This window comes from Physcomitrium patens, chromosome 8, assembly GCF_059467195.1.
Source record: "Physcomitrium patens ecotype Gransden chromosome 8, ASM5946719v1, whole genome shotgun sequence".
Classification (NCBI taxonomy): domain Eukaryota; kingdom Viridiplantae; phylum Streptophyta; class Bryopsida; order Funariales; family Funariaceae; genus Physcomitrium; species Physcomitrium patens.
In genome coordinates, this window is record NC_143417.1 from 15,247,775 (window position 1) to 15,318,472 (window position 70,698).

General features: G+C 35.7%; 6 protein-coding genes and 1 long non-coding RNA gene across 19 annotated transcripts in view; 5 read left to right on the forward strand and 2 right to left on the reverse strand.

The window, feature by feature from the left end:
• Positions 1-12,770: 12,770 nt before the first annotated feature.
• On the forward strand, positions 12,771-22,038 carry LOC112285701 (DNA polymerase I B, chloroplastic/mitochondrial-like). Of its 11 annotated transcripts, none has more exons than XM_090252677.1 (18): positions 12,773-12,900; positions 13,021-13,114; positions 13,491-13,548; positions 13,955-14,387; positions 14,563-14,734; positions 14,885-14,933; positions 15,103-15,154; positions 15,351-16,636; positions 16,904-17,092; positions 17,575-18,272; positions 18,522-18,720; positions 18,934-19,200; positions 19,539-19,637; positions 19,804-19,896; positions 20,043-20,228; positions 20,581-20,886; positions 21,041-21,130; positions 21,360-22,038. In XM_090252677.1, exons 4-18 carry the CDS (start codon positions 14,030-14,032, stop codon positions 21,519-21,521), a joined length of 4,206 nt encoding a protein of 1,401 aa, XP_090108803.1. In that variant the 5' UTR covers positions 12,773-12,900; positions 13,021-13,114; positions 13,491-13,548; positions 13,955-14,029; the 3' UTR covers positions 21,522-22,038. The 11 variants fall into 11 exon arrangements, with proteins under 11 accessions (XP_090108811.1, XP_090108803.1, XP_090108805.1 ...); XM_090252679.1 differs by having other exon boundaries at positions 13,974-14,387; XM_090252678.1 differs by having other exon boundaries at positions 12,787-12,925.
• A 39-nt stretch (positions 22,039-22,077) lies between these two features.
• On the forward strand, positions 22,078-22,663 carry LOC149988491 (uncharacterized). Its single transcript, XR_016504589.1, has 2 exons — positions 22,078-22,203; positions 22,388-22,663. It is a non-coding gene; the product is annotated as an uncharacterized LOC149988491 (long non-coding RNA).
• Positions 22,664-41,710: 19,047 nt separating this feature from the next.
• Positions 41,711-45,197, forward strand: LOC112286027 (uncharacterized). Of its 2 annotated transcripts, none has more exons than XM_024527528.3 (3): positions 41,711-42,687; positions 42,794-43,035; positions 43,940-45,197. In XM_024527528.3, exons 1-3 carry the CDS (start codon positions 42,322-42,324, stop codon positions 44,115-44,117), a joined length of 786 nt encoding a protein of 261 aa, XP_024383296.1. In that variant the 5' UTR covers positions 41,711-42,321; the 3' UTR covers positions 44,118-45,197. The 2 variants fall into 2 exon arrangements, with proteins under 2 accessions (XP_024383296.1, XP_024383295.1); XM_024527527.3 differs by having other exon boundaries at positions 44,013-45,197.
• Positions 45,198-52,731: 7,534 nt separating this feature from the next.
• On the reverse strand, positions 52,732-56,030 carry LOC112285996 (glycerol-3-phosphate 2-O-acyltransferase 6). The gene is made up of 2 exons (XM_024527454.3): positions 54,726-56,030; positions 52,732-53,752 (listed from the first exon to the last, which is right to left on the reverse strand). The coding sequence occupies exons 1-2, from the start codon at positions 55,368-55,370 to the stop codon at positions 52,883-52,885; spliced, it is 1,515 nt and encodes a 504-aa protein (XP_024383222.1). The 5' UTR covers positions 55,371-56,030; the 3' UTR covers positions 52,732-52,882.
• A 4,432-nt stretch (positions 56,031-60,462) lies between these two features.
• On the forward strand, positions 60,463-64,918 carry LOC112285995 (protein PLASTID TRANSCRIPTIONALLY ACTIVE 14). Its single transcript, XM_024527453.3, has 12 exons — positions 60,463-61,054; positions 61,585-61,722; positions 62,029-62,154; positions 62,420-62,548; positions 62,781-62,870; positions 62,994-63,144; positions 63,394-63,503; positions 63,621-63,692; positions 63,894-63,999; positions 64,105-64,302; positions 64,521-64,566; positions 64,660-64,918. Exons 1-12 carry the CDS (start codon positions 60,776-60,778, stop codon positions 64,736-64,738), a joined length of 1,524 nt encoding a protein of 507 aa, XP_024383221.1. The 5' UTR covers positions 60,463-60,775; the 3' UTR covers positions 64,739-64,918.
• Positions 64,919-66,715: 1,797 nt separating this feature from the next.
• Positions 66,716-68,304, forward strand: LOC112285551 (uncharacterized). Its single transcript, XM_024526462.3, has 3 exons — positions 66,716-67,161; positions 67,303-67,388; positions 67,921-68,304. Exons 1-3 carry the CDS (start codon positions 66,934-66,936, stop codon positions 68,150-68,152), a joined length of 546 nt encoding a protein of 181 aa, XP_024382230.1. The 5' UTR covers positions 66,716-66,933; the 3' UTR covers positions 68,153-68,304.
• Positions 68,305-68,651: 347 nt separating this feature from the next.
• The window catches only part of LOC112285550 (uncharacterized), a 12,057-nt gene continuing 10,010 nt past the window's right edge, over positions 68,652-70,698 (reverse strand). The window contains exons 20-23 of one of the 2 annotated variants that reach the window (XM_024526461.3): positions 70,543-70,698; positions 70,016-70,237; positions 69,197-69,244; positions 68,652-68,953 (exon numbers count right to left, since the gene is read on the reverse strand). The exon at positions 70,543-70,698 is cut by the window's right edge and continues 152 nt beyond it. In XM_024526461.3, the coding sequence (XP_024382229.1) occupies positions 69,223-69,244; positions 70,016-70,237; positions 70,543-70,698 (400 nt within the window). In that variant the 3' untranslated portion in view covers positions 68,652-68,953; positions 69,197-69,222. Of the gene's footprint in view, positions 68,954-69,196; positions 69,245-69,708; positions 70,238-70,542 lie in introns of those variants that run through there. The other variant, XM_024526460.3, reaches the window with a different exon arrangement.

The following is a 70,698-nucleotide window of genomic DNA, read 5'->3' on the forward strand; positions in this document are numbered from 1 at the left end:
ATTAAAAATATGTTTTTATTAATTTAAATAAAAACATGTAACAAATTCAATTGTTAAAAAAATTATTGAAAAAATTGACATATAACACAATCCAAATTTATCTTCACATCAAAATCATCCAATAATATATTTAAGCTTTTATTCTTTTTAATAATAAAACTTTTTTTTCAAAAATAATATAGTGCCACCTTCATTAATAAACCTTTTTATATTTTTAACCTAAATATTTGATACAATATAAAAATTATATTTAAATATTTATTATATCACCACATTTTTAATTTAGATATAAAGAGCAATAATTCCAACTAAATTGTCTTTGTAGTAGGAAAGAATCATGTCAATATTTTGGCATGAAGATTTTTATATAATTAAGAATTTCCATTAAACTTTTCATGTTAATCACACTTAAAAGCCTTCCTTGCTTGAGATGCAATAGGCATCTGTATTCCATCCATAACTCATACTCTAAACATCATGGAAAACACAATTAGAAAAAGTAATATTAGGCATATTGAAAGCTTCAAAAAAAAGATAAAAATAAAAATAATAAAAAACAAAAAAATCCTCATAAATTATTAGTTTGATGATGTGTAAATAATCCATATGAATAATGCATTGACAACAAACAAAAAAAAATCTCAAATGTTTCAATTATTATGGAAATTTAATAAGAAGATTTTGGAAATATTTTTAGAATAATTTATGAAGTTTTAGAAGATTTCAAAATATTCTTAGATTATTCTAATATGAGATTCTAAAATATTTTTTAAATTTTCTAATAAAAGATTTTAGAAAGATTTTAAGAATATTTTAAAAGATTAAAAAATATTTTTGGAATATTTCAATAAATTCTAAAAAATTCTAGGAAGATTAAGCAAGATTTTCAAGAAGCTTTTTAAGATTGCTTCATCTTCAAGCAACATGAAAACTTCTCAAAAATCTTCTTAAGGTTGTTTTATCTTTAAGTAACTAAAAACTTCTTAAAAAGCTTTTTAATATCTAACATATATTAGAGTTGAGGCTGAGAGAATCTTTAGTCTTGATAATACATCTCTTGAAGCTTTAACTCACCTTTCTTGATGTTGATCTTGTACTCATCTATTTTAATCAAGTTCTTATTAGTTTTCTTTGTTAAAATTCTTCTATTCAACTTCTTATTTAGTCTCTTGTATAGTGTATTTGTGGCAATTTGTTGAGATTGCCTTCTTTTCAATACTAGAGTTTGATCTTTCTTGATAGAAAGTAAATTATTCCTCTTTTTGGAGATATCCAAATACTTCAGAAGTTATGAAATATCTTATTTGAAACAAGTATTGTTTAGAGACTCACTTTTTTCTTTCAAAATAATTAGAAGTAAAGATGTTAGTATGGTTGAATCTCCCAAGTCCAAGTTAGATGTTATTATGAATACACTGAATGCTTTATCTCATAGAATTCCTGAAATTGAATAATTTTTTGGTCTAAAAATATAAAATAACGTAAACTTCATATTTGTCATATCTCATAAAAACTTAAAGATGCACAATTGTATGCTAAGATGAAAAATTATGTATTCTATACAACTCAAGTTGACTTCTTAAGATACATCATTTCTAACAAAGAACTAATAATAGATCCAAAAAAGATAAAAATTATCATGGATTGAAAGATTTCAAAAATAGTCAACAATGTACAATGTTTTTTGAAATTTTCTAATTATTAAAAGATCTTCATTAAGAACTTTTTCAAGTAGTGGCTCTTCTTATATACATGACATGTAAAAACAAACTTAAGTTGAGTAAAGAAGCAAAAGTATCTTTTAAAGCCTTAAAGACATCATTTATTTTTGTACCAATTTTATATCATGTTGACCTTTTCAAGGTATTTTCTATGAAAATAGATGCATTAGACTTTCTTATAGATTTTTTTTTGTCACAAATAGGAGCATATGACAAGCTCCACTTGATAGCTTTTTATTTTAGGAAATTTTTAGTAGCTAAAATAAACTACGAGATTTTGTAATAAAGAATTTTTTACAATCAAGGATTCATTTTAAAAATGGTGTCATTAACTAGAAGGTGCTTTCAATCCAATCACAGTATATATAAATCACAAGAACCTTGAGTATTTCATATTGGCATATGTTTTGAATCATTGCTAGGTCAATCGAAATATATTCTTATCAAGACTACTTATCAACTCAAAAAATAATAATATTTATTAGACGTTCTCTTTAGACATTCTCATCTTAGATAAAAAAAAGATATAGCTTTTGATCAATAAATAATAATTTTCTTAAAATCAAAGCATTTTCATCTTTGAGTAATGAAATCAACATTGATTATTGACTCAACCTATTTCAAATAAGTTCAATTAAGTATATTCTTTGATCTTCTTATTTATGATGTTATAAACAATTATTCAAAGTCTTATGATACTTCTAAGGGGAAATTTTAAAAATAATCTATTCTATTTTGAGAGTCAATTATATATTTTAGAAGGTAAAGTATAATTATGTGATCTTTGAGCTTATCATGATTTTTTAACAATTGGACATTTTGGATATAATAAGACTTTACAGCTAGTATTAAGAGATTTTTAGTGGCTTCAAATATAAAAGGTAATTAAAGACTTTATACAATCATATGATATTTTTTTAAGATCAAAATCTCCTCGTCATCAACCTTATGGAGTTCTTCAAACTTTATCTATTTTGGAACAACCATAATCTTCTATTTCTATAGATTTTATTGCAAATTTTTTAGTTTTAGGTTTATATGATTTTATATTTTTAATAATAGATTAATTTACCAAGATAACATATTTTGTATCATGTACAATATCTATTACAAGTAAAGAAATGGCTAAGCTTTTTTTTTGACAATATCTATTTCTATCATAGAGTGTCCAAGGATATTATATCAAATAAAGGGAATTAATTTACATCAAGATTTTAAAAAATCCTTTTTAATATTTTAAAGGTGGATTTATAATTTTCTTTAGCTTTTCATCTTCAAATTGATTATTTAATAAAATGAATGAATCAAGTTTTGGAGCAAAATGCATATTACAAAAAATAACTACAATTAAATATGGGTGACAAGGTATAATTACTTTGTTGCAATATCAAGCCTACTTATCTTTGTGACAGGTTGGACTATCAAAGGCTTGAACCTTTCATCATTTTTAAACAAGTCAATCTTGTTGCTCATTAATTACATCTACTAGAGTCTATGAAGATCCATCATATATTCCATGTATCTCTTCTTGTGCCATATAAGGTAGTGAATATCTTGGAAAGAAGACAAATGCCACTGCTTCTTATAGAAATAGATAATAATCAAGATTTTAAGATAGAAGAAGTCTTAGATTCAAGGCGGCATGGAAATAGGCTAGAATATTTTGTTCATTGGTGTGAATATGATATTATTGAATGCTTATGAGAGCGAATAAAGAATCTTGCAAATGCAGCAAAGAAGATTGAGGCTTTTCATTATTCATTTATGTTGTCTTCATAAATGTCATTTTTCATTTATGTAACTTGAGCTTAAAAAGAAGTAAGCTTATCAGTAGCTATCATAGAGTAATATAAGGTGTTTTAAGATGTCTTTAAAAAGAAGAATGTTGACATATTATTAAATCATTAATTATATGATTGTACCATCAATGTTCTAAAAGGGACTCAATAACTATTTGGCCCAATCAAAAAGCTATCATAGAACAAGCTTTTAGCATTGAAGGGTTATATCAACAAAAATCTTGCAAAGTATTTCATTTAATATTCCAAATCTCTAACATGTGTATTAATAATTTTTGTGAAAAAAAATGAATCTTTGCAAATATTTGTTGATTATTGTGACATCAACAAAATAATGGTAAAAAATTGTTATCTATTATCATTGGTATCAAGTCTTTTGGAGCAACTCAATTAAGTCAATATCTACACCAAAATAGATCTCTACAGATCATATAATTTGGTATAAATTAAAAAAGAAAATAAATAAAAGACAACATTTTAAACATGTTGCAGACATTTTGAATATAATATTATGTCTTTTGGATTGAAAAATATTCTAGTTATATTCCAACATTTGATAAATGATATTTTTTGAAATTTTTTAGATAAATTTGTTTTGTACTATCTTGGTGATATCTTAATCTATTCCAAGATTCTTGAAAAATATAAAGAATATATAAGATTAGACTTAAAAAAATTATGAGATATAGGATTATATGCCAAATTGAAAAAAAATGTATATTCTATTAGCCAAAATTGGAGTTTCTTGGATATTTTATATCAAATGAAGGCTTATTAAAGGATCTAAAGAAAATTCAAGCTATAATAACAAAAATAACTCCAAAGATATTATAAAATGTATAATTTTTCTTTAGATTTTTTAATTTCTATTAGATATTTATAAAGAATCATTATTAAGTTATTGCTTCTTTATTTGATTGACATTCAAAGTCAAATTGGAATAGAAATCTGTTAGGGACATAGTCCTTAGACTTTTCTAGAGACAAGTTTCTAGAACCTTCTAGAAAGAAGTCTCTAGAAACTTCCAGAAGATTCCTTGAATATTCTCTTAGAATATTCTTCAAAGATTCCCTAAAGATTCTTTGAATATTCCCTAAAGATTCTCTTAGAAGGCTCTAGAAGATTCTTAGAATATTCTAGTAGATTCTAGGAAGTTACTTGAGAAGCTTCCTAGCTCTTGGGTAGTTGCTCGAGAAGCTTCATAGTTCTTGGGAAGCTTCTTGATGCGCTTCCTTAGAACCATAGGCTAGTAGTATATATAGGAGTCGAGGCTGAAGAGTTCTTCAGTCTCGACAACACATCTCTTGAAGCTCTAGCTCAATTCTCTTGGCGTTGCTCTTGTACTCATCTGATAATCTAGTTCTTGTCATTTCTTCTTGAACTTCTTGTTTAGATTTCTTGTTTGTATTTTTGGTCCGTGACAGTTTGTCGAGACTACCTTTATCTTAATATCAGAGCTGAATCCTTCTTGTTTGAGAGCGGATTACCCCTCTTCTTGAAGGTATTCTAGCGCTTTAGGGGTTGCGGATTACCTTCCTCTAAACTGATATTTTCTCAATCACAATATCAGAGTTTAGTTCTTTGAGGCAGAGAGTGGACTACCCCTTTCCTTGGAGATACTTGAGCGTTCTAAAGGTTGCGGATTTTCCTCTCTTGGACTGATATTAATTCCTTCTTTTTGTTTAGCATAGTTAGTAAAAAAGACTGTTAACATCGATTTCAGAGCTTTGCCTTCTTGATAGAGTGCGGATTACCCCTCTTCTCGAAAGCATTGAGGCATTTTTAGAGGTTGCGGATTACCCTCCTCTAAAACTGAAATCGTTTAGTATTTTTTTTCTTTTCTCCGAGTAGGTTTTAGTGACATGTAGTGCTACAATTTTCTCCAAGAGACTTAGCAATTTCTTCTTCTCTCAAAATTTTAATCCATCTATTCTCTAAATATGGAAGTAGACCAGGTCATAGACAGTGCATCTCCACAAGTAGACAATAGAGTGGCAATTCTTGCAGATCTTTAAGCTCTTATGAATAGTGTACGAAAGGAGATTGCATTTCTTCGCAATCCAAGTAAAGAACCTCAAATTGATCTAGTGACCGAAGAAGCTAGACGCGAAATTCATAGCCTACAACAAGAGATTATTCGACTGAGAGAAGCAAGACATGTGTCACATACGACCCCTATGGATACTTCAAGGATTAGTACGAAAGAACCAAAAGCGAATATGCCAGACAAGTTTGACGGAACAAGAGCCAACTTCCGAGGTTTTGTGCAACAAGTACGGCTTTACCTACACCTATACACTTCTCGTTATCCGAATGGATTTATCCAGGTTGCTTTCATAGATACTCTTCTATCAGGAAATGCTCGCTCTTGGTTTGCTCCACTATTGGAGAAGGATTCTCCAATATTGTACGACCTAGAGGCTTTCATAGAGAGACTTACTGCTGCGTTTGGAGATAGCGATCGAGAAAGAGTGGCTGAAAGAAAGATACAAAATCTGCGACAAGAATCACGTTCTGCTGCAATCTATGCTGCAGAATTTCAACAGCTTACATGTGATCTTGATTGGAATGATAAGGCATTCATGACACGATTTCGATATGGACTGAGAGATGATGTCAAGAACTTATTGATCACCATGCTTAAGGCGGATACTTTAGAAGAACTTATATCTCAGGCAATTATTTGTGACAACCGCCTCTTTGAATTACGACAAGAAAGACGATCAGGCTGGAGAAATGATGGAGCATTTGCTACATTTTCAAAAGGTCCAGAGAATCACTCCACAGATCCTGAACCCATGTAAATTGATGCGGTACGTTTCAAACCCCTCACAGCTGAGGAAAAGAAGCGACGGTTTGAACAAAACTTGTGTTTATATTGCGGAGAAGCGGGCCATAAAGCTGTAGATTTTCGGAAGAAACAGAAGCCTCAAACAACAAGACTCAGGAGTACAAGCATGCAGGAAAACAAGGACGCCCAGCCACAATAGGGACCGTGCGGCTGGACATCTCAACATCCAAAATTAATCAAGGTCCCTTTCTCTCAGCTCAACCTTCAGATTGTTTTATGGTACCTTTACATCTGGGTATTCAAGAACTACAAGTCGATGCTTTATTAGACTCGGGTGCATCCGCTTGCTTTATAAATGAAGAGTTTGCCAAGCTTCACAATATTTCTCTTGTAAAGAAACTTAAGCCTGTCCATGTAGAAGTCATAGACGGACGACCATTGTCTTCGGGCAATGTTATCCATGAAACTAAACCATTGAAGGTACGTCTTGAAAACCATGAGAGCAATATTGTGTTTAATGTTATCAAGACCCCTTCATGTCCTATCATTTTGGGACTATCTTGGCTTGATAGATATAATCCATTGATAGATTGGAAGTTGCGGAAAGTGACATTTCCAACAAACTCCTTGAAGGTGGAATCTGCCAAGACAATGTCTAGAAACAAATCCTTGTTTATAGGTGCAAGGGCTTTCATGAAGGAAGCCAAGCAAAATACACCTCTTGTCATCTTCGCAACTCCGACTCAAGAAGATGCAACTCCGACTTTGGTTATTCCAAAGCAGTATGAAGAATTCAAAGATGTCTTTGAAAAGAAGAATGCTGATATGCTGCCAGAGCATCGACCCTATGACTGTGCCATTGAACTGCAAGAAGGAGCACAACCACCTTTTGGACCAATCTACAATTTGTCGCAGACGGAGTTGACTGAGTTGCGGAAGTACATTGACGAGAATCTAGCCAAGAACTTCATCCGTCATTCGAAGTCGCCAGCTGGGGCACCAATCTTATTTGTGAAGAAGAAGGATGGCTCACTACGGATGTGCGTGGACTATCGAGGTCTCAACAAGGTGACAAAAAAGAATCGCTACCCACTGCCTTTGATCTCTGGTCTTCTAGAACAACTTGGGCGTGCAAGGATCTTTACAAAGATTGACCTAAGGGGAGCTTACAACCTTGTGCGAATTAAGGAAGGAGATGAATGGAAGACAGCGTTCCGAACAAGGTATGGCCATTTTGAATATAATGTCATGCCATTTGGTCTTACTAATGCTCCAGCGGTCTTTCAACACATGATGAATGACATCTTTCGAGAGCATCTAGACGATTTTGTTGTCATCTATCTAGATGATATTTTGATATTTTCTAAGAACGAGGAAGAACATGAGAAGCACGTTCGTTTGGTACTCAAAAAACTACGGGAGCGAGGACTCTATGCCAAATTGGAGAAGTGCTTATTTCACCAAACTGAGATGGAGTTTTTGGGATTCATCGTGACTACGGAAGGCTTGAAGATGGATCCAAAGAAGGTGGAAGCAATCATGTCTTGGGAAGTTCCGAAGACGGTTAGGGACGTACAATGTTTTCTTGGATATGCTAACTACTATCGGATCTTCATCAAGAATTATTCTCAAGTTGCTGCCCCCCTCACTCGGTTAACGTGTAAGGACAAGCTCGAATGGGGACCTATCGCAGAAAAAGCATTTCAAGATTTGAAGATGGTATTTACTACAGCTCCAATCTTGGTACATCCGGACTTTACAAAGGCCTTTTATTTGGAGACAGATGCTTCGGATTTTGTTTTGGGAGCTATACTTTCACAGATGGGCGTAGATGAGAAGCTCCATCCAGTTGCGTTCTATTCTCGAAAATTCTCTGCTGCTGAGATCAACTATGAGATCCACGATAAGGAACTCCTTGCTATAGTAGATTCTTTCCAAGAGTGGCGCCACTTTCTCGAAGGAACTGCACATCCAGTGACCATATATACGGATCACAAGAATTTGGAGTATTTTATGTCGGCTCGGGTTTTGAATCGGCGTCAAGCTCGGTGGAGTATGTCGCTATCCAGGTTCGACTTTGTTATTACTTATCGGCCTGGGAAGCAACAAGGGTTGTCCGATGCATTATCAAGGAGATCATATCTCGCGCCAAAGGCTGGAGATGCAGCATTTGATCAACAGTGCACGACATTGTTGAAGCCAGAGAAATTTCGGCTCAACGCAGCTATTGTACCAATTAATGCTGTCTTCCTCGACCAGGTACGGGCCGCAACCATTGAAGATTCTCTAGCCCTTGATATCAAGCAACATGCTAGTGATGATAAATTCAAGATGGAAGGAGATCTAGTATATTTCGAAGAGTGGTTGTATATCTCAAAAGGACCAACACGACTCCGAGTTCTTCAATCTCGTCATGACTTTCCAGCTGCGGGACATTTTGGATTCAATAAGACCTTGGAACTTATTTCCCGCGATTTCTGGTGGCCTCAAATGTGGAAGGATGTGAAAGATTTTGTTGTATCTTGTGACATTTGTTCAAGATCCAAAAACCCTCGACATCGACCTTATGGACTTCTACAGCCATTGCCTATTCCGCGCCGACCATGGTCTTCGGTTTCCATGGACTTTATTACGGATCTACCACCATCGAATTCATTTGACAGCATTTTTGTTGTCGTAGACCGGCTTACAAAGATGGCGCATTTTGTCCCTTGCAAGAAGACATCATCAAGCGAAGACACAGCAAGACTCTTTCTTGATAATGTGTATCGATATCATAGTCTACCAGATGATATCGTATCGGATCGAGGAACCCAGTTTATGTCAAAGTTTTGGAAATCTCTTTTTGAAATATTGAAGGTGGATATCAAGCTTTCTTCGGCATTTCATCCTCAAATGAACGGCCAAACAGAACGGGTGAATCAAGTTTTAGAGCAATATTTACGTTGCACCATCAATTATCAACAAGATGATTGGGTCGCATATCTACCGCTAGCCGAGTTCGCATATAACAACACCCTTCATGCATCAACTCAACAAACGCCATTCTTTTCCAATTATGGATACCATCCAAAGCTTGACTTATGGAGTTCGTCAACGATTAACAATCCGGCAGCTGAAGGATTCGTGAAGGAGCTTTCGCAGCTTCAAACTACATTGAAGCTTCAATTGTAAACTGCCCAAGAATCTTACAAGGCGTCCGTGCACAAATTTCGGAATCAGGCACCTAAATTCACGATTGGAGATAAAGTTTGGCTACTTCGACGAAATATTAAGACCAAGCGGCCATGTGACAAATTGGACTATCAGAGATTGGGACCATTTGTTATCCAGAAGCAGATCAATCCTGTAGCATATCGTCTGGAGTTACCAGCTACTATGAAGGTACATCCTGTCTTTCATGTTTCTTTGTTGGAGCCTTATCGAGAATCGTCTTTTCCTGGAAGAGTACAATGTCCACCACCTAGCATAGAAATAGAGAACCACGAAGAATACGAGGTGTAAAAGGTCTTGGATTCACGGCAAAGATGGGGTAAATTAGAATACTTTGTGCATTGGAGCGGTTACGATATTAATGAACCAACATGGGAGCCGGCCGAAAATCTCGCGAATGCACCGCAAAAGGTACAGGAGTTTCATCGACGATATCCTAAGAAACCCAAGCCGGTTCGACGATAGCTTCTTACTGAAGCTTGCTCATCCAGAAAACAGAAAAGAAGAGAGAGCACCACCAAAATCCATAGTTGATGTAGTCATTCTCTCCAAGATAGCGTAGAACTTTGTTAGTAGCCCAAGTTTGTTCTTATTGTTTTAGCCTTTGAATATGGATAGCCAAGATACTACACTTGTCATGTCATCTCAAGCAACTAGCTCACGAAGACGACCGCGAGATGAAGAACCGCTTGCACCACGACGACGTCGAAGGATTCTGAGCAACAGATCGCTGGTGATTGTATTTGAGGTCGAGCCTGCCTACAATGGTCAGCCAGAAGGAGTGTTTGCAGGACAATTTCACAATGAAGACACGGAGGTTCATGCTTGGTCAGAAGTTGAAGGCGTGGGCCACTACCGTTGGCTTCAAGGACCATTGAATCACTTGCCTCGTGAACAACAATTGGAGTTCATAGCAGAGGTTATGCGACAGATCTTCATTTTTTTGCGTTGGTATTGACTTACGATAACATTGCTTCTCGGAGACCTCGAAGCTAAAGGAGGAGGTGATGTTAGGGACATAGTCCTTAGACCTTTCTAGAGACAAGTTTCTAGAACCTTCTAGAAAGAAGTCTCTAGAAACTTCCAGAAGATTCCTTGAATATTCTCTTAGAATGTTCTTTAAAGATTCCCTAAAGATTCTTTGAATATTCTCTAAAGATATCCTTAGAAGGCTCTAGAAGATTCTTAGAATATTCTAGTAGATTCTAGGAAGTTACTTGAGAAGCTTCCTAGCTCTTGGGTAGTTGCTCGAGAAGCTTCATAGTTCTTGGAAAGCTTCTTGATGCGCTTCCTTAGAACCATAGGCCAGTAGTATATATAGGAGTCGAGGCTGAAGAGTTCTTCAGTCTCGACAACACATCTCTTGAAGCTCTAGCTCAATTCTCTTGGCGTTGCTCTTGTACTCATCTGATAATCTAGTTCTTGTCATTTCTTCTTGAACTTCTTGTTTAGATTTCTTGTTTGTATTTTTGGTCCGTGACAAATTCTTAAAGACAAAAGTCTTTTTAAGATTTGAAGGTAGCTTTTACTACAACTCCAACCTTAATAGATTCAAATTTTATAAAAGCCTTTTATTTAGAGACTGATGCTTCTAACTTTGCATTAAGAGTTGTACCATCACAAATGAAAAAAGATAGAGAGCTCTAATTAGTTGCATTCTATTCTAGAAAATTTTCAATTGTGAAGATCAATTATGAGATTTATAATAAGGAGCTTCTTCCAATTGTAGACTCTTTCAAAGAATGGCAACACTTGTTGGAAGGTATTACACATCTTGTGACCATATACATAGATTATAAAAGCTTAGAATATTTCATATTAACTTGGGTTCTGAATGGCCACAAAGCTTATTAGAATATGTTATTATCTTGTTTTGATTTTATGATTATATATTGAATAAAGAAGCAACAAGGACTATCAAACGCTTTATTAAGGAAATCACATCTTGCTTTAAAGGTCAAAGAAGTAGCATTTGATTAACAATACATCACCTTCTTGAAGTTAGAATAATTTTGTCTTTATTTTAGAAAGAATAGAACCATCACTACCTTGCATTGAAATAAATAATCATGTGGAATATGAAGTAGATAAGATCTTTCATTCTTGACAAAGAAGAAATAAGTTGGAATATTTTATTAATTGGCATGGCTACAATATTAATGAATGCACATATGAACCAACAAAAAATCTAGTTAATGTGCCACAAAAGGTACAAGTATTTCATCAATGCTATCTTCAAAAATCTAAACCTATTTTAAGATGATTTCTCTATAAAGCTATTGCTAAGATGTTGTATATAACAAAGAGAACATGTATTGCTTACGACAACTTTAGAATTTAGAGTATCTAGTTTATGATCTAATATGTTGAGTTGGAGAGTGTTTAAAAAGTTTTTAAATCATGAATTTCAAAGTAGAGCAAGAATTGGAGTTTTTTTTTTTTTTTTTTTTTTTTTTTTTTTATAGCTACCAAATCAACCATTCAAACTCTCGCAATCTTTGCAAGATCATTCTCGAAGTGAAGTTGGATCTTGTTGAAGGAAGAAATGTCCACACTATAATCAATTCAAATAAGAAAACCTTGAAAATGATGTTCAAGCTTTGATCATTCTATTGTAAATATAAAACCAATGCTCTTCTTAGAATTCAAGTTAAAAGGAGAAGTAATATTACAAATATCCAATAAAAATATTTAAAAAATATTCTTAAAATATTTCAATAGATTTTAAAAGATTCTTAAAGATTCTTAAAGATTCTTAAAATATTTTAATTAGAAGTTTTTCTAATTTTTTTGAATATTCTACCATAAGATTTTTTTAAAATAGAAGAAATGTGAGATTTTATAAATTAAGACACACTTGTAATTAAAATAAAAATAATAACATCAATAATCAGCATATATATATATATATATAATTACTATGTATATATTAAGTAAAAAAATAGATGTAAGAGAATGTGATAGTAGACCAATTAAATAAATAAAATTTAATGATGAACAAATAAAAAGCTGAAGTGAACCACCAGTGACTAAAACAGATAAGAAGTCAATTATTGCCATAACTTTAAAGCATTCAACTCCTTCACCATCCACGTCAAACTTTCCCAAGTCACGTGACGAATGATTTTCCACGCTTTTTCGCTTGTGGATATTCACCTTTCCGCGAATATAGGTTTCGAGACCCTGTAGCCGCGTTGCTAGGGCACGGCGCTGGCTAGTTTAGATATGGTTTTCCAAAACCGCAGTAACCCCTAAACCCTGAATCCTCTTCTGTGCTCACTTCCTCCCCGCTCGGGATCTGTCTCTGGCGTCAGCGGAGTAATCATCGGCGCTGGAATTCGCAATTACAAGTCGGTGATTGGGTTCAATTCGAGCGGTAAATTCAATACCAGCTTGTGTAGGTGCATATCTAAATCTGGACTTTGTATTGTGTGTCTGTGTGTCTGTTTCGGGGTTAGGGTTGCGGAATGAGACGATGTGCGTTTGATGTGGATAGGTTTTCTCGTGGTTTCGAAACACTGATTTCGAAAAATCTATCTCGCTCTTACCAAATTACGCATGGAATTCCTTTTACACCTGTGATTATCCAGGTTCGATGCCCATAACTATGTTGTGAAGATTTTTTGTCAATTTTGTTGTGAGCAGTGCGAAAGGGAGCTATCGTTGTAGTTTTGTAGGTGTTCATGGACAATTTCTTGGAATTTTTTGTTGGTAATGCTGTGCTGTTCAACTACTGAGGTCGGTATATGTGCCTTTGAATTAGAGAATTCGTCCCCGGCATTCTCCCACTGAGCCTGAACATGTGGATTTGCTGGCAGCTTATTGTTTTTTCTACTTTTAGAGCGGGCAGGCAGGGTAATGTAGTGGCTCGTCTTGCCTGATATTAGAGAATGTATGGGAAGTGTAAATGGGCAAGGCGTTGCACTTGCGAATGGATTCATTCCACATTCTTTGACTTTGGTGCAGGAGTGATGCAATCGTAGGCAATGTTCTGGTTCTTCTAGCCCTGCATTTTCTATTGCATGTACGTGCAGCCGAACATGTGACTTTTTAGATGTTTTTAGCTCATACACTGCGATCTCCTGTTTAAAAAAAGAGGGTCAAATTATTTGCCTACTTGTTTTTTCCTAGTGCTAAATTCTTCTGTGCAATTAATTTTTTATTTTTATTTTTATTTTTGTGTTCTTGGTCGACGAGATGTTCATGACAATTAGCCAATGTTACGGTATCAGCTCTAATGTGTATAATCGTTCAAAATTATCAATTATCAATTTGGTTCGGAGCATTGTACTTTATAGGTTCTAAAATATTTTGTCGAATTACCCTGGTTGTCAATTACAATGAATAATACGAGTCGGATTCAATTGAATTTACTTTTTGCAAGAAGACAATTTTTTACATTGCATTGTATATTTTGCATGGAATGACAGTGGTGTTTCTGCGATCTAGTCATGCGGAGCGTTGATTCGTATTCGAGACCAGGATGATAATTGGAAAATACTGGTATGGAGCAACGACAAGCAATTCAGGTGTACAGAGTTGCAGTGACGTCAGGACTGGCGAATCCCTGCTTCATTTCTCCCTCTTTCATGCCCCCTTCCATGCAGGCCTTTTCGCCTATCCAGTGCTCCTCTTCACCAATCTTATCCCTGCATATCCGAAGTCCCAGTAAACTGGTGGGTTCTCCGATCTGCCCCGGACGCGCGCATTCCTTTTCTTGTTCTCGTGATACTATCTGCACGAAGTATTCAAGGAGCACGGGAAGGAGTTGTTTTTTTGGGCCCAGGGTACGCCTGGTTAACGGGAGACGGTTCTCTGTCTGGGGACGTGATGGTGATATCAGGGATGTCAACATAGTTGCAGGTACTGATTGCAACAAAGCTATGAATTGGATTCTGTCCTGTCAAGGTATATTTGCTTGCTTAGAATGTCTTGGAGGATTTGTTCTTCAATCTTTTCGTATAGATCCTTGGCGGGTAATTTATGGTTTCTGCAGACTACAACTAATGTGCTTAATTCCTTGACTTGTCGGGATCAGGAGTTTGTAAGTCTGGGAAGGAGTCATCAGGATTTGAGTCCAATAGCGGGGGAACAGAGAATTCGTTTGAGAGTACCACGAGAGGCAAACGACTGAGTAAAGTTCCGAGGGCTCCAAATTGGTCTAATGAGCTTGCTAAACTCTCTCCGAACCAGCTTCGGGAAGCTATTAGGTGAATATTTACTATTGCATTGGAGTTATTCGGAAAGATAGATTCTTAACTTTCACATGGTGTTTCCTAGAGGACAGTATCGTTTTATTTTCAATAAATTAACTGAAACATCTAGACTTTTGTCTTATTGGTTTCATACTGAACGTGCAGGTGGGCATCTCTTGATGAGAAAGTTTACGATGCTGTCATGCTGGTCAAGGTAATGCGGCATCTGTTATGCATCTACTTGTTTCAAGTGGTTAATTGAGTGTTCCATGTGAACTTAACTTCGTCTCAGGTTCTGTTTTGACTTCTGATATGAATCTTTTTGGCTGTCAGTGTGTCCGTCTGTTTGTTGATATTTTGCTGTGTTTTATTTTTGAGGACAGTCACTGCCTCCTAATGAGCGGGATAGAAGGAGACGAGAACTCAATTTTATAGGTGAGCAGTTCTGCTGCAGTATGCAGAAAGACAACACATCGCTTATGGTCTTTCTACATCGGCAATTCGTATTTGGACACTTGTCAAATTATAGGCACGTAGACGTTTAGTTTGGTAATATTTGAAGGTGTATCAGTTTTTTGAGCAACACCATTTATGAATTCTGGCAGCCACTTATGACTGTGTGGCTGCTCAGGGGGACTACTTCGAGACGCTGATCCTGAGTTAATGGAACAGGTCCTAACGGCGTGCAAAATCGGCGACTTTACAGGGTTAGCGAATAACAAATTTTCTCTTCCTTATTCCCGTTCACATTATTTAATTTCTAGTCATGCAGATGTTCAATTTTCTCGTGCTTGGAGAAGTCCCGTAACAGAGGAATTCGTCTCGAGACCCAACAGCAACCCGTACACTGCGAGGGTCGGAACTCTTTCAGCAATGCGACTGAGTTCAGTAATAAGTGCGCAATACACAAAGGATCAAGTTCAATTACCAAGTACAATCAACACAGCACTTCAGATCAGGCACTTCAGAACAGGCACATCACTCCAGGCACAACATAATACCTCAGTCCAGTTCACTTCAACACCTACTAATTTTGTGCCCCCCGTTTTGAGGACTGTGAAAGTTGCTCTTAAGGCCGTATCTAAGACAGAACTTCATTCAACCAATGGGTCTGCCCCTCCTCAGTACGCTCGACGTGTCGGTAAGATACATGCTCAAAGTCAGGGTTCGCCCTTATTGGCATCCAAACCTACGCCGGATGTGGGTGTGGGAGCATTTGGAGAGAGTTCGAAGGCTGTGGACTCTGGTCTTGGGGAAGCATGGGAAAGGGCTGCTCAAAAGTTGGGAATATTAGTGCTAGCGAAGCCAGCAAGTGCATCTGGATTAAAGACAGGAGCATCATTCCCTGAGGTCGAGTTTGTGAAAGGTTATTCGTCCTCTTTCACAGCGGTGGATACAGATGACAATTCGAATAGTACACATGAGACCAAGTTGGAGGTGTTCGATTCGGCGGTTGTGAGAGAGCGTCAAAATGTGTCAGAGCCTCTGAAGTCGATTGAATATGAACCCAAGGTAATGTCAGAACCTCCTAATTCAGCAGAACAAGTAATTGAGGAAAATCAATTAAGGCGTCGTGCTGATCGAATTTTGGGTTGCAAAGTTGAGAAGGCTCGAAGCACTCTCAAGAAAGCTAGTGCCGATGGTATCTCTGGTGAAAGAAAGCCCAAAACTAAGGGGAGGAAGAAACTTGTCCCCGTACAACTTGAACAGAAGGATTTGGTTGAAGTAAATGTCAGAGATGATGTGCCTGTTCCGGCAATGCCTTCAGAAGAATCTCCCAGCACGGAGCAGCCCGAGGAACGACAGACATTTTCCAATGACCTTGTTATGGTCGTTGATAGTGTTGAAAAGGCTTCGATGGTTGTTGAGCATCTGATGAGCAAGTACAAGGATGTGGTGCATGCTTGCGATACCGAGGTGTGCTTTTACCAATTCTGGAATGATTTCATATTGTTTTAGTGTCTCGTTTTTGTTGGTCATGTTGAGCTGGTTTTGTTTTTACCCCAATCCCCTTGCGTAATTGATTACGTCTGCTATTTGACGGTTGGTCTCCGCTGGGCCTTTGATTTAGAATTGACTGTTCTCTCATGTGTCGTCACAATCTTCCTACACCAGCTCTAGTACTTCTTTTTCTTGTTAAGTACCGTCAATCGAGATTGTAAACTCAGTGATTTGATGCTCCAGGTTACAGAAATAGATGTGAAAAACGAGAGTCCAGTCGGACACGGGCGAATCACATGTTTCAGTATCTATTGTGGACCTACCGCGGATTTTGGAGATGGCAAGAACCGTCTTTGGATCGATGTGCTAGATGGTGGTGAGGATGTTTTGAAAGTCTTTAAGCGTTATTTTGAGAGTCCCTCCATCAAAAAGGTAGGTCCTACTGCTACCTGCACTTCGCTTATGTAGTATGGACTGCGAGTGATAAAGTAACATCGCAGATTACAAAATGTAAAAGTAATGAGTTGATTAGCGCTTTCCTGTTGGTTTGAAGCAGAATGAGACTCGGATTCTACACAACAATCAGATTGTCTAATTTTCCTTTGGAAAGAGTCGTTTGACTTGTATTTCGGTGATCTTGAAGTATTTTGCATGCTGGTTGTTTGTGTTGTACAAATCTATAATACATAGGCTTTGCTGATTAGACCTGATTTCCTCTTCTTTCTCACGTTTCAGCTACATGAACATCATTTGCAGTCCTTAAGATATCCTTGTATTTGATCAATAATCTAGGCAATTGTGGTTAATAGCGTTCTCCTTGGCTGACTCTTTAGGATAAACTTTGTGTTTTTAGGAGATTCAGGACTTGAGGTAGTTGGCATTAGATATTTATTCTGTATGATTGGTGTGCGCAGGTTTGGCACAATTATAGTTTTGACAAACATGTACTAGGTAGACATGGAATACACCCTCAAGGTTTCCATGCAGACACTATACATCTGGCTCGTCTATATGATTCAGCAAGGAGAGGCGCCAAAGGTGGCTATTCGCTTGAGGTATTGAGTGCAGATGAGAAAGTGATGGATGGTTACATAAGGCATTCGACTGAAGTGGATGAGTCTGTGTTAGCGGGGAAGAAGTCCATGAAAGAGTTATTTGGAAAAGCCAATTTGAAAAAAGATGGTACACCTGGTAAAATTAAGACGATACCGCCGGTTCACGAATTGCAAAGAGATGAGGAATTGCGAGATGCTTGGATATACTACTCTACATTTGATGCAGTATGTACATGGCGTCTCTTTCTAAGTCTTCAGCAAAAGTTGAGTAGTACTCCATGGAATGTAGCAGACTTGAAGAAAAAGGGATCTATGTATGACTTCTATGAGAAGTACTGGAGGCCATTTGGGGAAGTTTTGGTCCAAATGGAGGCTGATGGAATGCTTGTGGATTGTAATCACCTTGCCACTGTTGAGAAAGTTGCAAAGGCTCAACAAGAAATATCAGTTAGCCGCTTTCGGAAGTGGGCTGCAAAATATTGTGCTGACGCTGCCCAAATGAATGTTGGTAGTGATGCTCAGATTCGCCAGTTTTTATATGGAGGCACTGCGAACAGGTAGCTGCCATTGTTTTCCTATGGTTTTTTCCCATGGCTGCTGCTTAAAAAAAGAGAGTAGTGAATTTGAGTGTTTCAGTTACATCTCAAGTGTTTAGGTCAAATAATTTAGATATTCTTGCAAATGAGTTTTGACATCACATTCCTTGATGTAATCTAATCGTGCTTAAGAGGTATGGTCATTGCATTAAAGTTAGCTTGACTTCATTACGTTAGGAGTGAGGATATTGAGAATTCGTGTAATTTCAGGAAAGATAAAGATCAAGTACTGCCTATGGAGCGCGTCTTCAGTGTACCTAACACCGATGGGTTTATTGAGGAGGGCAAAAAGGTTGCCAAAAAGACAAAACCCATTGTGATATCCGGGCTGGCAAATTTCGGTATCAAATTACCTGTTGAAACTTATACGTCTTCTGGCTGGCCAGCAGTTGGCGGTGCAGCAATTAAGGTGAGAAGACGTTTCTTGCATCTTTTTTGATGATTTCTAGTGTTGATGAATGTACGAACAATTAGGTGAAAGTTGTAGCGTTAGTTTTCGGTCATCCTTTGTATCCTCTGGTGAAGTTTTTTGGAATTGCTGATTACCGTTGGATTAGCGTTATGTAATGGTTTTATCTATTGTGGTCACCTTTGAATAGTTGTGATGTCTGTTATACCGAAGGTACTTGCAGGCAAAGTTGCAATTGACTATTCTGCCCTTGAAGCTGATTCTGAGGAAGGAGTTCTTGTGGATATCGAAGAATCTGAGGGTTTACTAACCTCAGCTGGAGTGGAAGCGGAACTCGAAGAAGATTTGTCTGTTTATGGCAAGGCTTATAAGGCCTTTGGGGAAGGTCGAGTAGGCAAGGAGGCATGTATGGCATTGGCTGCGTTGTGTGAAGTTGCTGCGATTAACACATTGTTGTCCAACTTCATAGAGCCATTACAGGTACATGGGTTGTTTGTTTTTGTTTTTTGGTCTCGACTTCACTGGAACCGAAGAAATCATTAATTTCAACATTTTACATCAGTTCTGATCTCGTATGTCTTTCTCTTGAAGTGTTGTCTAAAGGTCGTAATCCTTGACATCTACTTCGCAACAGAATATTATTTATGTATCATGATGCTAAAACACCAATTAAAGGTACATGAAGTACACTTAATAGAATAGAATACTGTTAGACAATGTAACCTTTCAGCTACATTGATAGATCTCGGCTTGTATATACTTCTAAGAGTTTTTTTCCCGCCAGACTCTTCCATTTTGACGTGAAAGATAATTTGCAGGGCAATGATATTAAGAGTGCCTCTGATAGTCGGGTGCATTGTTCGTTAAACATCAACACTGAAACTGGGCGGTTGTCTGCAAGAAGACCAAGTCTGCAGGTTAGTGAGTACTGTGTCGTCAGTTTTAAGAAGCTAGTGTATTCTGATTTTAAAACTCTAATTTGGTCGTTAGATTGTTGTGACTGTACACCAGCTATCCACCGAAGGTTATGGTGATTTTCTAAATGCATTCTGGAGGTACTCTGATGTGTTGTTCCTGCTACAGAATCAACCAGCTCTTGAGAAAGATCGTTATAGGATCCGTCAAGCCTTTGTTGCTGCTCCTGGAAAGAGTCTTGTTGTGGCTGATTATGGGCAGGTGTGATTTTACACCATTAGTGCCTAGCTAATTGATTTCTCATCTTTAGCTCTTACAATCTAGACAATTGAATGGAATATTAGTTGATCCCATTGCTGTCTTTGACGACACCAACTAAAACTGAATTATGCTTTTCCCTGCCTTAGCTGGAGTTACGGTTACTTGCTCATTTAGCTGATTGCAAGAGCATGAAAGCAGCATTCAAAGCTGGTGGTGATTTTCATTCAAGGACGGCGATGAACATGTATCCTCATGTTCGTGAAGCAGTTGAAAAGGAGAGGGTGCTGCTGGAATGGGAAGGTCAAGGGGAACCACCTGCTCCACTATTGAAAGTAAGGCATTTTCAGCCTGAGTTGTAAAGCACAAAATTTTGTCAACATCTCGATCCTCCAGAATACGAAACCTAAAAAGAATGCGTTCCTTTCATATTTATCATAGTCACCAACAAGCTTCAAATCTTAAATTGTCTTTGTGTACCTAAAACTTACAAAGTGACCATGGCGCAAAAATGGCACTGAGCAAAGGGAGCCACGGTTTATAGCCATAGCTGTTGATCGCAGAACTAAACAATCAAAACATCGAACTTAGTGTAAAAATTGCAAGCACTTAGATACCCTCGTCAAATATTGAACACAGGTGCTCATTCTGAATCACTCGCATGAATGTTTGGCGTGTGTACTGTAGGACGTATTCGGATCAGAAAGAAGAAAAGCCAAGATGCTGAATTTCTCGATTGCTTACGGTAAAACAGCCATGGGACTTGCCAAGGATTGGAAGGTAAATCTGGCTGATGCAAAGGCCACAGTGGACCTTTGGTACAGTGATAGACCCGAAGTGCTTGCTTGGCAAATGGAGCGGAAACGGGAGGCTCACGAAACCCTCTGCGTACATACATTGTTAGGGAGGGCACGCCATCTTCCTAATGTAAACTCCTCCAACTCATTAGTTCGGTCTCATATGGAGCGCGCTGCTATCAATACACCCGTTCAGGTAGGTTAACGTTTGTTTCTACATTTGCGTTGATATCTGTATATGAATTTATATTTGTATTTCTGTATCACTGCATAATGTAGTTCTTGAAAATCGAAATTGAAGTACAGTAAAATTTCAACAGCTAGATTGGTTTTGTGTTTGGTTCCATCAGGGAAGTGCGGCAGACGTCGCAATGTGCGCTATGCTTGAGATACAACGGAATGCAAAGCTTCATGAACTTGGTTGGAAACTCCTACTACAGGTCAGGGATTTGATACCGTATCCTTGTCGAGATTTAGAGGGTTGCATGTGGATTTTCTTAGTTTTTTAGAACAGGAGCTTCTACAGACAAGACCGTTATTGTAGTCAACTTTCGTAGTGAAAACTTAACGAGATTGGTAGTAAGGTTAAATTTTCGAGGCACATTAATGTGTTAACGTTTTTTCATTACATTTTTGCATGGGAATGACTTGAAGTGTATAAACCTGCAGGTACATGACGAAGTCATCCTCGAAGGGCCGTCAGAGTCTGCCAAAGAAGCCAAAGAACTGGTAATACAATCCATGATGTATCCTTTCGAGGGTGAAAATTTTCTGGATGTTGAGCTGGCTGTGGACGGCAAATACGCTGAGAGTTGGTATGCTGCGAAGTGACAGGATTCGTCGAAGCTATCTGCCCATATTACATCCTGTATGTCTCAACTGTAGTATATTGTAATCTGACGCGTGGTCGTAGCGAAGAAGAACACAAAATATCTTTTGCTCAAATTCGCCAGTTCAAGGTTTTGGTGTTATACTGGTTTGTGGACAGACCCGGATTTAGTCATCGAGATTTGTTGTATCTTTACTTGAGGTTGATTTATTGCTTGATTTTTTAGGCATGAATACCCTGAACCCTTCTGGAGCATCGATTGTATATATATTACAAGTCCTCTAGAATAGTTGAGGGTCATTGTAAGTGCCCACTTTATTTGGCTTGCTATCACAGTTGGAAGATTTTTGTGAATTTTCCCAAGTAGGAAAATACCCCCATTTCACAGCAGCTGTGAACTTAACGTTAGGAATGGATATTGTGCCTGGAAAAGAGTACAATTGGCGAATTAGTGGATTGTAGGTGGACTCTGTTTTACTTTTTGTTTCATTTAATCCAAATTCTCGAGTCGATTACGCAGGAGGTGTGCATTGAATTGTGTCTGAGTGGATGAATGTGTCAAATCTCGTTCGTGACAATGTGAACCATTCCTTTGGACAGTACTCGTTTTTTGCCGAATAAGGTCTGCAGCGGAGCTCGACGCTACTGTAGTGATTGCCGAAACTTACATTGTTCGGTTACCAGGTAATAGATATTTCCGATGAGCCTTGTTGTTGGTGATGGGTGTGCCTTGACACACCAGAGGTGTCGTCAGATTCATTGGCGTACAAGGGACGTATTGTCCGGAATTTTTTTGTTTATGGCGTTGGGTTGGTCCTAAGATTTCATGAATGTGATGTTCACTCACCTACTCAGAATGTGAAAATAGCTTGAGATTGGAGTTGGAGACGCAAGATCTGGAGAAACACAAGGTCTGAATACTTGACTTTATGCTGCAACTAAAATTAAACAAATAAAAGGTGACCCTGAATTAGTGTTCTATGTTCCAGGAACCGTCCAGATTTATGGTTCTAAGTTCAATTTATTATCAAGTGTTTGGTGTTAATTAGAGTCTTCATCTAATTTTTGAAGTTTAGAATGACCCTTGTCATAACCTTCTACAATGCTGGATTGCCACATATTGGATATTGTTTGATTTTGCTAATTCACTTCCACTTTGTTGTTGTATTAAGTGAATTTTTGCTTGAGAATGATTTGGGCATTTCATTGTGAAAGAGATTTATTTAAATCCTAAAGTTTTTTTTTTTTTTTTTTTTTTTTTTGTAACTAAGGTGAATAGAATACTTTCCTTTACAAACTTGATATTTTTAGAAGTATCAAATCAATCAATTTTAAATTCTATCAACTCTAAAATACAAATCCAGTCAATCATAAACAACTTAGTGAAATTGTTAACAAATTTTAATAAAGACCTAAACAAATCTTACATAAGTCTTAAATAAATTTCAAGTAAATTTTAAGCAAACTTTAAAAAAAATCTAAAAAATCTTAGGTAAGCTATAAATTAATCTTGATCAAATCTTATTAAGTCCAAGGTAAACCTTGAAGAAATCTTATCAAATTTTGACAAAATCCTATATGTTAAATAACTTCAAAATCTTGTAACTTTTTGATTAATTGTTGATTTTGAAAAATAAAAAATCATGCCTTTAAATTTGCTAGTTGTCAATAAGTTCACAATATTTGATAAGAATTAAATTAACTAATTAAGAAAAAGACTAATTACACCTCCTAATATCTCTTTGTAATTTAGATGTCAAACTCCTAGCACCAAGCTCTCTTTTGTCTATAGTTAGTTTGTATTTTAATGTAGGGTGGATCTTACATGTCATGTTAGTTATTAGCTCACACAGTTTTGGCTCAATCTATGTGGTAGATCTTTACAAATTGCTCATATATTTGTTGATCTTCAAACTACTAATTTTCAATATTTTAACACACTTAAAACTTGATAGTTTCATATTTAACCAATCAACTATGTTAAAATTCAAGACATTTTCAAATCAAGTACATGCACAAATTCACAAAATTTTAACAATGGATTAACTACAAAGTTTATAATATTGCCAAAAATATAGCTTCTAATTTATTGTTAGATAACATTTTTATCAAAAATAACTTCTAACTTTGATTAGTTCTTACAAGTTCATTTCAAATTAAGAATTTGCAAATGTAACTTTTTTAAAACTCTTCTCAAGTATCCTCTCTAATCCTACTTTCTAATCAACAAAAAAAATCCACATTATCTATGGATGTTTTTTTGTGTCATAGGACTTGATTTTGACTAAGTTTCACTAATGGTCCTCCTTGGATATCACGCTAAATTTCTCTTAGATTATTTTTGCTAAAAACCACATTAAAATTCCATATAAAGATGTTTGTAATAATTTTATGTCTATTCTACTATGTCTTGCCTTATTTGTAGATTTATAAAGTAAGTAGATATCTTTTTAATAAAAAAATGGAATACAAACAAAAAAAATCTACTTTCATTTATCTATTATTATTATTATTATTATTATTATTTATTTATCTATGATTTTTAAAGAATTTTTTACTAATATTTCAACAAATTCGTATATATATATATATATATATATATAAATATATATAATAGCCTTCATTTATTCTTTTATCTAACACCATATTTGTAGATGAATGTTTTCTACCAAATTATTATCTATATAATTAAGTTTGGATTTGTTTTATTTGTTGTCTTGAGTTTAGCAATAATAAGTAGGCTGTGAACTTTGATCAAACTACTATTTTAAATAGACAATTATATGTTTTAGGAAAGAATTCAGAATTAGTAAGGCTTCTACATTGTTCTTCACTTTCTCAAAATCCAAGCTTAAGCTCAAGTAATGACACTCACTACACTAAAACATTGTGAACAATTTATTTTTTATTTTATTTATTTATTTATTTTTGAACAATTACTATCTTTGTTATTTAAACTATCATGTCTTTCTTTGAGTCACTCTTACATGTGTAACATACAGGGTACCAACTTAATCATGGACACTAAATATGTTTTGGACCTATCAACACTCTTTATTTTAATGAAGAATTATTACATAATTTTTTTCTCTCTGATATTCAATGTCTACTTGTTTGACTAATAATTTATGACATGTACATCAAATCAAGTGTGTAAAATTTCAATTTTATCATTTTTTATAAATCATCTCTAAAAGCTTGATTGGAATTCTCTTTATAAAATTTATTTATGATTTTTGACTTCTTTTTATATTTTAGTAAAATTTATTTATAGATTTTTGACTTCTTTTTATATAAGACTTTGTTATTTTTGCACTTCAATCAACTTAACATCTCAGAATCAAGATTCAAAGAAATTCTGTTAATTTAGTGGTAAGATACAAAAAATAGTAATAATAAGAAACATAAAATAGTAAAACTATTTTAAACCTATTTTTAGCCATAATATCCAAATTAATTTGTCTTTGGAAGTGAATCTTCTATCATTAAAAAAAAAGATACATGTTATTTAATAATAAAGACCAATTTGTAGATTGTACTGTACAAACTAAGTTAGTATGTTTTAACACTTAATATTAAATACCAGTAGAAATACCAACCTTAATTTATTAATTTTTTAAAATATAAATATAAGTCTTCTTTAAAAGACTGTTATTTAATACAAATGACCTTTTTATAATTATATTATTGAATGTTTTTCTATTTTTTATTATATTTTTTAAAAATCTATCTTTATATCAAAAGACAATTTTTAGATGTATTTAAATATATATACATAGTTGTACCCTCAATAACTAATCTTCCAAAAATTAATAACTCCCAATAATTTATCAAATTTTTAGTAAAAGTCTTCAACTAGAATTTCTGAACCTTTAATCATTAATATTTTAATTCTCCAACAATTGAAATTAATTTGTAGAGGCAATTGCGTAAATATTTTTTTTATATTATAATAATAAATAAATATTTAAATTTATTTAATAAATTTCTTTATTAATTTTCCATAATAAAATTTTAATTAAAATAAATAAATATTCCGAAAATTTTTAATTATAATTTTATTATGGAACTATTGATTTGTATGTTTTAAAATAAATAATTCAACTTTTAATTTTGACTAATTAATTTTTAACTTATACTTTTGTAAGTAAATTATTTAATATCTTATTTTTAAATATTTATATGAAATTTCCTATATAATTATTTTGTTTATATAAATATACACATATATGTATATAAATGTAAATATTCTAAATCCTATTTTAAATCTTATGGTCCAATAAAAAAAATTGCATTGATTAAATCTTTTTTAAAATTTGTTGAAATTGTTGAAGTGCATGAATTTCAGTCTAATTTCTAGTTGTAGTAATACTTGTATCATTAGTAATAAATTGATATACGATTAAATATGTTTTTAATGCCAGATTTGGAGCATAATTGTTATTTTTGTTCAAAAATTTTACAAGTTAGGTCTATAGCTTTTAATATATCATGACTAAAGTATATTTTTTAAATTTCTTATTTAATTCATAAATGTATATTATTAGTAAAATTTAATGTAAGATTATAATTTCTATGTTTTAAAATTTATTTAATCAATGTTTTTAAAAATAAAGTTGATCAGAAAAAACTAAAACTCAAAAAAAATGTAGATAAGATAAATAGACTATAACTTCCAAAATCATTCTATGAATAATTATTTAATTCTTTCTCTATGAAGAATGATTCTATTTCATCAAAATTAATTTAAAAATAAACTTGGATCTATTTAAGCTAGTTTAGATTAATTTCACCTTAATACAATTTTCTTTTTGTCTATATTTTCAAGAATGTAATATTTAAAACCAAATTTAAATTAGTATTGGTTTTTAATTTTTTTTTTATTGAATTTATTTCAAATAAATAAATCTAAGCTTGCTCGTTAACCTTTACATAATATATTTCTTGTCATATATAATTATTTATTCTATTTTTTAAACCAATTTGTATATATATTAATATAAAAATTATTTTTTAATTAATTAGATTATTTGAATTAGATTGCAATATAAATAAAAGAAATATTTGAAGTGAATACTGATATTAATTGGTAGATAATAATTTCTACCTATATTCAAGTAGGGTATAGATAAGATAATTGTGTAGATAGTTAGAACCATGGAAGTTTCTAGAATTGAAGTTAAGTTAGTGGACTAGGTAGAATCTACCATAGAATATTCTAGAAAGAATTTGGGGCAGTTATTTAGATGGGGTCTACCATAAAACCTTCTAGAAAAGAGGTTTAAGATAATTATTTAGGTGGAATCCACCACTTAGGAACATTCTAGAAAGTCCAAGGTAATAAGACAAGGTATAAATAAGTAAAGGCATCAAGGGCTAGTACTAGGAATAGGTACGACCTCATAGAGACAAATGGTATGGCCTTGAACAACTATAAAAAGAGTCAACTAGTGCATCTAACATGACTACTAAGAGGACAACCATGTCAAGTGCTTGTAGATTGTGCATCTACAAAAAATTGCATCTCAACTGAAATTGCCGATTATTTTACAATTAAAACTAAGGAAATCAAAGGAGAAAGTATATACCTTGCAAATGACCGTGAGAATGTATTGAGTGAAACATATGAAGAAAAAAACTTGAAATTGATAGATGCCTACATCTTAAGAGAGAGTTTGAAGGTGACAAATCTAAAGTATGATGTTATCTTTGGTATGCCATAGCTAAAGATGGAAAATAATCAAGTTGATTGGATAAAAAAGACAATATCTTTTGAAGATGGAGGATGTAAGATGGCTCTTTGCACCTCTAGATCAAGTGAAGAGAAAAGATAATGTGTAACCAAAGACTTACTCGTAGAGACAACCCTCATGAAGAAACAAATACAATATGAGCAATCGATTTATATGGTAGTTCCAAATCTTGCATTAGTGGTGAAAAAGATAGCCAAAGTGATAGAACAAGTAGAGAAACTCATACAAGAATATCAGAATGTCTTTCCAATCGACCTATCTAGTGGTGTACCTCTTGATTGAGGTGTGTCCTTTCTAATAGAACTATTACTTGGAGCCAAACCAAGAAGTCGACCAATTTATTGCCTGGCACCAAAAGAATTTGAAGACCTTTTGGACAAGTATGTAATTTTTTTTATTGATGATATCCTCGTATATAGTAAAATTCCTAAAGAACATAAGCAATACCTACAAAAAGTGTTACGTCAGTTACAAGATAGCCACTTCTATTACAAGCAATCAAAATATAAACTTTGAAAGTTGGAAGTCACTTTTTTGAGCCATGTGATGTCCTCCGAAGGCATGCATATGGAATAAGATAAGATAAAAGCACTAGAGGATTGGCCAATTTCCAAGGATGCTTCTGCAGTTCACTCATTTTTAGGCCTTATTGGATACTATTACTATTTTATTCGACAACTTGCTCACATTGCTGCCTCATTGACAAATCTATTGGAGAAGGGTGCCCAATTTGAATGGAAACTGGAGCAACAAAATGCCTTAAATAAGTTCAAGGAGGCACACATTATTGCTCTAATATTGCAACCGTATGATTCTAATCTTCTTTGTACATTTGATATTGATGCTTTCGACTTTGCTATTAAAGTGGTCTTTTAACAAGACTTTGGTAAGGGCCTTCAATCTTTGGAATATGAATCACGAAAGCCCAAAAAGGCAAAGCACTATCGTGATGTAATACGACTATATAGTAAAATTATAATTAAAATTAAATTTCTAATTAATATCTAATTATCTTAGTTCAATTATAATTTGAGGTATCTTAACATGGCTTTTATAAAATTCTCTTAGGTTATTTTTTTATCTTAATAGTTAGTAGGTTTAAGGTTAGTTAGTAATTTTACCTTCTAGGTTGTAGAGACTCTTCTACTACCTTAGAAAGACCATAAATTGATAAAATTATGATAGAATAGATAAATAGTTAGTATGGTTGATACTAAGGTCAAGTTAAGGATAGAATTGGGCCAAAAAATCCTTAAGATAAGTTAAATTGATACCTGGGGGTCGACCATTTGTGAGACAATGTCGAAATCAGAACTTTGGTCACTAAAATGATTGCCAAGGACAAGTTAGGGATTCATTTGAAGATCGAAGGTTAAGATTTGAGAGCTAGCTTGAATTTCTTTTCAAAGACATAAGAATTGTTTTGAGAGGGTTTTGGAGGACTTAAAAATTGTTGTTCAAAGTCAAGGTTTGTATTAGTGATTTGGGTTTTATATAATATAATTAAGGCTAGTAATTCTAGCTAGTTTGTGCAATTGGTGTTACATCTACAATTGAAAACTTGAAAATATTTGGATTATTGGGTGTACTAAGTTTATACAAAATTTTGTGATAATCTAATAGCATGGTTTAGAAATATCTAGTTTTTAGCACAAGAAAGTTTTGGAAGGTGGCAGTTTGAGGTTGGGTAGGGTTTCTATGATATCTGAAGATATATTAGTTAGATTAAGGTAAAAATTGGCATGGTGTTGAAAGAATTGAAGATCAAGCTACACACCAATTTTGAGACAAAGTTAACGATTGGAAAGGGAGAAATCATTGTTGGGATTTCTGCTTCACCTTTCAAGTTGGCGGCTAAGTGACATTAGTACAATTTTTGGAGATTTTTCCACAATCTGTAAGTTGGATTGAGCTAAAAATTCTTGAGCATATAGAAGACTTATATTGAAAATTGTTTGCAAAATTCCATATCAAGTGGATAGTCGGATTGGATGTTACAGCTTGTTAAAGCTCACTAATTAAGATTGGGGCTTACAAGAAAAATCTAAATTACTTAAATATGAAAGTAATAAGGTAATTGGGATTTATGTATGGTTAAGAATACTTAGAAGAGTGCTTAAAGCACTTTTGAATTGAAATTCAGTTTATATTCTTTTTGTATGGACAAAATCTATTAGGATTTTTTACCTACTTATGAAACACACAATCTCACCTTCCACAGCTATGTGCCCGGTGCATTCTTGAGCAAAATAATACGTAATACGACAGCATAATTACACTGCACTTGATCGAGAGCAATTAGCAATTATATACGCTATAAAGGTGTGGCGATATTATCTATTAGAGAAGTCAGTGGTTGTTTAGATTGACTATCGATCTTTGCTACATGATTTACATTTAGAAAATATGAAATTGTAGCATCATCATTGGAGAGAACAATTACAACTTTTTCATATCTAACTTGAATACAAGCAAGGGCGACAACATACTGTGCCAAACAACTTATTGCAAATATCAGACTTGAAGGACAAATCTGGAGGTAAGGCAAAAGTCACTACCATTAGTAGTATCATTTCAGATTTAATCAAAGAGGCAAAATAGAAAGAAGCTATGTATCGAGATGCTTATTTCAAGATGGTTAGTGATCGACTGAAGACGGACAATATACAATATTAAGATTACACTCTTAGTGATGGCTTGCTCTATTACAAGAAGCAAATTTATGTATTTGATAATACTAAATTTTGGATGTACATACTTTAGGTGGGACATGACATCCCAATATCTGGACATCTTAGACGAGAGAAGAATCTAGAATAGATCTCAAGGACATGGTTTTGGGCTATTTTGGATCGTGATGTTTAAGCCTTTATACGCTCTTGTAAATTACGTCAACATAATAAAGTACGCAATGCAATGTCTCTTAGACTATTGTAGCCAATTTTGCTACCTACGACATGTTGGGAGCATGTGACTATGGATCTCATTATGTATTTGTTGCAGATGCCTCATAATCATACCATGGTTGTCGTCTTTGTAGATCAACTCTTGAAGCAACTTCAGTTGGCCACAATATGTTTGGATATTGATGCTCCAATGCTTGCATGAGTCTTCTTTGATATTGTCTTTTGTCACTATGGATTACCACGTGTCATTGTTTCATATTGAAATCCATGCTTTACGAGAAGTTTTTGACAAGCCTTCTTTAAGCTACTTGGCACATGACTTGCTATGTCTATAACTTTTTATTCCAAAATAGATGGAAAAATAAAGCATCTAAATCAAACCTTGAAAAATATGCTATGGATATTTGTGGTGGTTTATCATAATGATTAGAATGAATACTTGACGTTCTTGGAGTTTGCTTACAATGATAGTATTTAAAGAAATAATGGTCATTCACTATTTTTTTTAATACCGATCAACATCCAATTATGTCAGCAACTCTCCATTGTCCCATCAATACCAACAACTTGACAACAAGGGAATTTATACAATAGCCTTACAAGAAACATGGCACCACCTTTTTACTGCACAAAATCAATAGAAGCAGTATGGGGATAACCATTGGCAACACAAGACCTTCTAAGAAGGTGAACAAGTATTACTCTCTAATGCCAACTTGCCACTTACTACATCAACCCAAATCCATAAACTAGCACATTGGTAGCTTGGACCTTTTTGTATTTCTATAGTGATTTTTGATGATGCATATTACTTCGAGCTTCCACTATATATTTAGGTCCATTCAGTCTTTCATATTTCACAATTAAAGGAATTTCATACCGAGTCAAAGCGCTTTTCGGATCAAAACCATCCACCACCACTACCACCAATTGTAGTTGATGACCAACAAGAATATGAAGTAGACAGTGTTTTGGAACATTGCTACCTTTGTCATGGCAATGGACATCCATAACTTCAATACAAAGTTCTTTGGAAAGGTTATCCCATTTACGATACAACGTAAGAACCTTCACAAAACCTCATCCATTGCCAAGAGATAATTTGGAGATACTATCGGGAGCAAAACAAGGACGTTCCGCATTAGTGAAGGAGGATTAATTATAACATGGCATAGATAAGATAATTATATAGATAGTTAGAACCATAGAAGTTTTTAGAATTGGAATTAGGTTAATGGACTAGGTAGGATCTATCGTAGAACATTTTAGAAAGAATTTTGGGTAGTTTATTTAGATGGAGTCTACCATAAAACTTTATAGAAAAAAAAAAAAATTAATGTGGTTATTTAGGTGGGATCTACTACCTAAGAACATTCTAAAAAGTCTAGGGTAGTAGAATAAGGTATAAATAGGACTAGCCAAGGTCTTTTGGGGCATTTAATCAGATCTGGTTTCAAACCCTTTCTCTTAGAAATATTTGATTTTACATCTTTCTTTTCAGTTCTATTCTGTTCTTTTTTTTTTTTTTTTTTTTTTTTTTTCTGAGTTTTGTCTTTCATGTCCTATTTTGTTTAGTTTTGTTCAGTATTGTTTTGGTCTGTTTTTTCCTATGTTGTGATAAGACTTTATGTTGTTGTAGATTAGAAGGAACTTGGGTTTTTGAGATAGTCTAATCATGTTTCATATGTAGTATCATTTTAGAAAATAATGTAAAATATAGTCTATCTATATATATATATATATATATATATATTAATAATGTGCAATAAAATCAATAATTAAAATTATAAAGCAAATTTTGTAAAAAAATCAAAATTGATAAAATTAAAAAGTATCATTTTTAAATAGTAATAAATAAAGTATTGGTAAACAATTAAACAAAAATATAATGATAATATTGAACCAAGTATCATTTAGTAATAGATATTGTTGCCTATAGACTATTTTGATTTTATTATCAATATCTTAATAATCTCATCTATTTTTTATTTATTTTTTAATTAATCAAAAAACATACGTATATGATAATTTGATTATATAATGGAATAAAAATTTAATTTTCATAGAATCCTCAAAAATATATATATAGATCTACTAAATAACATATATTTAAAATTAACATTTGATAGAAAATTTTGTAGTTCTTATAACTATCTTTGAAAGGCAAGTACTAAAGAAGACTATAGATTCCATATTAGAATTTTGAACCGTCTGCTATTTAAATCATTTTTATATAAATTGCACTACCACAACCTATTTTTTGTAGACATTTAATTTATACATTACAAGGTGACTTTTCTTTAAGAATTTTTCAGCATGTATGTCATTTCAAAATAAAATCTTGTACATAGAAAAGACAAAATTCAATAAAGATATTTTTATTCTTCTCAAAAGAAGTACTAAACAAAACCATAAAACTTAAATTGCAACTTTTTAATGTTGTATAGTAGAATACTATTAGGTTAAAATGTGTGTTTCTAAGAACAAAGGTCTACATAATCAAATTAAATATTCTTATCTTGATTCTGTTTTTTTATTAAAAAAAAAAAAAAAAAAAAAAAAAAAAAAAAAAAACTCTTACTAGTAAACTAGTATCTTAAATACTTTAAAAAAAAATGTCTATTTGTTTCATAGTATTAAAATCATCTAATTAAATTAAATAGAATGTTGTCAAATATATCATATTATTTCAATAATAATAATTGATATTTTTTTATAATATAAATCAAGACTATCAAGTCATGATATTGCAAGAATAAAAATAATACAAAAAACACTACTAGTAGTTATAGATTAATTTTCAAAGCCTTGAAAATAAAACCACCAGAATTTTTTTTAAATAAAAAAACAAAAAAAATAGTATAATATTTATTAAAATACAAGAAAATTTATTTATATAAAATATAATTTCATTCTCGTGCATTTTGTAAGTATTAAAATTATTTATAGTTATATAACATGTTTATGATGACCTTAACTTATATTTATTTTTTTCTTATTTTAAAAAATATATATTATGTTTTAATAAATAATTTACATAAGTTGATTGTATTTTATTTTTAGTGTATATATATATATATATATATATATATATATATGTAATTATATCTAATTTTAGATTTAAATTTTAGTATTTTATCTTAAATTTTAATTTTATTTTTTTAATTTGAAAACTTATTTATTTGATAATTTGATAACTAACCTATTTAATAATTCAAATCTAATCTTATTATATTTTAAATTAAATGGCTGTAAATAAAATACTTTTATATTTTTATCTCATAGGATATTAATTTAAATTTAACTAATACTATCTTTGGTCTTATAACATTTATAATTTATATTTTTCCAAAATAATACATAGTACTGTATAATTGATTAGATATAATTTGATATTTATATAACTAGTAGAAACTTAAGAAAGAGATAATTACCACTAAAGATTAAAATAATAACTATACCACCAAGAATATAAACTATATATATATATATATATATATAGGGCTAATATGATTATTTTATTGCTTCTAATTAATTTATCTTATTTTATTACAAGTCCAATTATGCCTTATACAAGTCCAATGAGGTCTCCACTAGTTTCTTTGGATGTTGTGAAATTAAATAATAAAAATAAAAGTAACATAATTACGCCAAATAATTGCATAATATACCATGCACGTGAGTTTATCATGATAATTTAAACATAAATCTAAATGTATAAAGTGAACCAAATATAGTAATAGAAGAAAAAAATGTTTTTTTATAATGGCTTTAGTAAGTGCAAAAAAGACAGTAAAATATTTAACAAAAATAAGAATAGATGAGATACATTGATAAGATCGATAATTAATTTAGTCTTATTTCTACACATGTAATTTATTCCCCTTTGGTAAGTGTTGAATAATTTATCCTCATAAGACATGGATAATAAAATCAGTAACACAATCAATTAAAAAATCATTGTTGTTAATTTGATAGTCAGTTTCACCACATAAATACAGTGGTTCCTCTTTAAAGTAAGTAAATAATTTAATTATGTATGCTGCACAATTATTTTTTATCCAATCCAAAATATTTGTGTAAATAAATGAATCTTATATACAACAATAACCACACATAATTTAAAAAATAATCTACACCATTAACATTTATTTTAGTTAAACGTCAATGGCAATCGTGATGACAACCATGAATATCAATGAAAAAAAAAAAAAAAAAAAAAAAAAACCAATATCACTAAATAATTCAAAAAAACCCAAAATAATAATAATGAATAAAAAATAATAATTAATGATATTAATGAAACATAATAATAAAAATAATTCATAATAATTAATAAAATAATTATTTTTAATTTTTAATCATTAATAATTGAATAATTCATAATTAAATATTATTATTATTCATAATAGTTATTCATTTATTATTTATTAATTAATTAATTAAAAAAATATTTAATAAAAATATTTAATAAAAAATATGGATAAATAATGAATAAAAAGTAAAAAATAAATAAAAAGTACTTTAGAAACGTGACATTGTGACGATGTCGCTGTGCCGGGTCAGGTTTTACCGTTCGACAATGGCATCTCCACCCAACGAACGGGTAAAAGGCACAACACGGTAAGCCCAGGCGGGTGGATGAAACGTAACACCTTACTTTACATCCACGAAAGAGGTAAGGGGCAGGCCATATACTTTATGGCAGAGCCAAGTTGGAGAAATCCCCACAATAGGAAGCATGCGCCATGTGCGGGCACCGTGACGGGCAGCCTAAAAATACTTTCTCCCATGTTTGTATACTCTTCCACCTTTTTAAAAAAAGGAAACGTAGGGCCTATGAGGAATCTCCTCTCCTCCAGGATCCAGCTCTGGTTTTACCCTCGAGGTTACCATATTTAGCGGGAAAAAGCCAAGCCCTCGTCACGTAGAGTCTTTGGCGGGTTCCACCACACAAATCCAAGTCCCCTTTCCTTCCGGTTTAGATGTAGACCTTAAATCCAGGTCCTGTTTACGTGGCAGGATATAGGCACCTCGTACACACAAACTCTCGTCAACTGGTGGATATAGAAGACTTAAATATGGGTGTTATTCTTTTTCTCTTTGTGGTGTTATTAGTTGTTATTTTACTCTATTTTGACAAAAAAACTGGGTATAACCAATGCATTGATTGAATGGAAGTTAGACAAGACACCTCCTAATGCCCCAAAGAGCCAAGGTAAGGATACAACAAAAAAGTAATTGAAATTACTTCTTAAACCAACTTTCTAGCATATATTATCAAACCACATTATGATATTCTACAACTCCACTTAATTACCATCTACTCTTTGGATCCTAACATCTCTTTTTCCATTCATGGTTTATGCCATTTTTTTTTTGAGAAGAAGAGTCTCTTGTTCTCAATGTTTACCTATTATTTTGTTTTATTTTATTTTTAAAGAATTCCCATCTAAGTTTTTCATATTCTATATAACCTTGCTAAAGTAGTGTTTTAGTATGAAAGTCACTCCATACTTCATTTTCAAAAACAAATTTATTTCTTTGAATCCAAATGGTCTCTTAGCTTCAATTTTTCTGAGCTTGAAGATACTCCCAAAATCTACGGGGAATGATTATTGGTTTTATGGAAAGAGCATTGTCCACAATGAATGTCGATTCCACTTGAATGAGAAATTTTGATCTAAAAAAAACACACATCCCATTTGTGATTCAAATATATACTAATAATAGCATTAGGTGCCAACTTATTAGTGATGCATAAATAACTAAAAATGGAATCATATAAAATGTAACTTGCTGTTTGGTGTCTGAAGCATGAATATTTATGTGTTTTTACTAGAAAAAAAAAGGAAGCAAAGTACCAATATTTCATGTTACTGCAAACAAAGGCTCGAAATAAAGAAGGAGGTATGATCAATTCCTGAAAAAAAAAAAAAATAGAATAAAAAAATGAAAATATCAAACAAGAAAAAAGTTTTTATATATATATATATATATAGATAGATAGATAGATATATGCATTCTTTATTTCAAAGGAATTTAAGATGGTTGATTGAAAATATTTAACTGTCTAAATTTAAGAATGTAGGTTTTTAAAAACAACAAAATTTTAACATTTTGAATATCAATATGATTTAATTCCAATAGCATAAATTAATGAATAGAATTAATATTTGCTTAAATTTTAGAGATACCTCTTATAAAAATATTTTAAACTGCTACTAAAAATAAAATACTCTGATGGTGATTCATGCCAGGAAGTGATCACTAAATGGGTTACCAATGCCTTTTTTAGAGTGAAGAGATAAAATCTTTACAAGTATTAAATTTTATGTCATGTAATGCTGTAATTATTTCACAATTACCTTATATATTACACTAAAATTTCAAAAATTGTAACAATAAAATAAAAATAAAAAATAGAGACTGCACGGTCACTATTTATTAATAATTATATACTTTGAAATATTTTCGATTCCAACATTAAAATTCATCCTTCCATCTGCTATGTTTGAGAAATACACTAAATTACCAAAAATGTGGTAAAATTAAACGAAACTAGTAAATCCAAATAATTTATCTAAATGGTTGTCTAATAATTTTTACAGTGGATTTTAAGGTGACAGAACCTCTACTTAAAATAAACTGAAAAAAGGACTGGTGGAATTCATAACTTCTTGAAACTGACTACTTGAAAATACATTTATTTAAATTCTCATGTTTTAACATAAAACACAAGGAAATAAAACAAAAAATTACCATATAATAAATTTCAACTTGTGAATTTTTTCTTGTATTCATTTTTTTTTTTTTTTACTTTTTAAAAAATAAAAAATAAAATAAAATCTAAGCAATGAAAAGACTTGTTAAAAAAAACTTACAAAAAAGATGGGATAGGGGTTCAAATGATGCTAAAATAATAATAATAATCAAATCTATGAGTTTCGAGAAACTTCCAAGTTATGAAATAATTGATTTTTTACACATTATAAATTTTTAACCATCATATAAAAAGACATTATTAAGAATTTAGTTTTTATAATTTCAAAGAAAATATTTTTATTAATTTTCATCAAAATTTATCATCATTCATAAAGATACATAATAAATTTTGTACAAAAGTTATCATCAAAATTTATCATCATTCATAAAGTTTACAAAAGTTTTGATAGTACTTGAAGAAACCAAACCAACAAGTTCCTTACAGAAGTTAAAATTCATCATTTATATTATATATATCCTGAATTTATAATCAAATAATAATCTATAGTTTTTGTTACATTTATTTAATTGAAACAACAACAAAGTGGACCTGTAAAATTGTTACAAAATTTTGGTAATGCATCTCAAAAGATATAAGACTTTCAACTGTAAAATTCGCTTAAATTAAGTACCAGTCATAAATAATACACATTCTACTAACATACATACATGGAAAAACAAGAATTTGATTTTCTTTTACTCTAAAGTTTTTTTATGAATAATAAATTTAACATTATTACAGTATTATTGTTTGGGTTGGTCCAATGTAACAAAATAACCACAACTGAACATTATTTTGAAAACTTTCATTTGTTCAATTTTAAAATAATTTACTTTTGTTATTTACATCTACAATATAGGAATTATCTACTTACAAAAAAAGAAAAGAAAAGAAAAGAAAATAAAAATCTTATTTTTGAGAGTTTTTGTAATTATTTATTAGTATATGTTGTATTTGAGATCTTGCTATTGTACCAAATACATGTTTTTAGATGTTTATTATTATATAATTTTCATGCTAATGGTATGCACTTAACTTGTAACTAAAGACACCTATAAAAGCACTAATACATTTATACATATGCATTTCAAATCTATAAAGAGTTTAAATTGATTTTAAATCATCGCATGTTACTCTCAACCTATGTCAAATGAATGTTACTTAGTAAATATCTCACAACTTAGATGAAATTTCATAAATAACAAAATATTGTATTTAATTTTATTTTTGTGGATGTTTTTATGATTCATTTATATTTGTGGTTTAAAAAAATGTTTTATGAATATTAATGATGATGTTTTTTCAAACTAAAAATTAAAAAGACTAATAAAAATTGATAATAAAACTTTGTCTTCATAATTTAAAGAAGAATTATAATGAATAAATATAGAATCATCATTATTCTTGTTTGTTTTTATATTGGTTTTTGCACACTTTTTGGATTTCAAATTTTATTTGATACCTTGTAACAAATTTTAAGAGGTAATTTATGCTAAAATATTTGATTGTATTTTTGTTTCCAACAATCACATAGAAAAGAAAAATATATACATTTTTATTGAATTCATTATTTATTGTGGTTTATTTGACACTGTTTTAAAATTTTCTGAATATCTTCTATTGCATGAAAAATATATGTCATAATATTAATATATATATATATATATATGTGTGTGTGTGTGTGTGTGTGTGTGTATGTATGGTGTGGTTAATTTGCACCATACTAAAAAATAATTATTACAACTAATCATATTGATAAATACCATAATAAAGATTATTATTTATAAGATCGAGTTTAGAACAAAATCCTATCCATATGTGTATATATATATATATATATAGAGAGAGAGAGAGAGAGAGAGAGAGATGCTAAAACCACACCTCCCAAACCATATGATGATTAATTTTGGGGGGATAGGGAATGAGAGACAAAGTTAGGGAACAAGGCACAAGGATTGAAAACAGAGGCCGGAGGGCATGGAACAAGGAACAAAAGATGGGGATGGATGGAATTGATCATGAGATGGTAATGTGGGGTGTGGCTTTAACAACTCCCTCCATCTATCTATCTATATATACATAATTATATATATATATATATATATATATATCTGACTAGCAAGTCAGATTTTTGATTTGAAACTTTACACAAGGAACAGAGTTACACTCTTCCCTTACCAATTTTAATACACATTTGCCACATTGTCTTGAGATAAATGTGCCTTTACCTGGGGTTTATAACTCTCAAACTTGTGCAAACCCTAGATTTGGATGACCCCCCCCCACCAGGCAAGTTCCGGGTGGAATGGTCATGGAACCCCACCAAGCAGCGGAGGGGATTCCGGGTGGAATGGTCGCTGAACCAACCTTGGGGGGATCGCTTCTGCGACGGGGCTCGGCATTCGTCGCAGTGATGAGGGTGAGCAATGGCGAGAGAGCGATGAGCGAGATCTCAGATTGCTAATTGGGCGAGCGAAATGCGAGATTAGGGTGGCGAGGTGGACAGATCCCCCGGAAACCCCGCAGATTTTGCAGCAGTGGCGGTGATGATTCAACCAATTCGCACGCTCTGATCAAAAGCTGCCCGTCCATCACCAGAGCCCTAATAAATTCCAGATCGTAGAATTTCCGTAATTACCTCCCACTCTAGTTAAGTTCGATTGATCACTACTGCTTCCTTTTCATCGGATTAGCGTTGCCCAATATTAAGCTCCCCACGTTAATCGCTAGCAGCCCCTCTGAGAACCCCAATTGTGGCCGATTCGCTCACTGCTCGTCTCATTGCATGCCCACTGCGCTGCCACCTTCCGGTGCACTGTTTGCAGACCATTCCCCCATAGCTCTCCCATTGCGCAGTACTCCATTCCGTGCTGTTTTTCGATCGCAATCAGCTTAATTCAGTTTGCATCTATTTCGTGATGTCGCCTGGGGTTCGTCTGGATTCATGCGGTGGTGAATCCGCTGCACACAATGGGAGAGAATCGTGAGCAAATCGTGATGACGTTACTCGTTTCGGTGGGTGAGTATGCCTCCGTGGACGTTGTGATGTCTATTTGAATCGGAGTTTGATCGCTTGTGATCTGTATTGAGTGTAGATGTTCTGTGCACACAATCTCCGAGGATATTCTGCGCGCTGCGTCCTGCGTGTGAGGAACAGCATGCTTGTTGAAGTGGTGTCCGGCTGGGAATATATATATATATATATATATATATATGCACGACGATTCAGTAACACGTCGCTTGTGTATTTCCTTGCCGCAAGCTAAGCAAGAATGCTATCCACAGCAGTCAGAACAAGTAATGAGGTTGTAAAAAAGTATGATTAGAATAGGTTAAATGTCACACAGTCAATGCAAACGTAGAAAAAAAAAATGTAAAGGAAAATGGAAGCATGGTGAAACCCATCGTCATTATACTCGACTACTATGTTCTTCTTTGCTAACTTTCAATCAATTTGTGCTTGAAATTACTGTAATCGAATGGACTTTCACCCACTGTAAATCATCAATTACATCTTGAAGGTAAATAAATACCTTCACCGGTTAGAAATTCAGCATCTACTATACGAAGATGTGACTCTTGCATTCATGTAAACATAGATGAAAGATTTTGCGCCCTTCATTGAGCCTTCGAAGCTAAAATGTGCCTGATTGTGCATCACATAGCAGTACTGAAAAATAGGGTCTATAGTGTTCAATATTTGTGCGTCATCTTTTCGTACACTTCCAGAGAACCTGCAAGCGACACTTATAAACCAGGGTCTCGGCCCTCGGTTTAAACATGATGGCTTCAACTTTGTTGGTTTGTTCACTTAAAATAAAATTCACAGTAACTTTCCAGTTTTAGTGGTGATGATGCGGACGTCTGCAAGATTGCATGTTGCAAATTATTTGTAGGGGGAGGGAAGAGGGTGGAATGCTGATACAGACAGACACTAATTTCAAGTGAACATATGGGGCTGCCTAGTTACAACGCTAGGGTAGTGATGTGCAATACAACTACATTGACATGGAACAATTCAATCGCAACTAACTAACTCCAATAACCTAGGGTATTTGTAACAGTTTAAAATGATTGATCTCGACTTTTATCGGGCCCTACTGATAAGTCCACTCTCGTACCTGAAGGACAGTTTGGCAAGAACCAATGTACACCAAGAACAAACCAAAACTGTATGTATATGTAGCTGGTCATTGTCAAAGAAAATCCCAGCCATCGCTCCAGAACAACAGCGTGCACAATCATGGAATCCTTGAAAAAAGTAGATCTACAGGTAATGCACAAACTCAGCTCGTGGTCTCAGACAGCCATAAAATCCTCCAAAAATGTTCCAGAAATTCACAGCTCCATCCAGATCAAACGCGATTCGACAGGAGTTACTGGATAATGGTGGGGCTACACCTTGCAGAACTTAGATACTCAATCGGATGAAGGTTAGTAACTTTATCTCCAAAAAGTTCGGTGATTGTAAAACAGTCTGTAAGCATGGATTGCCAGCTAGGATTACATGTCACCAGGATCAATCAGCACTTGAGCTATTGTCGACCAGAAGGGAATTTGTCTGTAATCCAGGCAGTTACTCCGTAAAGTTAATTACCGAGGGGAGGGGTTGACGAGCCATGTTGCATTGGAGCGGAACTTTTGAAAGAGAGGCATGGGAGGGTGGGCCAGAGCCACAACACCTTGAGGCGTTGCAGTATCTTGTATGTTGTGGAGTCGCAGCCCTATAGGCCATCCCAGCCAGCCAGCCTGCCCCCAATCTTCGCCCTTGCCTATCCCTCCGTCTTCGCCATCTCTCCGCCAGGCTCACGTTCGCTCACGATCTTGCTTTCCAGTACCCTCTCGTGTGTCCGGCCCCGCTTGTTTCAGTGATACCGAAGCCCACCTCCGTGTGTTAGTTCTAGATGTTGCTGGGAGGATTGTGTGAGTACGTCTAGTGGGCGACATGAGTCGTCCGCTACAGCGGTGATCATAACAACATGGGGCGGGTGGAGCTTCAATCAGTGATTTGGTGGATTTGGGTGAATTTCGCTAGCGAGGGGTTGTAAGAGTGGAGATCTATCTACATCGCGCGATGGCGATACGGAGGTCGGCGCTCGCACGAGTGCCTAAGTTGGCTAGATCAGGGTAACTTGGGATTTGTACACCAGGTGCAGGCGGTTTAGTCCAGGTTCCGGGGAACGGCGAATTAGTGTGGTTGTGGATTCCGGCAGGTGGAGCCTTACGATGAGTGTTGCTACCATATTGCATGCTTGTGGGAGAATGATACTATCTTAGTCTGTATCTAGCTGGAGGCGGAGGTAGGGGTTTTGAGGACTGCTGATTCATACGGTGTCGGGGTCGAGGAGGATTTTAGCTCGATTAGATCGTCTTCGAGATGACAGGATCAGGTAGCACGAACACTGCATGTGCCGCCTGCAAGTATCAGCGTAGAAAGTGCACTTCCGACTGCCCTTTGTCACCCTACTTCCCACCCGACCAGCCCAAACGATTTCAGAACGTGCACAAGCTTTTTGGCGTCTCCAACATACTCCGCATCCTCAAGCACGTCGACCCTAGCAAACGTGAGGATACCGTGAAATCGATCGCATATGAAGCTGACACCAGAGAAAAAGATCCCGTGCACGGATGCTTGGGTGTCATCACCATTCTGCAAAACCAAGTTTCTAAGCTCAAGGACGAGCTTGCTGTGGTCAGAGAACAGCTCTACTTGCTCCAGCAGCAACATAATTTCAACCAGCAGGTATGATAACCACTCATCTCAAGCCGGCTGAAACGCAACGCTTGTTGAAATCCACCTCGTAATGTCTTTGGAAGCTGACGATTGCGAGGCGATGTTCTTGACGCAGGCGCAGGTGCAACAAATCGTGGGTTCCTTGGGAGGGAACACAAGCGTGGTGAACGTGAGTTCCGGGCAAGAGACCAATGTTCTAATACAGCAACTTCAGGAGTACAATGGCATGAACCACCTCAGTTCAGACTTTGCTAAGAGTAATCTTCTTTCCATATCGTGTTTCGAGTCGGATCAGTACTTGAGAAACGACAAGTATGATATCAAATCAGCGTCTTCCTCGAGGTTTGATGTGGGCAGGTACATAAACTTCTCTTTCATCGCCCAGTATTTATCGATTTTTTTCTGACGCTGAGCAGGTTTGCCAAAATTTTGACACAATGAAGCATCATGGGACTCTTCAACGACGATTTCGATTTTGTTTCCAAGGGATGCTTTCACCTTTTACGTTGTCCCTGCTTACAATTTAGACTCAGTGCATTGATGAGCTCTCACACCACATCTCCTTCTCAAAGAATGGTAGGCGTGAGTAGGGATGTATTGCCCTCTTCTCTGACGCAGGTTTCTCTACTAAGATTATGATGAACGCATGACTTACCCTACGTCCTGTGTTCAACCCATCCCGATTGGATTAGATACGCTTATATGGCATTAGCCTTATTAACTCTTCGTCAGTCAAGGCTTAAACATGCTAGATACAGCGAATGCACGCATTCTCACCGTCGAGCCTGCTTCTGAGATATTTTCTTGGACAATTTTGTACAGTTTCGAACGCACGAGTTAAATGTTTTGGCAGACTCTATAATCCGCTTTCGAAGTCCTTCATTCAGATTCTCTCTGATTGCCTTGAATAGGACCGCCGTAATCTGACACTATCAACCTTATCTATGCAGTGTGAGATTAACATCACAAGTGCGAAGGGTTAGGCATACCTAACCTCGGTAGGGCTAATCCAATTCTCTGAATCCCTACATGACGCCAAGGTCACCCTGAACCCTGACTGTCGGAAACGAAACCTTGCAGGAAATTCTCGCAGACGTGTTCGGTGTACGCATTTAAAGTATACGTGTCGGATAGAAATGTGAACACTCGAGCAGATGGTAAGTAGACGAGAGACTAACTTAATCAGAAATACTGACAGTAATCTTACGTGCCTTTGTACAGAGACGAGTCTAAGTGACCACTCTGACTTACATTTGTTCAGGGTCACCCAGGTTGCATCAATGAACTCAAAGCACCTCTCTCACAGCAGTGGTCCACTTGGGGGCTTCAAACAGGTACATCAGCGGGGATTCTCCAGTGCAGCAGTCCGTGCTACTGGGATCTGGTGGGCCAGTGAAGGAATCTCCGGTGCATCAGTCCGAACCACCCCGTGGTGCTAACGTTTTCAACGGTTATGGCATGGCCGACCCAGGTAGCACGTTCACAGACACTTCTGGCGATCATAGAATTTTGCAAGACGTTGACCATGCATTCGCCACCCCAGACCCCTACGCAATGGCGATTCGAAGGAGGGGAAGCGGACTTCTGAATCTGACGATTGCTTCCGACGCCGAGCTGCGGAGAGCTACTGGTGGGCATCATGGAGTTCCCGAGCACGAGCTGAAGAGCGCTGGAGTTTACCTCACGTTGACCAACAATTGATACGCATGCCATTATCTTCCAGGCTCTCAAGCGGAGCTCTTCGACTTCGTCTCATTCTGTAGACATTCAACAATTCTTATCACCAAGATTTTCCAAAAACCTTTGTCAGATGTATCTCATGGTTTAGTTCAGCATGTTGGGAGTCATCGGCCGGCGGCTGTAGTTTACAGAAATACACTGTAATACAACGGCATCTCTAGACTGCCAGGTTCTGTCACAATGGCGCTTCTTTGGAGCCTAACTTTTGCTTTATGGACCTCAACGACAAAAGTAGTCATGAACTTCTCTGAAAGACTTGATGGATGCTAAGCTGGGACATGTGAAGGTTTCAGGTGTTTGGTGCTGATCTGGCTGACCTTGGTCTGCCAATAGATGAACTGATACTAGATCGTTTACAAGCAGTTGGATTATGAGAACTTAGTGCAGGTTTCGTAGTAATCCAGGTGTGAGTGCTTGGGTAGTGAACCCTCGCAACTGGAAGCATAGATTGAATCCGCGTTTCAAATCTGAGGTTTTCGAACAAGATTTCAGTTTAAGCAGGGATGAAGTCAAGGTCCCTTTATAGAAGCCTACCTATTTTAGAGCCGCTCTAGATATAGGCAGACGGACCATCTAGTGCTGATCGATCTGTAGGGCTCTAAGGCTTGGTAGGCTGTATTCTTTTGTGTACAGTTCCTGCCGAAGGAACCGCGCCAGCTTCTACACTTCCCCTTTTTTTTCTTCTTTTTTTATTGTATCATAGATACAAGTTTGTGGCTATTTCTTGATGGACTCAATTTGAGATCCAGAAATTTTTATTTTAGACAGAGTTTCGTTCATCTCTTCTCCCATTCGCTTTCAGATGTTGTAGTTTGCAAAGTTGAGATGTTTTTCTTATCACTTATTCGGTATTGTCTAACTCGGTAATGGGTGAATGTCTATAAGATGTGGGATAACACATTCTTTCTCTTATTATTAACATTCTGAACTTCTGCTGTTATGTGCCTTTTTCTTGTCATGGATTGAGTTAAACAATGTGCATATTTAGTGGTACAACAGCAGGTCACACACCGGCATATTAGAGAGGCCAGATGTGATCTTTGTCTAGGTAGCTCATAACAATCACCAACCTCTTTTTATGCAAAACAGAGCCTGCACTATCTTCATGATAATTGAGAGAACGTAGCATACGGAATGAGTATCGATGACCTAGTAATCAATGATCATCAAGAACCGTTCATGACATTTCCGAGTTGCATGTACATGTATAAGTACTCAAATGGCCGTATTCGTTGCTTAACGAATTTTCCCAGTCTCACAATTGTGTCTCGACTCCACTAGCGAGAACCTACAAATTATGATTTGTCTAGATTGTTTCAGGTGTGCACCAACATACTTTAGTCCCAAAATCCCTCAACAATCCTAAATTAACCGAATCTGGTTCCGATGAATCGAAAGACCTTCCGTCTACCTGGAGAACAGCAACAGTTTCAACACACCTTGATGCAGAATACCTTTGAAGTCATTCACCTGTGAGAACTATATTCTTAAGTTGGTGCGCGAAGATCCGTCCAAGAAGTCGAAACGAGGATGTTTTGGTGGACCGCAACATATTCTGCAAGCACCATAGTTACAGAATAATTTCCTGGAAATATCCAGTAGAATATCAGCTCGTCATTGATCATTAATATCGACCAAGATATGAGACTTGTGTGATTGTTCACAGACAGTTGAGCATTCAGACTAGGCTCAGTAGTGACATCTTATCAATCTACTCACAGTCCATCTGCAAGTCTTCCTGCTTCCACCTTCTGAAAGCTCTCTACACGCATACAAAACTTCCACGCTCTATTACTAGCATTATGTGAGGATATAGTTACTCTCAGACGCCCACGGCCATGTGTTCAAGTGCTAGTCAGAGATCAGTTGTTAAATATGGCAGTGGAGATAGTGCATCAACTAACGACCTGTTTCACTTGAATGAGGATTATAAAATAGCACATTGGAGGACATTAAGGATTGACATGCTCAGCCGGAGCACACGGTTAAACGAGGTTTTAAACAGATCAATGGCACTTGTAAAGCGATAAAAGGATTGCGACTTCCTGCAGAGATGGTCTCCGAGGATCATGTTTCCTAAGATGCAAGAGTAAGAGTATAGAATGCTGTCCAGCCAAGGAATTCGACTAGGTGGGTGATTCGTTTGACGTGACCAAGGACATGTCAAATTAAGAACAATGTTTCAGCAACTCCCGGAGCTGGAATTTAGAGCGAGATGCTCGCAACAGCTGTAGATCCGCCACAGAACCCGTGGCACCAGTGCGCATTCTCCGAGATATCACCTGCGGACCTCGCTGTTTACAGTCGCATTGGAGCTTAAGGCAGCGACCTTGATGACATTTAGCGTCAAGCCTATCTGGATTTCGCTAAGGTATGATATTGGGTGAAGGTAGCCCTGTTCACTGCGACGACTGTCGTCCTCAAAGTTGCACTCTAGCATTATCACCGCCAGTTGCAGCAACCGGTTGTCTCCAGGGAATTCCTCGAAGTGTTTTTCACAACGGCGATATGGCTCGGTGAATTAGGTTGGTCATATGTCCTTGGGGTAGGCGCTTCCATGAATGGCGTCGGCCATTCGACTTGGAACGTCACCCTCTGCAATCAGCAGATTATTGATTGGATGTTTAGTGCTAGCCAATACCTTATCTGGTAGCCTATACAATCTAACTACAAAGCTTTAAGTTCCTGTCACTCAAATATATACCTAGTTCGTTTCTGACGAGTTTGAGTCCCACTTGACCGACCTCGTCGCATTGTATATCCTAGCCATATGCAACACATTTTAGGCCCCTGTCTGGCTCTACGAATTAATTGCTTGTATTGTATCATGGGTTTCTGTTACAAAAGTGGTATTCATTCCATGTTGCAAACATGAATGCGCCAGAACAAGGGGAGAGCGGAATTATATGGAACTTATATGCTGGACAAGTCTTAGCTCTAGGTTCAAATTTTACTTTACAACTGTTTTAGTTTTGCTTCTAATATTCAACACTCCTAGTTAAGAAGTGAGATTAAGTTCTCTATTAAAACAAGGCTTAATATATCTCTAAAAATTATAAACTTATCTTTAGAAAGAGGTTTTGTGAGAATATTTGTAGTCATTTGCTTTGTGGATTAATACTTCAACTTAATCTATCATTTTTTTACACATTTCTTCATGAAGTGATGTTTTGTATTTGAATGCTTTGTGCAACTATGGTATCTTGAATTGTTAGCAATAGCAATAACTTTTTGGTTATCTTCATAAATAATGATCTTCTTTGATTTAGAAATGTCATAATTCTTAAGTACTTAACAAAGCCACAAAGTCTTTCTTGCTACAACAACCAAAGTTGCATACTTTGCCTTTGTTGACAAAACAAAAACTAGTGATTGTTTCTTACTTGATCAAGTAATAATTACACCACCTAATATAAATGCATAATCGTCGATAAAATGACACATCTTTACATAACCTATTCTATTTGCATCACTATAGCCCATGAGTTGCTAACTTGCTTCTTTGCCTCCATATGTAATACCAAAGCTTTATTTCTTGCAAGTAACAAAATATTTATTTGATTCTTTGCAAATATGAAACACATATATGTGCCATATATTGAGCAAATTATCAACAAATAAATGCACTATTATACCTTATAAAATTTCTAATGTACAATAATAAACCTATAGTTATGTGATAAAGTTTTATATCTTCTGTATGTTTTATATCCATCAATATACATTATATAAAAACAAGGTTCACAATAAAGATTTAATAAAGTTCCATCTAAATTCTAGTTTTATTTGCACTAAGATTGCTTCAAGCTATACAAGGTCTTTAGGAACTGCAACATCTTGCTTTAATATTTGCATGGAATTTTAATTCATTTAAAAATCTTCATATAAATATCCTTCTCTTTGAAGTTATTATTTAAAAAAGCTAAAAAAATATCAAGTTGCAATATATTCCAATCAAAGATAATAGCAATTATAATAAACATGCAAATTCTTACAAGATAAGCAATTGGTGCAAAAGTCTCTTAGTAATCAAGATCTTTGATTTAATTAAAATTCTTTCCAAATAATTGTGTTTTGAAATGCTTAATACAATCATTGCTAAGAAGCATCTTCTTAAAAATTTATTTTGAATCTATAAACTTCTTGCCATTTAGTAAAAATAAAAATATTTATATACCATGATCTTTTAAAAAATTAAATCCTTCATTCATGGCATGACTCTACTTTTTGCAAAGAAGTGGATCATGGCTTATTCAAAAGTATTTCATTTTGCATGTTTGTTCACATAAATAACATCTATTGTTTAAACTAACAAACTATAATCTCCACAAATATTTTTTTTTGTTATTTTCTCAATGCATACAATGTAACTTATTACTACTTGTAATATTTTTTAGATCAATTCAACTTATATAACAACGTCTTGGTTGTAGAGCTTGAATGGTTGCCTCTACTTTTGATTGATGGAATGCCACTATTTTTATTGGTATAGATTTTTTTTTTCTAATAACTTTAATTCTACCAAATCTATCATGTATATATGATCTGAAGGCTTAAAGTTTAGATGTTTTTAATCTACTTAGATATTGAAGAGCAAGAAACCAAGTTTGTTTCTATGATTTCTATTTTTTCTATTCTTTTCTTTGAAGAATTGGTGGCTTATCAAGCAACTCATCTTTAATATTAAGAAAAATTATATCTTAAATAAAAATAATCTTCTTTTCTTCAATTAGAAAAACTCATATTCTTTTGCGACATCTAAAGATTCAAAAAAAATATCCTTCTTTGCATTTGTATTAAGCTTGTGATACTTTATTTTGGTATATGATATCAAGTAAGATGATCAAAAAAATGAACATATCAAATAAAAGGTTTTTTCTATATAAAACTTCATGTGGTATCTTACTACCAAATCTTGTAAGTAAAAGGCAATTTACAAGTCTAAGTTACAAACTTGGCAGCAAACAACGAATATTAATAATCCAACTTGACATTGTTTAATAGTGTTCATACTTCTTTAAAGTTAGTCTACATCATACTCTTTGTCATATCAACATTCTTATGTACATACATAAGAGTAATCATGTGCCAAATACCTTCAAGATTGAAATGTAAACTAAGCTTATAATTCATAAACTTATTGCCTTAATTAATGAAAAAAAAAATCATCTTTCTTTTGATTTTATTTTTTGCCTTTGCCTTTGCCTTTGCTTTCCAAGTCTTATAAATAATATATATGGTCTCTAATCTTAAAAAATGTAAGTTTAAAATAACCAAATTATTTATCAATCTACATAACTAATTATTTGGTGCCATCAAAATTAGTTGTATCAAAATAACTAAGATTAAACACTACTACATCTAAAATACTATTAGCATGCTTATACTTATGTGAAAAAGACTTGTGATGGATCTAACCAATAATGTACAATTCACATATGGATATCTTATTCTTCTTACCTTTGATCTTTAATCTTTTAATACTACTTATTTGCTCTACTTCTCATATTGTATGCATTAAAGCATGTGCTAATACTTAATGTCATTTAATGAATGTACAATCCAAAATAGATGAACTATTAATTATAGTAACTTCTTCAATTTTACAAGGCATAAGATAAGCTTTACTATTGAGCATACTTCCGATGAGTGAATCTTTTGAAAGAAGAATTTAATCAATTTTATTGTCATCCAATATAAATTTGTATAAGATTAAATCTAACAAGAATGTATTATGTATTTTAAAAATCTAATATACATCCTTTATGACCACATCAATATTTTATTTTTTTTAGGATTCAAAATTATAAGATATATCTTATTTGAACCTCATGATTTGATGAGGCTACCATTGTATCTTTGAAATTGGATGGTTATATTTTTATTGAAGTTGGGAAGCTTACTTCTATCTCTTTGGATGTATACATCCATTGTGCTATTAATACAAATGTAATGACATGATTAAGACAACAATACAATTGTTGCTTATAATTCATATGATATCTTTTGGACTGAGAAAAAAATAACAATATTAATACTTATTATACAACCAATATTTGTTCTAGGATACACTCCATCACCTTATTAATATCATTTTTGTCTACAAGTCCTACAATTGCTTCTGGACTTATCAATCTTACGCTTTTTTTTCTATTATAGATGGTACTTCATCTAAGATTGCTTCCTTCTTATATGCACTATTAAGACAAAAAATAGAAAATTAGTTTTTTTCTTTTTTTTTTTCTTTGTATTTCTTCCTCAAAGAAAATAGATTAGACCATTTCATCTTTAATCTCTTCTTCTTTTTTTTCAATATAGTTGATTAAATAAGTGGATCTCATGATTTTGACAATGTAATAAGGACAAAAAATGTCATATTTTTTTTGTCCATTTCACCACCAAACTTAATGTATTGATCACTAAGATTAAAGATTTTAATTGAAAAGCTATCCATGGATTTTTTATTAATCTACCAAAGATTGTGAAGATTCTTTATAAAAAATATTTTGATAATAACTTCTAAAGACTTGTTGGTTTTAGCCAAAATATCCCACATCTTCTTTATTGACTTATATTTGTATATGTGAATCAATTCCAAAGGCTTGGTATTGAAGGCAATTAATGTCAGTGCTTCCACTTAGCTTAACTTGCATTTTGATTTCTTATGTGTATCTATAAGACATTATAATATCATGTCTACATGCCTATAGAGTTTACATATGTGCATCAATTACTTCATAACAAATGCCCATGTATTATAGTTCTTCTTATCCAATTGATCAATGCAATGGTTAGTTGAAGATGATGCCATTGCCAAGGCAACCAATGTAATAGCAACAAGCAGCAAGATTATTCAACAACAATAAATCTTCTAATAGCAATAGATGAACAATCAATAAATATTGTATAAATTAAAATAACAAAGAGTGGTGATATCAAGCTTGATTGAAGCAAAAACAATACTTCTTCTAAATCATCACCAACAATAATCAACACCAATAGTAATAATTATTAATGTTGGCAATAGTAGAAAGATTCAACAACACAACCAAGCTCTAGTAGCAACAAGATTGCAAGGCTTTAGCAATAGTAAGATAACAAAATTCTACAGCAACAATTTATCCGTGAAAATCTTTTATCCAAAAAAATCATCTTGTGTTTTCATCTATTACCACTAGTCATCTAGATACTTTTGTATGCAACCATTGTTCATCCAGAGCTCATATCATGTTACAAAAGTGACATTTATTTGATGTTGCCAACACAAATGTACTAGAATAAGAGAAGAGCAACACTTTGTGGAACTTTGATTACATGCTAGAGAAGTCCCAACTTGTGGTACAAACTTCACTGTACTATTCGACAATTTCCTTGGACAGTCTATTAAACTGAGTACTTTTTGTTTTGTTTTGTTTTGTTTTTTTTCTTGTTCTAAAAAATAATTACTTTTAGAAAAAAATTCTCATGATGGTCCTTGTGTAGTTAAAGACTGAAGAAATCACATTCTAAATAAATATTTTTCAGATAATGCTTGGGCAATCCACAGTAGTACCATGATTGTGCTTCACAACTATATCCTGGTTTGCAATTTTTTCAAGAAATTAGACTTCTTTTTTATGACATTCTGTGGTTCTCTACCTTCAGAAATTCTGTGGTTCTGATACCAATCCTCTACACATTCCCATCACTATCTCGGACTTTTGTTTTAAATTTGAGTCCCTCTAACTCCTTCGGCCTAACGTGCAGTGATTTCAACAATCCATGGTCTTTCATGACACTTGTAATGTTTGTGGACTTTAATGCCTTACCTTTAATATCAGTGATGGCCAGGCTATGCACTGTAAGCATGCATCGTTTAATTGAAAATAAAATGTGTCGTGTGTTGAAGCTTCGTTTAGTTATAAGTATTGAATTTTTTTGTATAGCAATGCACTTTGGAACTTTCCCGTGTTTCCTGCACTTGCTGGGCATAGTAGCCCCTCTGTTTAGACGGATTGGTGGGAGTAATTTTAGCTGGTTTTAGTATCGATTCAAAATGTGTATACAGTTTTATAACGTCGGTCTGTTGCATAGCTTAGGCATTTCAGAGACCGATGCTCTGTTTGGTGATTAAAGATCACATCTATTTTAATTGATCGTCTCGAAGCTGAATCATTTCGAGGTGCACTGTGATCGATTTTGTGGACAAGGATGTAGCTTGTATTTGGTTTCGCATCGTCTGATATCTTAGTTTCATGATATTTTGGCCAGTTAGAACAAACCAAATTTTTTACTTGAATACATCCTCGCACTGATGAGCTGCATTGCATCGAGTTTATGTAACAATCAATCACAGTTTATTGCCTTTGGCACTGAATTCTACACTTATAGTACTGAGTCGGGGTTAACCCCTCCATCTAGTGATACTGAATCGTAAGCACTTTCAATGTCTTGTTCTGTGGTAATGTGCTTGCAGGTCGATTCATTACCTCGTTTTCTCCTTAACAGGTACAATGCCATCGTTTCCTGCGAGCAACCGGTACTTATCCTTGCGAGTGAAATCTGTGCAATCATATCCGAGTTCTCCGGCAAGGAGATGTTGTATGTAGTTCGCCACTTCAATGGACGATTTTCCGCTACCACATGTCATGTTCTTTGGAATCTCGTCTAGGAATTTGAGTTCGATGGTCGGCCGAGGGTTCATGTAAGCAAAGAAGGGGTCCATGGCTTTGTTACCGCGAGCAGTTGTGCCGTGAAACATATTCATGTTAATTTTTACGGCCACAGGAACAATCCTGTCACTCAACTCGGCGAAGAGAGCTGAGAATCGAAGCAAGAAAGGCTCCCTGCAAGTAGTGCCCTCAGGACAAAGAGTGAGCTCACCCTCTTTCAGCACCCTTCTCATATTGGCCGAGTCTTTCTCCCTATCTCGGCACAGGCCGATTGTTGGCATGGGGGACAGGAACTCTGAGACTTTGGATATGGAGTAAGTCACGGCAGGGACGGGGCGCCCAAGCGCCAGAGCGATGATGACGGGGTCCAGAAGAGTCCGGTGGTTGCAGACGAAGAGTCTCCCGGGTTCTCCATTCTTGGGCTTCTCAGGGATGTTTCCCTTAACAACGAGGTTGATGCCTGTGAGTTTGTAACACAGTGGCATCAAGCGTATGGGGACCCATACACCCATCGTGACGCGGACGATGGACAAAAGCAGGCCGATAGGCATCCATGCCAGCACTTTGAAAGCATTACGGGGCGTTGGGAGTTGCACAAGCCGACCGTCATGAAAGATTAGCTGCTTCGGCATGTCTTGCTTCTTAACGGCTGGCACTTTCGTTTTGGGTACTACATAGCCTTCCTGCAACAATTCCCACAAAACTGTATCAAAAATAGAGGTTCTCCCTGAAGGAGTGCAGTACTCGCTCAAGGTCTACAAAAGCATAACATTCACTTGAGATCTGTGAAGAGCATGATAACGTTGAACTCCTTCTATGCAGTTAACATGCTCTGATATCTAGTATAAATTCGCGATCACAAATTCGGTGATCACTAAAAGCACAAGTGACATTTCATTTCTTTTCTTTCTGACAAAAAGGAGAGGGTACCACACGATCGAGAGAACGGAAAGAAACTGAACCTCTAGTTTTATTTGATTCAGCAACGAATAGGACAGAGAACTAATATCGTATCATTATAGAACTCAACACCAGCAAAAGAGAAGTGCCATTTCAGAATCGTAACGCTTCACATGGGTACACGGGAAACATGGCAAGACTCCCTACAGACAACTTTCTCAAGACAAGCTTTGGGGGAATGAAGCAAGAACCCTAATGGAACAAGTTAAGAAAATGGGAACCCTCTCAAGGATTAGGGAGCAGCTTCTCTGTTGCTCGTATTTCATTGCATGAAGCAAGTTGAAGAAAACTCCTAAGACTGAGAAGTGCCATAAAATTAGCTGCAGCTAATTAGGCAACGTGAGTCAAATCTGTCAGCAGCTATGGAGACCTGGAATCGGAACCTTCTGTGGTAAGTTTCCGGAGTCAATTGCTAGAGTCTCTCGCAGTAACTAGAGGTAATGCGGGGATGGTCACATAAATGTTGAAAAAACAGCTCATTAGAGAAAGTTGATGGTCAAAAACTATAAGTCGGCGGTCTCCAAAAGCATGAATCCATTCATGGACGAATCATGAATGGGTTCAGATCAACTGTCAGTACATTCAGCGTTGCTAACATGGGCAATGACACCAAGAGGCAATATCGCATGTTTCACCACAATCCATAGTGTCACAGGCTTCGAAGTGAGACGTAAGTTTTTAGCAAAACCGCATTACCTTGCAGTACGCCATGAAAGGGAAATCCGTAACGCGGTCGCCTAGCCCGACGTGCGGGCGCTCACCTCCAATGTTACACCGCTTTAGAGCTTCCTCCTTGTGTGTCCCAACCAGAACACCCGGCTTCAGAAGCCTGCCTGTAGCGCGGCCCTTTTTGTTCACCTCAATCTCCGTCCCCATAACCTCGTCCGCGCCGAGGACCTCCTTCAGAAACGGCTCCACCATCACGCGCGGGTTTGCCGTCAGCACCACACGCTTGCCAAAGCTCGAGAACACCCGCCAAGTCTCAGGGTGAAGGTCATCGGCGTAGAACTTGGTAAGCACAGCGCGCGCCACACCCTCAATGTCCTTAATCTTCAGCCCCGCGAATGAGAGAAAGATCATGAGGTGAATCCCGGACGCCTCGTCCACAAAGTAGTAGAGAAACCCAATGAGCGGCGCCATGAGCGACAGCAGCAGCGCCCTGAAGTAACTCCCGGCCTCGAACGCCACCAGGAAGAAATACGGGAAAGCGGACCGCCCCCGAATGAGGGTGCCGTCCAAGTCCGCCACCACGGTCTGGCTCCTGCGATCATTCCCTGAGCTGCACGATTTCACCTCCGCGAAGCTGTAGTTCCCGGCCTCTTTCAACTTCGTCACCTCCATGTCACCTCCTTCCTCTCCCCCCTCCCCCTCCCCCACCCCACCCCCCACCCCCTCTTCAACTCCGAAACTAAAACAATCCAACTTCCACAAAAGTAATTCCACGAACTCTAGAACGTCTTGGTTATTACGCCTACTCCGCTGTATGTTGACAAATTATCACCTAAACCTGGGAACTCCAACGTGATGCAGCGGCAATCGGTTCGGGCTGTAGTTTACCGTCAAACAACCAAACAATGAGCATGACCAATGCAATGATCTACAGACCGTCCCTGAAGCTGTAGTAACCACATTTGAGCATCAGTCGAGACTCAACCAGGAACCAGCAGGTTTGAATCTAATCGCTAAGACAACCTCTTCGTGAAACAAATATGTTTCGATCGCTGTTCTGGACGGCCCCTCTACCCTATCTTCCTTATATACCGTTAGCGACAACCCGATCAGATTTGTCCCAGGAACGAGAGACGAGCGCGACTCATTCACTTAGAAACACTTAGGCCGTCCATCACCACCCGGTTAGAAAAAATTTGATGACTCCGTCTATTTTTTTGCTTCTTCTTCTCCTGCTTCTCCTTCTTCGGCGGCTGGTCCCATTACGTGGTCAGGGATCCGGCGACTGGGAGGGACTCGGTTGTTGCCACTTTAGGCCCCGGGATAGATTGCATGAGGGGATGTGGCGAAGCACTGGCGATGGATCAGAGATGATGAAGGGAGTATTACAGACCCACTGGAGAAATGTTTACATATTCCTGTCTAGATATCTATCTCTGGACATGAATATGTAGAAAAGTATGTAGATATTCACACATGTGATGTACAACAACAAAACATATATTGCTTTTCTTTTCTTTGCATACATATATAGATAGAAAGATAGATATACACACACTCAAGTTTTAATTGCGGTGGTAGCGTGATTGGCAGGAGCGGCTTTGGGCCGGTGGGAGAAGGATCATTAGTTTCAGGCTGGTGATTTAATGGCGGACCAGGCAGGGTAGGTGGAGCAGATGTACCAACGCTTTGGAGGGCTTGAAGGCGCAGCTACTGTAGTAGTGTGGGTGTGGGTGTGGTTGTGGTTGTGGGGTTGCGCTCCTTCTCGCCCGTAAGATCTTTCCTGTCTCCGCTTCTCGGTCCCCGCATCTCCGACGTTGTCTGGGGTCGTCGCCTCCGTCAGCTACCCGTCTCGTCTCATTCCCCTACTACTAACTCATTCCCCCACCCCCACCCCCCACGTCCTCTTTGGCGTGTGCCTGCCCTGGTGGGACACTCCTCTTGAATGAATTCGGTCCCTCCACACACATGCACACACACACATTCTGATTCACACCACTTTCTTTTGCTGCTTCTTCTCCTTCGTCATCTCCACCGTCGTCGACTTCTTCTTCTTCTTTTTTGTGTCAAAGATGTTGGTGACCAACTCTTTTGCGGCAACCTTTACGTTGACAACACCCATGGCCCTTCTTTTGTCTTCTGCTTCTTCGTCACTCTCTGCGTTGTTGTTGCGTTGTTGGCGATTCTTTATTGCCATGTTTCGTATGTATACTGCCTCTCTTTGTGCTGTTGCCTCCGTGTTCATTTACCTTCACCAGATGTATGTGTGTGTGTGTGTGTGCGCGCGTGCGTGCGTGTGTGTATCATGAATTTATGTGGGTGTTTGTTTAATGGATTGTGTGATTATATAGAAAAATTGATCCAGGTTGGACAGTGTGTGCTCATGGGCTTTCCACACCATTTGAGGCAAGTATATGGGTTTGTATGATTTCAAACTGCCCACTGGTTAGAATAGATAAGAAAAGCATCATGTATACATATTCATATTTATATATTGATTAATTAATTAATGAAGGAATGAGTCACAAACATAAAACTTGATCATGTAGTGAATGTAGAGGAGGCATGCTAGTTAATAGGGTTAGCTCTGCCATGGCAGATATCAAGCTTCTATTACTAGGATACTAAAGTCAGAGCATATGTACACATATATACATATATATATATATATATATATAGGGTCAAAAGTCAATAATTTTACTGAATAGACATTAAGAGTAAAAGTTTGATTTTATTTGTCTTGTTAAAAAGCATGTAAATCATTTCCAGATAATCATTTCTTTACACACTTATTTATTTTGAAATGGTATAAAAGAATTCACATCTAGAAATACAGAAGATGACAAATGTTTGACATGAACACATGGACGTAGCATCACATAACCTGGAGTATTTCTTCTGAAGCAATAATTCATCTCTTGACTATGCAGAAGACAAAGCAATGATTCCTTCTGAAACAATAATTCTACTGCTCAATCATGGAGCAAAACTTTCACTCTTGTAAGGAAAATACATAAATAAATATACTAATTAAACTAATTAATTAAATTGGAATAACAACACTAAAATAATCTAAACAATAGGGAACTATTATGTGTACACTTGGGTACCTTGCAATGAATGTGCTGTAGTCGAGTCCACATGCATCAATTACTTATTAACAAAAAAACACATATCTATGTTTCATGAACAGTTGAGTATCAAGTAAACATGTTTGTGGTCAAAAACGTAATTCTTCTATCTAAATTAGTATGTCAATATATATATATGTATATATAGATATATGTGTGTGTGTGTGTGTGTGTGTGTGTGTAAGTATGCATAATAAAAATGCACAAGTCTTGCATGTTTTTTTTCCTTGATTAAATTACACAAGGTAGTAAATAAATGAATGTTAAAAGTGTGTCTTTTATTCATTTCTTTTTCTTTTTCTTTCATTCTTTTTTAAGTGAAAAAGAATTGCTATCCACATAATTAAATGATACGGAAAATGCATCCCACATTTCCAAATCTGCAAACGTATTCACAGAACAATTTGGTAAGTAGAGAAGAAGAGGGTGTAAAGAGGTGCCACGTAGGACATGAGTGCCACGTAGGATAAAGAGTGCCACGTAGGACAGCCATGGGGATGTGTGAGCAAGGCAACATTCATGGTGATGGGGAAGTGTGAAAGGACGTTTCCTTCACAAATGTTGCACACACAAAAGGGGCCTGTGCCAAAGGAGACCCCATTGAGCCCCTCCTTCTTCTTTCTGTTCTTTTGCCATAAATGGTAGGAGTGCTTCTTTCTACCTTGTAATGTCATCATCTCTTTGTGTATCTCAACAATATTAATAGCCCAAATAAATAAGATCATATCCTCTTCCTTTTTCTCTTTTATTTTTCTCTCACTTTTTGTTCTTTTTCTTTTCTTTTCATGTAATGTGATGTGACTTGTTAAATATTACAACATCTGAAAGAGTAATGATTAATTATCATAACTAATAACAATTTAAGTATTTTTATGTATAATATTTGCAGTTTAATATTTGAACATTACAGTTGTAACATGCTGATACTAACAGAACATTACTAAACCATGTTTGCATATTTCCACATTACTAACTCATGAAGAAAATTTCGCATAAGCTTTTCTTTGGGTACAAGAAATACTTTTTACAAGAAATTTTGATAAATTTGTCATCTGTGTTGAAAGGCAAAAAATCGAAATCCTCAATTTTCTCTAATTTTGTTTTTTAATTATCCAATCAATTTTGGCTTAATATCATCTGCTGTGGTTTTTTTAATGTTCATTTTCAACATATTCTCTCACACTTTCATTTTGGGCTGTAATATCTGAAAATTACCAAAATAACTTTATTTTTGTGCAAATATCACTTTCAATGTACATTGTTTATTAACTTAAATAAATGGTTGATGTTTTATTTATTTGTTTGTTTGACAACATTCAATCACTAAATTGGGTAATAGTCAATTGATGATTTTGTTGCCTGAAAAATTATGGCATGATTTACAAAGCGACAGGATGATCTTGGTTCTTTAAACATCAAAATACTAAAACCATTGAGACAGTAACAAGAGTTTTTTCAAAAACAAATTAATGGTATTAAATGATAATGATTCTTTAAGCATGAAATTTAGGATCCATTTTAAGTAATTATAATATAAGAGGAAATTTACATGTGCTCATGTTTATTAGCATGTGCACTACACGAATAATATTTATTATCAAATATAAAAATGAAACGAAAATGTCAGTGAAGATTTATATCGTGTGAAACTAATTTCTAACAAAGTTTTCGATTATAATTTTATTTTAAAATGATATGACTCTTTTTTCTTTTTTGTTGGTTTCTTTCTTCTTGCATGTCACTTAGATTTTTAAAAAAATATATTTTACACGTCACCTCATGAATTTTTGCATCACTTTCTGTCCAATTATAATTTTTCATTGAACGTTTTTGTAAGTACCATATTGAAATATACAACTGAAAAGAAAAGAAAAGAAAAGAACAGAAAAGACTTTATAATAGAATCTTAAAACTCAGTTGTTGCATTTTGAACAAAACTTAAAGAAAGACATAAAATTGTGCTTGTTATTTACCAAGAATTGGATGGAAACCAATTCTTGTATTCCTCTCAATGACATCAAATTCATCAGTCACGAATAAAAAGCCTAAAATAGTTTTGTGAAATATTATCATACCAAAAGTGTAATCAACTATAATAAAAATAAAAAATAAAAAAGGAATTGATGATGAGACAAACAAGATCCCATTCATGAGGCAAACCTATATGACCATATATATATATATATATATATACACACTCACACAATTAGTTAATTAATTTTTACTCTTTGATCATAAACACACACATGTAAATATTATTTGGGTGCTGCAATTCAAGACACTACAACCAAGTTGTGACAAACCGAACCCAATCATAAAATAATTCAAAAGGGATGAATATTAAATGGGACACACACTAATATTGTGACACACAAGGCTTGTGAGGAGGAACGAGGAAAATTCCTCAAATGGGTCTCCATGAAGCCAAAAAAGGGGGCATAACTTTTGTGATTGCCATGTCATCGCACCAAAACTAATATAAAAAACAACCCCACTTCCACTCACACGGTCATAGGAGCCCATATGAACTGGACGGTCTCAGACCCTCCATGATCACGGTCGTAGGAGCAGGACGGTCATGGGGCGTCAACCCCCAGGCCGCAGCCTTATCCCCTTTTGTTGTAAACCAACGCACTGTTGGATTGTCGCGAATTTCTCCAAAATCTCGGTTGCGATTGTTGCTGTTTGCCACAGCAACGAAGTTAATTTACCGAGTTGTTTGTGTTCCTCGGGCTTTATCCACTTTCGGAGCCACTTTCCCGTCAAGGTTTTTGTGCATTAGGGTGTTGTCTGGAACCATTGTTTGTTGTGTTTTGGGCATTGGGTTCTTCCAATTGCACAGTGCCGGGGTTTATGTTGAGGAATTCGGGGAGGAGCCCAATTTTCCCCTCGAGCTCTGGACGTGATTTGGGCTTGTGAGTGGGGGAATCGAGGAGCTGGGGAGCAATGCAGGGGCTTCGGCTGGGAAGTGCTGCTTGCTCCGCTGGAATTGTGCAACGTCAGATTCTCAGCAATGGCGGTCAGAATGCTGTGAGGCTGGGTTGCAAGAATGTTGTCTTTGGCCTCCCTAGTTGGGATTTGGGATTGCAGCCAACTCGTGCTGTCTCTCTGCTGGATGGCGGTTCTACTGGAGGCAGAGTTAAGGCCAGAGCGACTGGCCGTGTCGCCCCAGCCGCTAATGCAAGCAACACGATGGAGTTGATTACCGCAGACGAGAAAGATGAGGTTCACTTGCTGCTTTACTGTTGTTGTTGCATTTGGCTTATCCTTGCAGATACCCGCAATCTGAATTACATTGGTCTTTTTTTTTTTTTTTTTTTTTTTTTTTTCATTTTTGTTTTACCTTTGAATTCTCCAGTTCTTCAAGGATTCCAAGTTTGGTTTTAGTTTTTCCTGCACACTAGCTTATAGCATTTTCAACCTTATGCTGAGAACTTAAGCGTCTATGATCTTCCAGGACGCCGTTGAAGTCAATACCTCTGCAATGTTCCCTTTTAGTTTCTTTGTGATTAGTTTTAGCTTGAGTGAGCCGAATTTCAATGACATGAAAAGTTAGGCATGTTTTAAAAGTGTTGAAGCTTGCTTTCTGTATTTTCTAACTTAAACCCTAAACCCTCAATCTTAAACCCTGAAGGTCGAAAGTATAGAGGATTGAGAATTTCAGTGTTGGTTATTGGGTTTTTTCTTCTCCTGTTCTTGTGGGAAGGACGTTGAAAACTGAAGATTAACCTAAACCGCTCACTTCATTTGTGTAGTTGGAGCTGCTTGAACCGGATTTCTACAGAATTGGATATGTCCGTCATGTGCGCGCCTATGGCATTGAGTTCAGAGAAGGACCAGATGGAATTGGCGTTTATTCAGCGAAAGACCTTCCTTACCTTGAGAAGCCACGAGTATGCTTCTTATCATTACTCAAATTTCCCGCTTCGAAGCTGTGTGGTTTCTACAGTAATGTTTACCTTGAATTTGAATATGGATGGAAATTAGGTTGGGTAACTCTTTGTTGCTTTTCAAATTATGGAGTAGTCATACATTTAGTCTACGAACCGTGTCTTTTGTTTCCGCTAAGGAGGAAGCTGGTGTACTTTTGAGAGTAAAGCCGTACCAATCCTAGAATGATGCTTTAGTATTTGTGCATTTGTTTTCTCAACACAGTTTTATGCTACTAATTCTTACAACTTCTCATTTGAATTGCACAGGTCATTCTAGAAGTCCCTATGGAGATTATGGTGACATGTAGGAAAGATCTGCCTTGGATGTTCTTTCCCGACATCGTACCAATGGGTCATCCAATTTTCGAAATTATCAACTCCACTGACCCAGAGGTTGATGAGACACACCGTATTAATCATTATCGTACCAAAAATTGCAGTTTTAAGTACTCTCATCAGATTTGTGTAGTTCTAAACCACGAGCTGAATTTGTGAAATTTTTTTATCAATGTTAGAACTTCTAGTCTACAACCATGTCCGTGTCAGGTCAGCATCACTTTGTTCTGAAATGGTTTAGCTTCTGTAGAGGGAAAGCTATAGCATTAACATGGACTTCAATGGTCTATCTCAATCATTGTACTTGTCACATGGATTGCAGAAGGATTGGGATGTACGCATGGCTTGCTTGCTTTTATTGGCACTAGACACTCCAGACAACTTTTGGCAATTGTATGGTGACTACCTGCCTAGCGTTGATGATAGCAGTAGTCTGCTTTTGGCTTCGGAGGTAAAGGATTTTGTTGACATTAGTTTCGTAGTTGCTGTGTTGTTACATTACTCGTCAGGCATTATACAAGTCGACAAAATTGATCACCTGAGCGTTTAAGGGTTAATTCATGAATTCAGTGTAGCTTGAACGCAATCGCCTATGAATAGATTTGTAGCTTGGCTATCATGCATACATGGCTTTCAAGTTGGAATTGTCCTTCACATATACTGCGTCGCTGGGTGGGTTGCAGGAAGAGTTGCTGGAACTTCAAGATTCTGAACTAGCTCAGCGAATTAGAGACTTGCAACAGCGAGCAGAAACTACTTGGGAAAAGCATTGGGTATGTATCGTTTACTGCTAGTGAGCTCTGGGCACATTTCAATTTTCCAACAATAATAGGGCATGGTTTTCTTTCGACCTGAATAAATAATTTCAATGGAGAGAGTGCTTTTTTGTGCTTCAGCCAGCAGATTCTATATTGAAGTTGAAGAGATTGTCTCGTGAGCCTGGGCGCTTTCGATGGGCACTTGCAACAGCTATGTCTCGTAGCTTCACAATGCCTATGAATGTAGGAACCATTGTTCAAGACGCTAACATGCTCATCCCTTATGCTGGTGAGCCTTTTGGCATGTGGAATTCATCGTCTTGTTCATGATTGTGTGAGGTCTATCTGTGAAGGTAGGTCTGTCTTTTCTCTTTGCAAAATCGGAATCCGTCTTCTGCATAGTTATTTTGCATCATATGGCACGCTCATAATGATATCTCCAAAATATTTTCATGATCAAACCAAGCTTGTTGACTTTGGTGAGTTTTCTCCTCTTCGCCATCTAGTTTTGGGACTTTAGGTTGGCCTCGTTTTGCAGATATGTTCAATCACTCAGTCCAGCCAACATGTTCTTATCGATTTCGGAAGAAGGATCGCATGCTGGAAGTGATTATCAATGCTGGTCAGGAAATCAAGCAAGGAGATGAGGTATATTTTGTTACCGTGGGCTGTTATTCTGCTTAGTTGAGCAGGTGCTGTAAAGTTTCCCCCAAATTGTCCTTGGAATAGAGAATCAATTCTTTGTGTGTATTCCGTGCTATGCAGATGACGTTCAACTATTTGGAGCAGGGCACAAATACGACATTTATGGAACGATATGGGTTCTCCACCGCCGCGGTAAGAACTTTGTTTTGAAGTGCTGTTGTTTTGATTGCTCATTGATAGCGTTAGGTGTCAGTTATTTTGTTCCTTCAATCTCATAATTCAAACCCTGGTCATGGTAGCACATAGCGGGATCAAACCTTGTATTCATAATCAAGCACTGTCGATTGCTTGAACGGCATAGTGTCACTAATGAGTCCGATTTCGGCCGTGCAGAATCCTTGGGATACTCTGAGGTTTTCAGGCAATTCGAAAATACATTTAGATTCGTTCTTGTCTGCTTTCCAAATTGCTGGAATGAAGGATGAGTACTACTATAATGGTATGTATGGACTCAATTCACTTGGGGAACACTCCAATCATGATATTCACTTTCTGCTATTCCGTTGATATGAGGATTGGTACTGAAGCTGATGTCTAATTGCAGAAACTGCTTCCGAGGAGGTAGACCCATTTATTGATGGTACAATCGTCGCAGCAGCTCGCACACTACCAACCTGGGAAGAAAAGGACTTACCTTATATTCCCAGCACAGAAATACGGTCTGCATGTGAATTACAACACGAGTGCCAGCAGCTGCTTGATGACTTCCCCACCACTTTAGAAGATGACACACGATTGCTCAGTACGCCACTGCTCCTCCTCATGTCATATCGTTGACTTTCTATTAACTGAATCATCTGAAATTTCATGGGTTCTGAAGTTTTACAGTTGACGATTCTCGCGACAGTAGAACCCACCATGGTTTTGTTAAGAGCTTCTATTTGTTGTTTTGATAGAAATATACTCGGCTGACTTGGTAATTGATCACGTGCTCATACTCAACTGTGGTTCTACATGCAGATGAGCAAGCAGATGTGAGAAGCCCAAGGTGGAAGGCTGCTATTAAGTAAGCTCCTCACATTCCTTTTCTGATAATCTCGTTTGTAATCCTTTGTTGTTCTATTTCAGAATTGCTTATGACATATGTTTTTTGTTTCAGGTACAGGATAGATCGAAAGTCTTTCATCAAGAAAATCATACAAGCTCTAGATGTGTACATGGAGAGGATACTGTATTAGATGTTTTTGTTTTAATTCATATTATCCATTTTAGGTGACACTTTCCATTGGTTACCATTACTTCCAGTCTCCGTTACGCTGGCTGATTGTCTATATGTTGAAGGCGTGAATTGAGGCATCGGGTGAGCACCCAATTAACATGTTAAGAGTGTATTGCTGCACCCAGTTACCGGTTCTCAATGGGGTTTTAAGTCTCTGATTCTATAGCTTGTCAGTGTGTACTCCAGATCTTACAAGTTTAACCATACAATGTCGGTTTAACATAATAGAGACCTGAGTGTGGACTTGACACTCTCGGATTAAAACAACAATGGATTTTAAAGGATGTGTGGGCACAGAATGGTGAGAAACTTTGCCTTCCGAATTCAGCATTTTCACGATCAGGAAATGGAAGATGAGTAAGTTTCATACAATTGTCTTCTTATAGAAACTGGTCTGCCATGTGAAGTGTGAATTGTATGTTTCTCTCTAATATACATGATGAATTTCCGCCAGTGATCCTTAACACGACTTAACTCTATTCCTCCACCTCTTTAATTGGTTGTAACCTGATCACGATCCATCGTTAAACTTCTTAACGTTGTGAGAACTAAGTTTTGTGAATGAAATGTAGTTTCTTCCTGGGATGCCACGTGGTGATACACTGCGCTTATTGAACCTCTCAGGCTGAGAAGTTGTCCATAAACTAACCTCCATTGTAGCATGAGTGAATAAATAAATGAGTACAAGGATAAAGTAGTCTTCTCTCCACTTGTAAATCCTATTGCTATAAACTACAATGAAAAAATGTTTGAGAGATGTACAAGCACTCTCCATGCCCCAATTTTTTCTGATGTAAAATTTCATCCTATAGTTACACTAAAGGGCTTGTTCAACGCCTTTGTACAACCTCAGACATACAGGTATTGTGATGTGATGATGAAGCAAGGCTCCTCGTTGCTTACAGGCTAAAGCAAAATTGCTTTCACTAGAACACTCAAAAGATGTTCACCATACCAACTTCCATGTCACAATGATACTTCGGTAAGAAATACAGAAAGACATGCAAAAAGATTTGTAGTCTAAATAGTACTGAATTACAAACCTAACCTTCACAACTTTCTTATAAAAGATTTTTTAAAAAAATATTTGATTAGTCATAATATATTTGTTTCAAATGATTCAAGGCTTTGTAACATTATTTATACAAATATATCAAAGATTGGTTTTTAAATGAATACACGTAATTAACATGGAGAAAAACCATGGATGATCAAAACATATCACTTTTTATGGTGTTGTTAGATGTTCATTATGCCAAAGTATTGAGACTAAGCATAAAATAGCAAATTGTACATGCACACAGACATTGATTGTTTATGAAATGCAAATGTTAATTGGGTTTATAACCTTCTTCATGGAATTCAGAATGAAAAATTAAATTTGCAGAAGTTAAATGTTTGATAATGATGAATAACTTTGGAAACACTTTATTTTTATGCATCTGGCTACCAACAATAGATTATTTTAGAACCACCTGATGGAGGCATTTGGTTGAGGTAAAATGTTTAAGTAAATAGTTTCCACACCTTGAAACGTCATTATCATCGAACTTTGTTTCCACTTTGAACTGCCCAGTATCTGATTACATCACATGGGTTGCATTTTGTTGAATATTCATTACTCCAGCTTCAGAACCTGCTAAGCCATCATTTTTGGTTGTTGAACCTTACACAATCTTACAAAAGAATTGTGTTTGCTTTCAGAATCTCCATAATTAAACAAAGGTTCACAGAGTATAATATTAGCCAAAAACCCAACCTATCACATTGGGTTGCTGCAGATCAGCATCACATCCTGTCTGACGAAGAAACCGACGTCCAGTGAGTCACACTTCGAAGGATTCCAGTCATACCTCACATGGTCCACATTGTGTGACCTCAAGAAATGCATGGTTTACATCAGTGACAAGGACCAATACGGCAATGTTCTTATTCCGTGCACAGAAAGCAATTTAAGCTTCATTCCAGTCGACCTGACAGTACTGTTTCTGGACCTAATGCTCAATGACTAGAGGTCGCCGCCAGTCCATCCCCCGCATTATGCATAGAAAACTTAGTCTCAAGTGTTGAACATTTCTGAAGAGCCGCAGAGTTTAGTCGAAGAGGTTTGGGTGAATTCAGTATTGAAGGTTTGGTTTCTGGACGGTTTTAGAGATGGCTGTGATGAGCACTGAGGCTGGGCAGCAAGGGGGAGTATGTGAGATGACTGACGAGGAGAAGAGAGAAAGGCTGCTGCGGACTTACAGAGCGCTGTGCGAGGAAAATTTTAAAGGAGTGCCGGAGATTTCCAGTGAAGAGCTGCTGCAGATCCTGACTCACCCTTGCGCGGATGTGAGAGCATCTGTCGTTCTCGTAGACTGTCGCTCCGAAGCTGAACAATCTGTAAGTTGTGTGCAATTAGTGCCAACTTCAAGAGTAGTTTGTTTCTCTCTTATTCTCTCCCATTATCTGAGTTTGGTATGTTGTTATTCTATGCGATGAGAGTCTCCAAGCTGATCAAGCAGAACATGGGATTGTGTGCAGGTTTCTATCTTTCCAGGGGCAGTGACAATGATCGAAGCGGAGCAGAATCTTGAGAAATACAAGCAAGTGGAGCTCATTCCTTACTGGTAAAAAGATATGGCGGGTTCTTTCCCTTTTCTCTAGTTCCTGTCTTATTTTCACACAAGACAATCAGATCTCCTCATGGCCACAACAGAATGTTTTTGTACCTCCGCAAGCTGAAACTTTACAATCTATGTACTCATTTGCCAATATTCATTTTAAAATTATGGACTTCAAAATCAAAGTGTTATCGCCAACAATTTCGTGCGTGTCAGTGGCTTGCAGTGTAAGGGTTCCAAGTTCCATCTGTAACTACCCCATGAACATTACCCAGGTTGTAAGTTCATCAGTAAAATTAAGAAAATATAGGAGACAAGGCACTACACGTAGCAAATCTTCCAGCCTATGCACAGCTTTAATTGCAAATAGAGTGGACTAAAGGGAGTGGTCCTCAAGAAAACTGACGGTAGCACTATCCTGAACTACACAAGATAAATACCATAATTTCGGTAGCATTGCAATATCTGAGACTAAATTCAATATTCATGTAATTGCTTGATGTGCTGATCTGATTGGAGACAGACGTTTTTGATGCAGCGCCATCGGGAGACGGTCGGGGTTTTTTACGAAGAAAATTCTTGAGAGAAACCTCGGTATCAAGATCAGGAACCATGTAGGTGGAATTCTTGATTGGAGCCATGTGAAGGGCCCGCTTGTCGATCCTAACACGCAGCAAGAGATCCAACGAGTGCACGCGGGTGGAGCTTACCATTTGAAACATCTACCCAGCTTTGGCAATCTCGAAATCTTATTACCGCAGGAGTCATGAGCACCAATATATTCAACTGAGTTGGAACAATCATTAACTTAGGCCGCAGTGAGCGACACGTGAATGGAGAATACTGCTCCATTGAGAATTAATTTTGGAAAACTTTTGTAATTATGATACCCACGAGAATAAACCCCTTATGGCAATACAAATTATGTGCAAGAATTATGCGCAAGTCTGATAAGGATTGTGTTATGGTCAATCAAATACAAAATACAGGATGTGCTCTGGACTTTCAAACCTGCTGAGTTCTTAGATCGACCAGCTCAACCCTCGACAGAACTGACCCGATTTCAAAAGACCATCAAACCAAAACATGAACTGAACGATGAGACAACGGAACAAGAGATGTAACGTGAATAAATTAGTTAGTGGAAATACTCAACCAAGCTTTGAGAGTGTGGACAGGTATCAACATGTAAGTATAAACGTCAAGCGCTTGCAAACGAACACTAATTCAAGGGAAAAAACCAAAGCATCAACAGAGACCAATACAAGGTTTTGTTACAACAGAGGTTTTATACAAAATTGAAAACCAGATAAGGTAACAATAATCAGTGAAGATTGACCCAGGAGCACAAACTCAGAGCACAAACTCGTTTCAGAAATTAGACCATGTGATGAAGGATGATACCAAAGTTAACCTACATCTACAATATAATAAGAGATGCTAATCTCATTGTAACAAAGAGCACCCATGCACTGATTAAAAGGGTGCTTTTGTTGTATGTGAACTTTGTATAACGGCTGAATTTGAGATAATTTTATAACGTTTCCAAGTCGATTCGGCAGAAGGCCTCTCTGTATCGTCACAAAGCACGAAATTAGTTTAACATGACAACCCAAATACATAGCATTCGATGGTATTTCTCACTAACAATGGAAATAAATAAATAAACAAACAAAAAATATCTCGGATCCATAAATTAGTTCTGAGACACAAATATCTATGAAGTCTTACACAAATAAGATATTTTGAAACTTTCCAAAACAGAGCCTAATCAGAAAATAATAATGAAGCTTTAAGTTAAAGCAGCTTCATACCTCAACAAAGGAGATGCAGAATAGACCTATCTGCAAATGAATGTTGAACTGAACACACAACAGGTGTTACAAGAATTTAGTAATTATTGAATCCTGATTACATTCAAGGTATTCAAGGTGTTCAGTGTATCACCTGAGTAACCAAATTGGAAGATAGCGACCAGCATCACAAGCCAAACAGTCAAAAACAAAGAGGTGATACATTATTGAAGGTACGAAATCAGGTCAAGAAGCAACATTGATGCAGAGGTTGTGGCTGGGGAGAAAACTTGATGTTCATTGAAGACAACTATACGCATGAAGCACTAAAACAGAAAGTCGAATGAGGAAACACCAGGCAGATTCTGTGATCCCAGACATGCTGACCGCAAGATCATTATCAAGTACACCCAACACAAAATGCAGGGACCTCAATACAAATGAAGTGAGCATCACCCATAGTTGATACCTACCACACAATCAACTCCGAAATTATATAGAGATATCAACAAAAAAGAAAACTAAATCAAAAATCGAAACAAGCCTGTTTGCACATGGTACGAGGAAAATACCATATGAAACAAATTTTACTGCATAAGGTGTATCCACTTGGTAAACCCAGCATATTACAAAAGCAGGATGTTTTTGCATCCAGTTGAAAAAAAGAAAGAATATTAAAGAATTTAACAAATACCATAGTACAATCACAAAGTTACATACTCTTACAGATGCTTTGACTTGTAAGGACCATACTTCAGCCAAAGAATAGTGCTTAGGACTACACCTCCCAGTAGGATTATATGTAAGACAAATCCAGCAGGGTCATGAGTCTTTCTTAACTGTGGTAGAGATGTGCTGCGGAGGGCATTAGCTAATGAGGAAAATCGATCATGGGTGACAAGTGCGGAGCCCCTGTCCATTGATGGTACACGAGGAGCTTCCGCTATGGACTTGGGGGGGTACAATGCCCACTGCATTGCCCAGATGGCAAGCGGCCGCATGTACGCCAATGATCTGAAGTAGCCATCGATTGTCCATGCTTCCGGAGTTTGAAACCAATATCTGCATTTATCGATACCAGTTGAATTCAAGCACACGTTTCAGCACGAAAAGAGTGTATATGCTAGACCAGAATTTTATCAAAAGACACTAATGAAGGTTGCCGCGAGTTCCCAATAAGCCCAATCACAGATTGCTCTTCTTTTTAGCTGAGTTAGATCATATAGATCGTATAAAACACAGTGCGGATAAATAGTTCTATTCACAAATTGTAAGATAACTTGTCTTTCTCAAAATGTATCCAACTTAATGGACAGTACATCACCAAGATATATGACGTTCGGAAAAAGATGAGGCTAAATACTCACCCGAGATCAGACCAGCCGGCTAGAAACACACCCTGAGCAGCTGTGAACGCCTGCTCAACCATTCCTTCGTGTATCATAGCTGCTGATGCTGCATATGTTACCCCAGTCCAGATTTCACGTGATTGCATGCAAGTTTCATCCACCTTTCCATTGGGA

What these genes read in the sequence shown, in the direction of transcription:
- LOC112285701 (XM_090252685.1), top strand. Translation starts at nt 14,030, where the DNA reads ATGGAGCAACGACAAGCAATTCAGGTGTACAGAGTTGCAGTGACGTCA. An exon ending in ATGCTGTCATGCTGGTCAAG is followed by an intron (nt 14,934 to 15,102) that starts GTAATGCGGCAT and finishes TTTTGAGGACAG; the next exon opens with TCACTGCCTCCTAATGAGCG. An exon ending in TTGTGGCTGATTATGGGCAG is followed by an intron (nt 19,897 to 20,042) that starts GTGTGATTTTAC and finishes TCCCTGCCTTAG; the next exon opens with CTGGAGTTACGGTTACTTGC.
- LOC112285996 (XM_024527454.3), bottom strand. Translation starts at nt 55,370, where the DNA reads ATGGAGGTGACGAAGTTGAAAGAGGCCGGGAACTACAGCTTCGCGGAG. An exon ending in CTTTCATGGCGTACTGCAAG is followed by an intron (nt 53,753 to 54,725) that starts GTAATGCGGTTT and finishes GAATTGTTGCAG; the next exon opens with GAAGGCTATGTAGTACCCAA.
- LOC112286027 (XM_024527527.3), top strand. Translation starts at nt 42,322, where the DNA reads ATGACAGGATCAGGTAGCACGAACACTGCATGTGCCGCCTGCAAGTAT. An exon ending in AACATAATTTCAACCAGCAG is followed by an intron (nt 42,688 to 42,793) that starts GTATGATAACCA and finishes TTCTTGACGCAG; the next exon opens with GCGCAGGTGCAACAAATCGT. An exon ending in TCGAGGTTTGATGTGGGCAG is followed by an intron (nt 43,036 to 44,012) that starts GTACATAAACTT and finishes GGCTTCAAACAG; the next exon opens with GTACATCAGCGGGGATTCTC.
- LOC112285551 (XM_024526462.3), top strand. Translation starts at nt 66,934, where the DNA reads ATGGCTGTGATGAGCACTGAGGCTGGGCAGCAAGGGGGAGTATGTGAG. An exon ending in GCTCCGAAGCTGAACAATCT is followed by an intron (nt 67,162 to 67,302) that starts GTAAGTTGTGTG and finishes GATTGTGTGCAG; the next exon opens with GTTTCTATCTTTCCAGGGGC. An exon ending in GTGGAGCTCATTCCTTACTG is followed by an intron (nt 67,389 to 67,920) that starts GTAAAAAGATAT and finishes TTTTTGATGCAG; the next exon opens with CGCCATCGGGAGACGGTCGG.
- LOC112285995 (XM_024527453.3), top strand. Translation starts at nt 60,776, where the DNA reads ATGCAGGGGCTTCGGCTGGGAAGTGCTGCTTGCTCCGCTGGAATTGTG. An exon ending in CCGCAGACGAGAAAGATGAG is followed by an intron (nt 61,055 to 61,584) that starts GTTCACTTGCTG and finishes TCATTTGTGTAG; the next exon opens with TTGGAGCTGCTTGAACCGGA. An exon ending in TCAACTCCACTGACCCAGAG is followed by an intron (nt 62,155 to 62,419) that starts GTTGATGAGACA and finishes CATGGATTGCAG; the next exon opens with AAGGATTGGGATGTACGCAT.